The 72,089-nt window shown below is 30.9% G+C and overlaps 8 protein-coding genes and 1 non-coding gene across 16 annotated transcripts in view; 7 read left to right on the forward strand and 2 right to left on the reverse strand.

The window, feature by feature from the left end:
• The first annotated feature begins 200 nt into the window (after positions 1–200).
• Positions 201–9,943, forward strand: LOC103839586 (RING-H2 finger protein ATL30). Of its 5 annotated transcripts, none has more exons than XM_033280976.1 (8): positions 201–6,795; positions 6,876–7,125; positions 7,211–7,477; positions 7,593–7,652; positions 7,738–7,861; positions 7,945–8,236; positions 8,312–8,358; positions 8,434–9,943. In XM_033280976.1, the coding sequence occupies exon 1, from the start codon at positions 4,217–4,219 to the stop codon at positions 5,060–5,062; it is 846 nt and encodes a 281-aa protein (XP_033136867.1). In that variant the 5' UTR covers positions 201–4,216; the 3' UTR covers positions 5,063–6,795; positions 6,876–7,125; positions 7,211–7,477; positions 7,593–7,652; positions 7,738–7,861; positions 7,945–8,236; positions 8,312–8,358; positions 8,434–9,943. The 5 variants fall into 5 exon arrangements, with proteins under 5 accessions (XP_033136867.1, XP_033136866.1, XP_033136868.1 ...); XM_033280975.1 differs by having other exon boundaries at positions 201–1,356; positions 1,783–6,795; positions 7,211–7,652; XM_033280977.1 differs by having other exon boundaries at positions 7,211–7,652; positions 7,937–8,236.
• A 3,368-nt stretch (positions 9,944–13,311) lies between these two features.
• Positions 13,312–19,413, forward strand: LOC103839585 (transcription factor bHLH71). Of its 3 annotated transcripts, none has more exons than XM_009116088.3 (3): positions 13,312–14,884; positions 15,458–15,925; positions 16,836–17,256. In XM_009116088.3, the coding sequence occupies exons 1-3, from the start codon at positions 14,531–14,533 to the stop codon at positions 16,887–16,889; spliced, it is 876 nt and encodes a 291-aa protein (XP_009114336.1). In that variant the 5' UTR covers positions 13,312–14,530; the 3' UTR covers positions 16,890–17,256. The 3 variants fall into 3 exon arrangements, with proteins under 3 accessions (XP_009114336.1, XP_009114337.1, XP_009114335.1); XM_009116089.3 differs by having other exon boundaries at positions 13,317–14,884; positions 16,789–17,245; XM_009116087.3 differs by lacking the exon at positions 16,836–17,256 and adding an exon at positions 19,021–19,413 and having other exon boundaries at positions 13,322–14,884.
• A 2,215-nt stretch (positions 19,414–21,628) lies between these two features.
• LOC103839584 (protein TORNADO 2) lies at positions 21,629–24,916 on the forward strand. Its single transcript, XM_009116086.3, has 2 exons — positions 21,629–23,906; positions 24,380–24,916. Exons 1-2 carry the CDS (start codon positions 23,406–23,408, stop codon positions 24,689–24,691), a joined length of 813 nt encoding a protein of 270 aa, XP_009114334.1. The 5' UTR covers positions 21,629–23,405; the 3' UTR covers positions 24,692–24,916.
• A 980-nt stretch (positions 24,917–25,896) lies between these two features.
• On the reverse strand, positions 25,897–28,194 carry LOC103839583. The gene is made up of 4 exons (XM_009116085.3): positions 27,466–28,194; positions 26,930–27,130; positions 26,624–26,848; positions 25,897–26,456 (listed from the first exon to the last, which is right to left on the reverse strand). Exons 1-4 carry the CDS (start codon positions 27,526–27,528, stop codon positions 26,256–26,258), a joined length of 690 nt encoding a protein of 229 aa, XP_009114333.1. The 5' UTR covers positions 27,529–28,194; the 3' UTR covers positions 25,897–26,255.
• Positions 28,195–32,405: 4,211 nt separating this feature from the next.
• On the forward strand, positions 32,406–38,039 carry LOC103839582 (putative gamma-glutamylcyclotransferase At3g02910). The gene is given in 2 exon segments (XM_033280994.1): positions 32,406–37,517; positions 37,520–38,039. Coding segments are annotated over 2 exon segments (522 nt in total). The 5' UTR covers positions 32,406–37,369; the 3' UTR covers positions 37,894–38,039.
• A 3,366-nt stretch (positions 38,040–41,405) lies between these two features.
• Positions 41,406–41,507, forward strand: LOC117128812. The gene has a single exon (XR_004452203.1). It is a non-coding gene; the product is annotated as a U6 spliceosomal RNA (small nuclear RNA).
• Positions 41,508–42,148: 641 nt separating this feature from the next.
• On the forward strand, positions 42,149–46,563 carry LOC103839581 (glycine-rich cell wall structural protein 1.8). Its single transcript, XM_009116082.3, has one exon. It carries the CDS (start codon positions 45,312–45,314, stop codon positions 46,359–46,361), a length of 1,050 nt encoding a protein of 349 aa, XP_009114330.2. The 5' UTR covers positions 42,149–45,311; the 3' UTR covers positions 46,362–46,563.
• Positions 46,564–55,143: 8,580 nt separating this feature from the next.
• LOC103839580 (transcription factor MYC3) lies at positions 55,144–57,215 on the forward strand. Its single transcript, XM_009116081.3, has one exon. The coding sequence runs from the start codon at positions 55,289–55,291 to the stop codon at positions 56,978–56,980; it is 1,692 nt and encodes a 563-aa protein (XP_009114329.1). The 5' UTR covers positions 55,144–55,288; the 3' UTR covers positions 56,981–57,215.
• Positions 57,216–71,724: 14,509 nt separating this feature from the next.
• The window catches only part of LOC103839578 (abscisic acid receptor PYR1), a 1,212-nt gene continuing 847 nt past the window's right edge, over positions 71,725–72,089 (reverse strand). For both annotated transcript variants that reach the window (XM_009116080.3, XM_009116079.3), the window contains exon 2: positions 71,725–72,089. This exon is cut by the window's right edge. In XM_009116080.3, coding sequence (XP_009114328.1) covers positions 71,883–72,089 — 207 coding nt within the window. In that variant the 3' untranslated portion in view covers positions 71,725–71,882.

A 72,089-nucleotide genomic window follows, 5' to 3' on the forward strand; every position in this document is an offset into this window, starting at 1 on the left:
GATTCACTACCTACACTCATCTATGTTGAAAACAATTCAATGTTGTTATATTTTAATTTATATCACTTAAAACTGTCTATAATTACATGATTTTAATTTTTCGCTTATCAAAATATTTTTTTTAAAAATTTATAAATTATTTTTAAGATCAGCTACACGAGAAGACTTACTTTGAAGTTGTCTAGACGACTTTCAACATCTCAGACGACTCAGACGACTTACTAGGGATATATTCGTAAAAATAGCTTCTGTTTTTTTGTTTGGTCACAAGGGGCTGGGCTGTAATTTTACAAGGTTTTTAGGTTAGTTTTGCATTTGATTCAAGTTTGGGTATAGGTTTGGGGTTAAAATCAAGTTGTGGGTTAGTTTTGGCAAATTCCCTATTAAAAAAAGACTATGCTTAGGTGTCATTTAAATAGGATGATAATTTATTTTATGTGGCAGCTTAAGAATCAATTGAAAAAAAGTTGGTCCAAATCCAATTACTAGGGAGCATTATATTAACCCAATATATAAAAAAATGTGTACTATTTTCTTAAATAAAAGCTACGAAATTACATAATATAATTAATATATATGACAATTTATGACTGTGAATAAATATTTGATAACATTTTTTTCATCCTTCTTCATTTTTGTTTAATTTTATATTATTAAAAAATTAAACAATCACATTAACTAAATGATAAAAAATTATATTTTTATTACATATTATATTTTGAATTTTTTAAAATGACTTTAAATTACAAAAATGAAGAAACCTTATATGTTATATTTTGAATTTTTTAAAATGACTTTAAATTAAAAAATGAGAAAACCTTATATGTTATATTTTTTATATGTTAGATTTTATCTTATATGTTATATTTTTATTTTTTTAAAACGATTTTAAATTACAAAAATGTAAATTTTCCTTAAGTATACGACTAAAAGCATTAAAATGGCATGTATCAATTCGATGGTTGATCTGAAACCTTTCAAAACCCATATGAAAGATAAATGTAAAAATAATTCAACTGTAAAAATAATACTGTTCATTTTTTTCAAGAATATGTTCAGTGGAAAAAAATAAGGTTTTTGTGTCATAATTTGTTTAATGTCCAATCTGATCAATCCATGATTTATTAATTACAATTTAGTTCCACAATTTTAAGAAAAGTTGATCCGATCCATCAAAAAAATATAATAACAACAAAAAACATTGTATTGTATAAATAAAATGATTAAATATATAAAAAAATTGTCAATAATGTATAAAAATAAATTCAACTTGCGCAAAGCGCATGTCTTATATAGTTTCTTACTAATTTGAAAGCTTTTAAGAGGTAAACAATTTGATCAAAAAAAAATTAGGAGGTAAGGGTCTCATGTGAACCCTGACTGGTCTATCACCATCGCATCTCTTCTTTCTTCTCGTCGCACGGAGATCAAGACCTGTCTCCTAAAACTTACTTTCCAGACCATGTTATACAGCTTGTGGAGGGAGAGGAATAGTCGTCGGCACCAAGGCCACCCACAGAGCGCTGCTCACATGGTTCGTATCATTAACAAGCTCATCAAGAATAGGATCTCCTCCCTGCGTCACCGGCGGCCATCTTTCTACAGTGATATGATGCAGTGTTGGATGGGACGCACCACGTAGCCAATTAAGCTCCAATTTTAAAATTCTCTCTACTGATTGTGTTCAAGTTTGAAAGCATAAACATATGTTGCCTGTAACTTTTTTTCTTTGTTGATAATCAATTTAAAATTTCAGCAAAAAAAAAAAAAAAAAAATAGGAGGTAAACAATTAATGTATGATGTTTAATTTAAGTACGAAGGGGTTGTATAACTTGTATTCCTTCAATAAATGGTTGGAGATATCGAATAATTGCTGCAGATTATATCGATGGTAGATCCATACCAAATGAGAATATAACCCAAAACTGTCTGTAATAGCCCACCTCACACAGCAGAAGGGCGAGCCGAACATCTTGACTTGAACTTTAAGCAGCCCTTCTGCACTTTTCAGTATTTATACTAAGAACATCTTCAATGGATCACAAAAAAATTATTTATATTTTATACTAAAACAAAATAACTTATAGAGTTATATTTGCTCCAATAGTTTACTGTATAATAAAGTTACTATATAATAGAGTGAAATATAGAGTAATATTGATTTTTTACTCCAAATATAGAGTGAAAAAATAACATTACTCTATATTTCACTCTATTATATAGTAAAATTATTATACAGTGAACCATTGAAGTAAATCTATACTATTAAAAGGGACGCACTCTTGAAAAATCTACTTATAAAAGGTTGTTATACCTTTTCACTAGACTATTAATATTTTAGTCTTATCTTAAATTTATACTAACAATATATCACTATATATTTCTTTAACAATGCTTTAATCAATTTAATAGGTGATATAACTAGATTTCCTAAATTTTCTAAGAAATTTACCTTAAATAAAATACTCCCTCCGTTCCTAAAAGATGTATGTTATAGAAAAAAAAATTGTTTAAAAAAGATACATTTTTTACTTTTTCAATGTATGATTTTATGAAAAATTGTAAGTTTCAAAAAAATTAATGGTGTTTATTGAATTTCTATTGGCTTAAAGTTATGGAAAATTGTTATTCACAAAAAACAATGCATATTTAATGAGTTTTCTTAATATATGTGTAAAATCTAGAATATGCATCTTTTAAAAATAGAGGGAGTATTACATATTTTTGTGACATGAATCAAAGCCATCTGTGATACAAAGCCTAAAAGATAATTAGCTATATATTAATTAATAATAAATAATACTTATTTCTTTCATGTAAACAAAACATTGTGAGATTCACGAGTGGACTATCATTATTTAAACACATGACATATAGACTACACAATCAGAAAATATTTACTTACGGTTTTAACAATTTATGGTTCACGACTTCACATAGTTTTGACTGGTAGAGCTAAAAATACACATATCAGACACATATCAGACCTACTGAATACACAAGTTTAACAATATTGATTTTTTATATTTGTATATAGTCCATGGAATTTATATTAACATGATTTACAGTTATATATTTGTCAATCTTAGAGCAGTGTCCCTGAATGCATATATATGTGGAAGAATAATCCTAAACTCTAAATTCTGCAAATATTAACTACATATACTGCTGTATAAAATATATGGTCAGTGAAATTTTGTCTACCTTAATATATTTACAAAATGGTTCAACTAATTCCCCTTAATAAAATGGTTCAAACAATATAGGTTTGTTAATACTTCACATCCACGCAAAGTGCAAAGCCGCTATAACAATCACAAATTTTTTCATCTGTTCAATAGTGTAGATATTCTTAATACTAAAAAAATGTGAATCACTCAAAATGTGAATAAAAATGTGAATTATTAACACTAAAAAAACTGAACCAGTCAAATATTCTTATAAGAAATATTTAAATTTATCTGAATTATCCGATATTTCATCAAAAAAATAAAAATATGACTTTTACCTGAATTATTTAAGATTATCCTTAAAGCGAGAACCAAACCAGAACCGAATTGAACTCAAGATTTTACCAGGTTTTTAAAATTGGTATCTAAAACAAACTAAAAACCAAAACAACTAAACCGAAACCAAACTCAAACTTATAAATAACTAAACAGTTTATATATTTCTTGAATAAAAAAATCAAAAATCAAAAATCAAAAATCAAAAGTTGAATCGAAACCGAACTAAAACACTAAAAAGAACTGAATCGAAACCAACCGCGTAGCTTTAAACATATTAGTGAACTAACAAACAATAAGTTTATCAATAAAAAAATCTCGCGCTTTTAAGCGCAGGTCAAAATCTAGTTTAACTTTAAAATAGAGTTATTCTATTTTAGAGTGAAATATATAGTAAATTTTTGTGTACCCTTGGAGATGGTCTAAGCAGATTAATTATGTGGTTTAATCATCAAATTAAACAATGTAACAAATTAAACAATGTAACTAAAGACTCGTTCAATGCAAGTTAAAACAATCACACACACAACTAACAAAAACTCATTTCTAATTTAAGTAAATCAATCCTTAGCACACTACACACTCACTTTCTCACCATATTTCATCCGTAAAAAAAAACTGAAAATCCATAAATTTAGAAACCAAAATAACATTCCAATTTTTGAATACCTACGTCGGAGATATACATTCTCTGACACTCTTTTCTTCAATGCTGCCGAAACCGATCGGACCAAACACAACTCTTGAATCTCAGCCGCCACATCACTACAATAACCCACAACTAGTGGTTATCCTCCTCCTCGTCCTCTTCATCGGTTTCTTCGCTCTATGTTGCTGCAAATGTTTCTTCCACACTCTCTCAAAGGCTTGGGATCGCCTTCACCGCAATGGACCACCCGAAGATCAAATCCAATCACAACCAGAAATCGACGGTCAACCACCGGTTAACCCCGGTTTAGAGCCACAAATCATACAATCCTTCCCATTATTCCCATTCTCCTCAGTCAAAAATCTCCGAGAAGATAAACACGGACTCGAATGCGCGATTTGTCTTCTTGAATTCGAAGAAGAACACGTCCTTCTCCGACTCTTAACAACCTGTTACCATGTTTTTCATCAAGAATGCATCGACCGTTGGCTTGAATCTAACAAAACATGCCCTGTCTGTCGCCGGAACTTAGATCCAACCGCGTCTGAAAACATCAAAGAGCTGATCATTGAAGTCATACACGAAAACAGCAACGGAAACCAAGATCAAACGTCAACATCAAACGAGGTTTTGCGATCGAGACAGAGTAAAGAGGTAAAGATGGAGTCCTTACCGGATAAATTTTCGAGATCGAAGACGACAGGTCACTCGATAGTGAGGAATAAACCAGCGGAAGAAGACCGGTTTACTTTGAGATTACCGGATCATGTTAAGATCAAGGTAACGAGAAGACATAATAATAACCAAACAGAGAGTTGTATTTCGTTTGGTGAGCTTATGAGAAACAGAGAAGGCCGGTTTGGTGAACTCTCTGGTCAATCACTTGTACCAGAATCAGAAAATTAAAGAACATTTTTATATTTTTATTTTGTTCGTTAACTCTAAAAAGGAATTTTCCATATATGTTAACATCCGTGATCCTCAGGTTTCCATGCTACAAAGTAGCTTGATTGATGTCTTGCTACTTCAAAGCTAAGGAAACACAAAGAAGCGGTTCGGATTCTTCGCTCGGAATATGATGTTACATACACCACAATGCTTAAAACTGTATTTCAAAACTAAGATGATTTAGAAAGGGCTTACGCTATTCTCGAAAAAACGAATTTTTGAAGTTTGCACCTTCTCTGTAGAACTTTTTATTATAGGAGGGTTTCTGTTAATAATAGAAAACAATAAGAGTTTTTTTTTAGCAGAAGACTAAAGATAAGATTCTGTTTACTCTCTAAGACGTGTATAAATTTGACAATAACAGTTTATGCTCTTCGTCGTCTTTGTTGTTCTTGTCTTTCTTTTTCTTGGACTTGGTAAATTCATACACACTTATCTTAATCTCTTTATATAGATACACTTGCTTCCTTTGAAGCAGAATATTGGCGAAAAAAATCAATGCTTCATGGATCCATAATAGCAATGTTAGTGACCTAGGTAGAGTCTTAAGAATCAAATGGGTACTGAATCATTCGGACTATGTGCATGCAACAGAAATCTCTCGGCCTTATGCACTAAGATTGAAGGATTACTATGTGCAGATTCATGCATGAGAGACATGATGATTTCTTTGGTCTGTTTTGAAAACGGATTGCCCAGATCTAGTAGATATGATTACGAGCCCGATGGACTGGCTAGTCTTTGCTTCGGAGATTGATGCGTTCTGGAATCTACATGATAATTTTGAGAGCATGAGCTTGCTCCACATTCCCATTAGCAAGAATGGCCGGACAGACTCATTAGCGAAATAAGCTAGGATCAAAGATACTTTTTTCTTTCATATAGATCAGAAACGGCCAGATGGAAGTTATGTTCAGAAAAACGTCTTATCTGATAAAACTTGATTTGTTAAAATGGACAGCGGCCAAAAAAAATACACAAGTACAAAAATATGTTGCATGTTTAGAGATGGATGCTTTCAGAGATTTTAAACACTTGTTTGTTTATTGTTGCTACGAGTCAGATTAGAGTAGACACGTTTTCTGGGTATGAAAACATTCACAAGAATCTTTAAGTGAAAACTACATTCGTTGGAACTTGGAGGAAGCAAACAGACATTGTTGCTTGTCAATGAAATTAGCAGATGGGATTAACTAATAAATAGAGACCGGTTTATTAAGTGTTTAGTACTTTAGCTTACATGAAATTTACAAATGGTCGTACAGTTTAGAAGACCCGGTTATCCCAAAATATAAAATCGAACCCAGCCTAATTTTACTTTAACATAAACGGCTATGTTAGATTTTCTGTTCTGTTGGGGGTGGATTTACATCCTTCCTCAAGACCCATCTATAATAAATAAATAATAATAATTTGGAGTTTTCTCCCACCTCAAGCAGCCACGTCCTTCTTTTAGTGTGGGCATATGTTGCGACGTGTCATTAACTTATCATTCCGCTCACGAAAACTTTCGTAATTATACTATGGGCCGTTTGATGGGCCTTATGTAATATTTTCTATGGTTTAGGCTCACATGTATTTAGAGCTTCACCACTCTCCGTCTTCTACTAACAGAGCATTGCCGTCTTCAAGTTACAGATGACGTCGTCTCCGATTCCAACTATGTAACGTCTGTTATTGACAATTATTAGGTGCTTAAATCTGAGCATTTACATCAATTATACAACTCCTTCCACTCTCTAGATTTTAATCGAGCTTCTCATCTTTCTAGGTAACCACCGGAATCTTCACCTATAAATGTGTTTTCAGCCAACGATGAACAGCATCCCATATACGAAATCTGAAAACACGATCCCTGCTACTCACCAACTCAACAATGGCGCAATCCTCTATCTTACCTGGCGATTTGAAAGCTAGCCACTGTACAAATGCCACCAAGGTCCGTCTGGTTTAGGGAGGCCAGGAATGTGAAGAAAGGGCGAGAGTTAATAGGTGTCGACATGCTACGGCTTGACGAGAATGTAATCACCGTCCTTTCCTATTAACAATATATATGAGCCTCTGAAATCCTGTTTTCTAATTATATTGTTTTCTCTTGCCAAACAGTTGACCCTTATCCAATGGTCCGTCAGTGCCAACCGTCTTAGCCCTTTCCTTGACGTTCAGTGTAGGATCATTTTAAACGTTCAGCAGTTTCGACGTCACAAGGAGCAACAACAAGTTCCGTCTGTCTGAGACTCCCCTCTCCATACGCTTCAATGATGGAACGTCTTTTGTAGAGCTAACCGATTCGGTGAAATAAATACCAACTGAACTGTTACGATTTCGTAGACCAGCTACGTGCATTGGCGAACACCAACAGACAACTACCTGGTATGTTTTTAATCTTCTTTATCTTTCTTGTCGTTTAAGAATCCTACGTCTGTCTATATTAAGGTCCTGCTACGTTTTAATTTTCAAACATAATCGGTGAGCTAACTGCAATCAGGAGCACTAATAATGATACACACGGGTCGCAGCGCGTAATGCTTACTCTTTGCATAGAGAGGTTGTTTGTACAGTCAAACTCCAGTGGTTTGCGTGTTTTACAACTATATATTCCAACGTAACTCTCATGGAACTCTATATTGCAGTTATATCACCGTGTCATTAGCATCTTCGATGCCTTAGCCCTTGCATTTTATAACAAACTCGAGAGCTACGGGACGGAACCAACAATTGTACTTGCCACCAGCATAAATCCGAAAATTGTTGGAGGTCAGTAAGCTAGGGTCTCATTCATACGATAACTAAAATCTTAAACAAACATAGCTTCCATTTATTAAATTTCAGTTATGCAGGTCGATTGTTAATGTCACATCTTTACTTCGACACAGAGACCGCTGTTGGAAAAGAAAAGATTGACAAGCAAGTGACCCTCATTTTAATTAGATAGAGACCACTTGGTTCACATTAAACATATTTCCATCTGCTTTAATATATTTTTTGACTGTCATTCAACACTTATCTCTTAATAGGTTGACAGGTGAAGGCACATATGAGACAACATCTTCATCGAAGGTGGTATATGCACAAAAAGTGGCCCTGATCGTTTCAGAGCTAAAGCAATATGTTATCGCTGCCGACCCTTAGGTTCGCTTCTCGTCTAATTTAGAAAGCGCTATGAATTAACCAAACTAATAGATAATGTTTTCTTTGGCATCACAGATAATTGAGTTTCTTTGACCGGAATTCTGCCAGGCTTTGTTAAAGATGTTGGTACCTAATCCTATTTTAGTTATGCTGCTACCTAAATTATATAAACGATGTATTTGATATTTTGAAAACAGGAGGATGAAGAGGTTCCTGATGCTCAACTTCCTGGAGTGAATGCACTAGCTTCGAATGGAGCTGCTGATGAGAACTCCAATGTTGCGCCCCACCATCCATGTCTGCTGATCCAGCTGCCGAAGGTGAACCATCAACCAAACAGCAACTTGATCCGAGCCAGAGTGGATCCAAGAATGTACGCTTGGCATAAGTTCACGTAGATACCTTTGATAACCATTGAATACTTATCACGTGGATACCCTTAACAAAAGTATTAATGCTTTAGCATCTTTTTCTACTTTTGTTTTCAACTCACTGTAGTGATCAGTGTTTGAATTATTAATGCAAGTTTACTTTATACAGGCAACATTTTGTTAAGATAAGTCAAGTAGTCATGCTACCTTACGTATGAAGTTCATACTTCTAAACACTTGGTAGTCTACGTAAGCAATTGATGATAAAGTTACATGTCTACTAACTTTTTCTTAAAAAATACATAAACCATACAATTAAGCAGTGTACACTTCAAGTATTTCCTCAAAACAAGATTAAAAGCAACAAAATTACGGCATCCAAGTCTCGATGAGTACATCCAAATCTACACTGTCGGTGCAACTGTCCCTCAAATACATGTTACATGTAAATTGTTAAAGATGTACATTTGTTGAAAGGTGTTGACGTATATATATAATATATTTGACGTCCACACTACTAAAAACGTTTGTCCATGTTATCCAAGAATAAAAGTCAAAAGAATAAATATAAACCATTACATTTTTTAAACTCACTTATTTAAAATTTTGTGTTCTCTTAAGAAAAACCATTACATTTTTTAATTCAATTATTAAAAAATTTATGTCCTCTTAAAAAAATATAGTGATTCTTTCAACTCAAACCAGCAAAATTAAATTTACAGTACAATCTTAGAAAGTTTTAAATTTATCATATTCAATTTAAAACAATATTTTCAAATGTTCTATAAAATATTTTGATCAAATCTTCTATAAAATAAAAATATATTTTAACATAAAACATTTTTTTCGTAAATTCACCCGCCCGTAGGGCGGGCCAACCCCTAGTTAGACAATAAATTAGGCTTATTTTACTCTGTAGCCTTAGCTTTTTTCTTTGTATAAATAAAAAGATATCTCTATTTATCAAAGGAGAATCTCTCCTTCTATTTTAAACTAGAGCACTTCTTACAAAGGGTTTATGGATTCTTAGATTTACTTTACACTAGAAACGATTCTTATAATACATTCTTTGATCAATAAACTATTTTTAATATTCATTTCTCATTTGATTATTTCAAGATTTTTCATAAACTTCAAAAATCTAATTCTTATCTTCAGATTTTTTTTATTGTATAATTCCAACAAACATCATCAGCATAAACGCCGTTTTTGGATCAAACAGTTGGTACTATAGAGAGGGGGCTAAGGAAAACTATCTTCGAAGCATATCAAACTTGAGAGAATCCTAGATCTACGATGATCATTCAAGTAGGCTTCTAAACACAAAAAAAAAAAAGAGAAGAGAAGAACCAAGATCGACTCTTTCCTCTTCCATTATCGAAACAGCTCATGAGTCTTGTCAGTGCATCGACAGGAACGTGACGTTTTACCTCAAGCTCTCCAGACTGGGTGACATCGCGAAGAGTCTCTCTAGAAAAGGTTCAACCTTTCGACCCACAAATCAAATCAGAGATGAGATATGGCGATTGATACATCCCGAGGACAGAGAGCCACACACAAACAGTGGCCATCTGCTCCAAGTCATCAAACCCAATGGCGAAGAACCTAAGCGGCGGAGGCATTATCGGCGTCTGTACAGTTAAGTTTCCTCGCCAAGAGAAGAGTCTCTGTCACTCTCGTTGAGAAATCAGCCCTAGCTTGCTCTGCTTCAGGTAAAGCCGGAGACTTTCTCGCTTTTGATTGTGGTACGATGGAGGTCCGGTTGCTTCCTTAGCTCGTGCAAGCTTCAACCTCTCGAGATGGGCTCTGACTCAGTCACCCGCTAGAGGACACTTATGCGCATCGAATGTGACTCTGTTAGCTTACTTCCTCTACTCTTTTTGGGGCAAGAACACATGCATCTCAGCATTAAGGAACAGGTTCTTTAAGCGAGTTGAGTGGGCTGAGGCTACATGATCTATCTCATGACCACCTCAAAGACGAGTTGCCTTAAGAGATCTCCACGTTACGGCAGCAATGCATGATCAGCAACCTTAAGTATGGAAAGTTCTGATGAGTCTGTGTTTCTCTGGACCTCTTCCTGATTCTCTCGGCCACTGCTCCAAGATGAAGATCTTGAGTTTGGCCAAAAGCGAGTTCACCGGCAATCCAAGAACATGAAGTCTCTTCTGTTACTCTTTTCGATCCATAGCTTTCCATCTCGCATATGGTCATAAATAAAAATCGCCGAGAAATCATCCATCCAGAGACTTCACTTCTCGGCTTGAGCTTTACGTTCAGACTGGTTCGTCGTAATCTCGGCATCATGGTTCGACCTCAGCATCACGCGATCACCTCGATCATGCTAGCATCTTGAAGTTCGACGTCATCACCAACCAATTCTGTATAACTCCAAGAGCAAAAGCTCCAACGCTCTCTTTATGGTCTTTGTGTAATCTCGGCAAGTACGCGATCTCGTCGAAGCACCGTTCTTGACGACCACGTTACTCATCCTCGTTGTTGTTGCCATGACACAAAAACTGACGAGATAAGTTTTATAATTTAATTAGTTAACTATTTACACCAGATACACTGCTTTATACTTTGCGGCAGTACAAAAAATCTTCTCTTAAAATCTTGTTAGTAAAGTTGATATTAAACATGATTCCCCATATTAATATTTGACATGTTTGCTTGTGCCTCACGGCACCCCATTTTCAATACAAGATCAAATTAATTGAATTTAATTTTCTCTGTATAGTAGAATGGATTACACTAAAGGAGCTGAGAAGATGAAGAATATGAGACCCACTTTGCAGTTCGCGATGACTTGATCACGTTTTTCACGACTCTTGCAGACTTCATCGTCGCCAATCACGAGCTCATCAACGGACCTCGCAACTCACAGCGCGTTCATCAACGCTATCATAGCCTGACGAACATACACGCCAACAACTTGTTCCACACACACGAGACTTCGGGTCGAGAATAGTTCGGCAAACTTATATTTTAGGCACAAGTTTAAATTGAACTTGCTTGTTATTAGGCACGAGTTTGCAGTTGACTCGCTTATTATTAAACACGAGTTTACAAAAACTCGCCTTTGGCTATGTATGAGTTTACAGAAACTCTTTTTCTACTAGGCACAAATTCTCAGTAAACTCGCATTTGTCTCAGCGTAAGTCTAGTAAACGTGTCTTTCGCTAAGCACGAGTTTAGAGCAAACTAGCATTTTACTAGTCACAAGTTAAAAGTAAACTCGCCTAAATCATCATTGGCATGAGTGTGTCTAGTTAATTGTCTAATAAACCATTTTCATAGAATTCATAGAGATCGACTTCATCTCTCTCTACGAACTTGGGGGGCTTACTGTTGGGGGTGGATTTACATCTTCTCTCAAAACTCATTAGACAATAAATTAAGCATATTTTACTATGAAGCCCTAGCTTCTTTCTTTGTATATATAAAGCGATACCTCTATTTATCAAAGGAGGATCTCTTCTTCTATTTTAGAGTAGAACACTTCTTACAAATGGTTTATGGATTCTTAGATTTACTTTACACTAGAAACCATTTTTATAATACAATCTTTGATCAATAAACTCTTTTTGATGTTCATTTCTCATTTGATTCTTTCAAGATTTCTCCTAAACATTAAGAATCTAATCCCTATCTTCAGATTTTTTATTGTATGATTCCAACAAACATCACCAGCATAAACATTGTTTTTGGATCAAACATGTCCTAAGTTGTCTGATTTGTGAAAGTTAACGTCTTTTTTTTTGAGAATCTAATAATATCTGCAGAAAAACTGCGGATGATTAAACTTAAAAGTAATTTATAGAAAATAGATAATAAATTTCTATAATTACTGGTTGTGTTTTTTACCTTCATACAGTAGAACCTCTATAAATTAATAATGTTGGGACTTTGAAATTATTAATTTATACAGATATTAATTTACAAAAGTTTCCTTATTTGGATTTTTAACTTTAAGATATATTTATTCTAAGATAAAAAATATTTGATTTTAGTGTATAGACATTAATTGTTATTTTTGAAATTTCACATTTATATTAATTTTATTATATTATTTGATGTATATAATATATATCGCATAGAACTTAAATGTGGTTTTAGATATAATATTACTAAATCTCATCAAAATTTTAAGTGTTAAGAAAATATAAAGATAATTTCATTGTGAATATAAAACAAACAATATAATAGTAGGTTCTTACTTATATAAAATATGCATATATAGAATTTATTAATTTATAATTTTATTGGGATCATATATTTACATAGAATTTTATTAAAAAAATATTATCTTATTATTTTATCGATTTGTGTCAAATTTTGAGCCGGTCCAAGTTAGAACTGACAAAATTTATTAATTTATAGAGATTATTAATTTATCGAGTATTAATTTATAGATGTTCTACTGTATATAGTTTTGTTGGTCCTCCTAACTCCTAATGTGCAAACAAATCCGACTGTATAAGCACAGTCCTTTTTAATTATAAACCTACAGTTGTTACAATTATTCCTCCCTTTTCTAAATATCATCAATGAAAAAAAATCTTGTGGAGATGATTATTCAAGAAATAAATTTAAGATGCAACCGAAGAATTAAAAACATAGAAAAAAAAATTTGAATGTGAAATTTTGCCTTCTTCCAGCTCTCATTTGTCCATATATGTGTATGCTACTGTCCGGTCCCCACGACGCACTCATTCCAAAACCGAACCGGTTTGGTTCCATTTGTTTTTTTTTTTTTTTTTGATAACTCTGGTATCTGGGCAGCCACAATCCCAACTATCCCCCGAAAGGGGTCCAGCGCCCCAACGGAAGGGATGTTAAATCCGTTGTGGCCAAGACTCGAACCCGGGTGGCGGGCAGTACAGCTGTACCTCCTTTACCACCAAGCTACGAGCGCTTGGTTTCCATTTGTTTTCTTCTTCAATCGAATACTTATCAAGTCTCTCTTTAGATCATTGAGTTTTTATTTTTATCAAATATAACAACATATATGTAAGAACAACATTTCATAAATTATTTAAGAACCATGCCTTCTAAAAATGTAATACGTTACAGAGAGGCTAAGGTAGTAACTAAATGTAATAGTCAGGGTAACTAAATGTTAAAGAAGTGATGGTCCACAATTTCAAGTGATGGTCCATTTCTCTTCTTCCTACTAGTCATTTTCTCAATCATCAAAAAATACAATTATATACATACATAAGAGTATGTGTAGATATGAATTTTATACACTTTGATTGTGGAAGACGATTACATAACTTGCGTCACTTTCATCACTACGATCATATCAAGCTAACTCATTTAATTTACAACTTACCACGAATATATCTGATGAATTGATCTCTCTAAAGTTTATTATTATTTTTTTTTTGACTAAGGGCATTCAAAAAAGTTTATTTTTCTTGTATGAGTATTCATATGATCTCCATATTTCTTCCGATTAAAATTTAGGGTTTTCATTAAGAAGCCACAATGATAATGTCTTCGACCAGATAAAAATATGTGAAAACATAATAGTGATTATGTGATTATATGCTTTTTTTCCATCAACTTCAAAACAAACTTAAAAAAAAATGTATAAACGTGTTTTTAAACGATAATATTTTTCTTCAGAATTATATGTCATTAGCAAATTTCATAGATAAGCTTCCTTCCGAAGTACATGACAGTACCGACCAAAAATCAAAATCAAATAATGTCTCACATGTCCAAACTTAGAAAACTCATATATTCAACAATTGTTTTTATTTTTAATCATTCCATTTATTTTTCTGAAAATGTCGTTTGCCCAAAAAAATTTTATAACTCTATTTTCTTTTTTTAAGCAAAAAATTAAAGATTTGGAATGTTGCTATATAATCAATGACACTTAGTAATTCAATAAGAAACGTCCTAAAAAGCAATGACACTGGAAGCTTTAACATCAAACGGTCTCTTAAACTTTGTTCTATCCGAGACTCTTTCACCAACCTCAGAAAATGACATCATCGATCTCGAGCCACCGCCAGAAAATGGCATCATCGTCTCCAAGAACACAGTTCCAGTGATATCTCATCAAGAACCATCGTCACGGCAACTACCACCGGCAAGAAGAGGGAAGAAGCGGAAGAGGAGGAAGCCTAGGGTGTGCAAAAACGAAGAAGAAGCTGAGAATCAACGAATCACTCACATCGCCGTAGAAAGAAATCGAAGAAGACAGATGAATCAACATCTCTCTGTCTTAAGATCTCTCATGCCTCAGCCTTTTGCTCAGAAGGTTCAATTGCTAATATAATATATTAAATTTTCTTGTGCTTTTGAAAAATATATTTTAAATTTTCTTACAATATCGACAAAGGTTTCAATTTTATGGAAAGCCCATTATAAGGGCATGATTAACCTTAACTCTTATCTCTTAGCCAGGATTGTTAACTCATTTTTTTTGTTTTTTATTTTTTGTTTTTTTTTTATATTTTCCGGCTAAAAGACGGCTCTTATATCTTTTATTTAAGAAACAATTCTTACTTTTTCTTAGTTAAAACTTAAAAAAAGCTAAGAACAAGTTAAGAATCCCAGTTAAGACTGAGGTTAATCATGGTCTAAGTTTTTTATTTTTTTATTTCGATTTGTTTCTAATTTTATGAAAATTAATTCTTGTAAAAGGTGTAAGATTTTTAATTGAGTTTCAATATTTATGGAAAATTATTTGAAAGGAAATAAAACCTTTGATTTTGTGAATCAATTGTATGGCGAGTTTCTTTAAGGTTTAAATTTTCATTTTTGGTTGTTATATGCCTATTATTTACTTGTATGCATATTATTTTTATGCGCTTTTATTTTTTAATGAAAGGGAGATCAAGCTTCAATAGTTGGTGGAGCCATAGATTTTATCAAAGAACTTGAACAACAATTACTATCTCTTGAAGCTCAAAAGCTTCAAAAGGCTCAAACAAACCAGACGGGTAGTTCTTCAACAAGTCAAGACTCTAACGGCGAACGGGAGAATGCCCATCAACCATGTTCGCTATCCCTCTCACACTTCTTTCTCCACTCTTACGACCCAAGCCAGGAGAATAGAGTTGGCACAACAAGCTCCGTGAGTACCGCTATGGAAGATCTCGAAGTGACCCTAATCGAAACTCATGCTAACATAAAAATCTTGTCGAGAAGAAGAGGTTTCCGATGGACAACGGTGGCCACCACCGGGCCACCACAACTTTCCAGGCTCATGGCTGCCTTACAATCACTCTCCCTCTCCGTGCTTCACCTCAGTGTAACAACATTGGACACTTTTGCTATCTACTCCATCAGCACTAAGGTATTTAATAAAACCCTATCATCTTAACCGGACTTAACGGGACTAAGCATAATTAGTTCAACACAATTTTAGTGGTATTTCGGTTAAAAAAATTTTTTTGGGCATACATGTGTTACTTCACTCTTAAGTATTTCGGTAAATATGTATCACCCTTGGACATACATGTGTTATTTCACTATATCAGCATAGCATATTAGAACTCTTTCATCATCGTATATATAAACTCTAAACCGGACTAGACCGGATTTATTCTATAACTATTTGAAGGATACCTGTAATGGAATTAGAGCTAGACAGCACATCATGAAGGCCTAGGCATTCGGTTTTCGATTCGGTTCTAGAGATATATGAACCATTCGGTTATCTATGAAATTCGGTTGGGGTTTGGTTCGGTTATTTCGGTTTTTGGTACGATTTGGGTAACAATTATAAGAACCGGCTAATATCCAATAAACTTTCGGTACCGATTCGGTTTCGGTTTCCTGGTATTTGTAGATATCTAAGAGGTCGAAAACATATATTTTCAGGTTTTTAAATTAATAAATCGAGAAATCTGGATAAATTTTAATATTTTGGATAAAACGGTTCGGGTATTTCGGTTTTTAGGGTAATTCATATAATTTTAAATTCAATAAATAAATAATATTTGGGTAATTTGGTTTATAAGTAATATTTTAGAATATTTTTTTAATTTTTATACTATATATAACTACTATTTTTAGATATAAATTGTATTTCAAATATTTGGGTATCCATTCGGTTTTTGGTTTGGTTTTGGTTTTTCGGTTATAGAAATATAGGAACTGTTTGTTATTTTTGAACTTTGTTTCGGTTTCACGTTCGGTCTTTTTGGTTTGGTTCAGGTTCGGTTTTTGATTCTCGATTTTTATGCACATGCATGAACGGTCAGAGAACAGAGAGAAGAATCACTGAACATGAATGTCTACGAAGTACAAACTCTTAGGAGGAGTTATTGGGAGTTGAATTTGTATAGAGTTTGTGAATTTTAAAAGTCGATAGATTTTAAAAGTTATGTGGATTGTGAAAATTTATAAACATTGACTTATGAATTTTGATCATCACTTTTTTGGATTAGTATAAATTTTCATGAATTTGTATTACCTATTTTCTATCATTCTTTTTGTAAAGTAAATATACAATTTATTTATTTTCTAAATCCTATAGCATTATTATTTATTTTTTCTTCCAAATTTAAAAGAAAAATAATAGTGACACATACAAAATTCGACAATTTTTCTTAAATAGAAATTTAAAGTTTTTGTCACAAAAAAAAACATTCAAAGAGAAAAATGCCTAAAAACAATTTAAAGGCAAAAGATGATTTTACCCCTTGTTTTATATATATAAGTAATACAATAATAAAAATTAAGAATAAATAAATATCTTTTATAATTTCGAATTATATGTTTTCAAATTCGAACTTTTTAATAATTTTTGTAAATTTGAATTTTGTTTCCAAAATATTTTCTAAACTGCGGTTTGCTCGCGTAACCCAAGATTTGGCTCTCAAAGTTTCTTTTTGAAATTCAAAAAAATAATTTGAAACTATTTTAAAATTTTATTTTAAAATTACTAATATTTATTAATGTAATTATTAATATTTATATTCAAAATGATAATTATTTATAAAAATAATTATATATTCTAAAATGTAAAAGTATATAAATTTATTGAATTATAGTTTTGGATATATAATTTGGAAGTGCAATAGATATTTGGTAAGAATAATTAATTTATTTTCTAGTTTTTTATCACATAGATTTTGAAAATCACAAAGTTACATATGATATTTTAAAAGTTGAATCTTCAAGTAAAGATAAATAGAATTCATCTCCCACTTTATTTACAAACTAGGTTAGACCCGCGCCTTGCGCGGGATGAATATTATGTATATAAATTATTTTATATATTATATGTTTATAACATATTATGAAATAATAAATATATATTGAATAAAAAAGTCATTATCTACTACTTATATAATTAAATTGGTGCGAACATATAAATAAATTTTATAAATCGAAAAAATATTTTTTCTATTTGATATGATATATAATTAAATTTAAATGATAGTAACATATATGGTATATTTTAATATTAATATTTATCAGATGATGCTTTTTGCTCATATTTTTTTTATCATTTGTATTTGTTATAGCAAAAAGTCTAAATTAGTGATAACAGAATTTGCACTGTGGAATTAATGGTTTAAGTAATTTATAATATTTAAAAAAATTAAGTTGTCAATATTTTTTCAAATTTTTTATCAAAAAATGTTCAAAGTAAATTTCAAAATTAAGATATTTATGTATTTTATATGGCATATAGTTTAATTTAAAATGATACATATATTTATATATCTTTTATTTTTGATACTTATTAAATGAGACTTTCAACTTATATTATTTTTTAATTATTTGTATCATGTCATAACAAAAGTTTTAAATCATAGATCACAAAATTTGAATGTGGAACTTTTAACAGTTTTAGTAATTTATACTCGTTTTTAAAAATTCAAAATATAATATATAAACAATTTTTTTAAAATTTTTATTATATGGTTACTATAATTGTTTAATTTATTTTAATAGCTTAAAATTAAACAAATATAATTATAATACACACTTATTTTTATCAAATCTTTATTATTCAAAATCATTAATTGTCATATATACTTTAGTCACATTAGGCAATTATGTAATGTTATTTAAGGAAATAATGAAGCACATTAATAATGTATTTACTTTGGTTAAATAAAAAGCTTATTATATATTTAGATGGACCAATCTATTTCTCTAACGATTCTAAGAATCATTCTAGTGATGACATGTGGCTACAAAAAAATGTTGCAATGCTTCTCAAATAATATATAGGGGATAACCCTCTTAGCTAGATTTGGTCAAATATTTATTACCATACTCAGAGGAGTCTTTTCTAGGGATTTTCACCAATCTCTAGAAAGAGGTTCAATTACTGCAACGTGAATATAATTTCTTTTTTTCTTCCAAAGTTTACATGATGTCATTTTTCTAGAGATAATTGTAAATTATATCATACTTTTTGGATTTTGAAAGGTGGAAGAGAGTTGCCCGCTAAGTTCAGTAGATGACATTGCAGGAGCAGTTCATCAAATGCTAAGTATCATTGAAGAGGATCCTTTTTGTTGTTCATTAGTACCAGAATTACCCTTTGGTTTCCCTTTTAATCACTCAAATGCCACTCATTTTCTCTGAGTCTCCCTTCTTTTTTTTATTCTTTCTTTTATTTTTTTTTTCTAATTTTATCACATACCCGATCTTTCAGCACTTTTCTTTCAGAATAAAGAAAATTTATTTCTTTTATTTTTTAGTTTCCTAGGTTCTTTTCTGTCTCTCTGTAAAGGCTAAATATGAATCCATATGGAGTATAATGCACAGAATATATTAGTTGTTTCACTTTTTTCATTTTCTAATAAATTTTAAATAGCATATTTTTGGGGATTCAAATCCTTTTTATATAATTTGATTTTTTGGGAACAGCTTTGTATTGCTATATAATTATATTCTTATTTATCACTCATTATAATTTTCAGGTAGACTCACGATCTTGAATTTTGTAGTAGTATAAAATTAGAAGGACTTAAACAATACCTTACGGAGATAGTTGTCAAATTTGGAGGCAAAATATCAAATCTAAAAAAAATATCATTAGAAACTATATTTATTTGTACTACTTTACAGTTTTGTAAAACTTGAAGCGATGCAAATTAATGATGGTGATAATGTTCAAAAGTTATTATTTTACGATATTTTGAAATTATATAACTTTGTTGTAATAATATTGTTGCTACATACTGAAGTAGAAACTCTATAATTTAATGATCAATAAATTAATATACACAATAAATTAATACATTTCTTTGGTTTTAAATTATGTTAGTGTAGAATATGACATAATAAAATAATAAAATTTAAAGACTCTTAAGTAAATACATGGTGCCACTAAAACCATAAAATAATAATTATATATATAAAACTTGTATAAGGGTACATAAACATAAACAAATATTGTATTTTTTTCTGTTTAAATAAAATTAATTTATACTTTTCATTTTAGCATTTTTTATTATTTTATTGAATTATATATAAAACGTAATTATGTTCTAGGATATATAATTTTAACTTAAAATTAATCAAATAATTAAATTAAAATAAAATCCAATTCTACAAAAAATAATTAGTATCCCCTCTATTTCTTAAAGATTGTCGCTTTATAACTTTTTGCACAAAATAACAAAATAATTGAAATTCATATAAATTTTTAATAATTACAACTGTTTAACCAATAATATTTGAGATGAATAAAATATTTATAAAATAAATATATTTTGTAATTTATCAATATCTTAAAATAAGTATAAATTACTTAGAAAATCTTAAATGACATTCGTTAGGTAACAAGAAACAGATAGAGTATATAATATCTAAAAATGAAATATTCTTCTTTTAAAAATTGAAATATTTTATAAATAAAAATATAATAAGAATTATTTTGGTAATAATAATTCTATAAATTAAGAAATTATCATACTCTTAATATTATTAATTTATAAAAAAAAATTACTATATTATTAGAAATACATATATTTGTTTTAATTTTTTCGTGTGCAACAATTCATGAATACCTTAAATAAGCTTACTCTGGCTGAATGACTAGAACAAGCAAGGATAAACATGTTTAGCTGGAGAGTCAGCCTATTTCCCACACAAAGAATGAAAGAAATGAGATAAAGTCAATTTGATATATAAATGAGGTTTTATTTTAAAAAAAAATCTTTCTATCATTGTTTTACAAATATATAAATGTAAAATAAAAAAAAAATTTCAATTTGATTTTTCTATTTTTCATAAAATATTTTGTCAAAAAACTTGTTTTCGAAATTTTATTGTGGAAATCCAAAAATTCTTTTGAAACTATTTTAAAATATATTATTTAAAAGATTAATTTTTTTCTAAAAAAATCCTAAACCTCACATTTCCCCAGACTCCACTTCCAAAATCTAAATTCTAAGTATAAATTAGTTAAATCTATGGGTACAAATATTTTCTTTACCTCTTTAATGAAACTTATTTTGGTTATTTAACATTTGTGTGCTATATTTATGATAAAACTTTGTAATGTTATTCTAGAAAAAAAAATCTATTAAAAATCACTAATTCTTAGAATTTCAAATAACAATGGTGTTTCTAATATAATTATATAGTTTTATTTGGAGTTTTCTTCAAGGGAAACATACACATCAAATCTGACTATAAGTCTATTTGATTTTATTTCATTGTTAGGTTTTAGCGTTAAAAAGTTATTTGAAATAGTGAGACGTCAAAAAAAAAAGTTATTTGAAATAGTGATCGAAAACGTTCGCTTCAGGAGTTGTTAATTGTTATAGAAAAATTAGGTTACATATACATAACAACCAAAGAAATTAAGTTTATAACCAGTACAACTGATTGGATATGATATTATGTGTAATTAGTATTGATTTCCTTTTGCTCTTTTCTATCACACGCACCACAAATTCTTGTATGCTCTCTCTCCTTACAATTTTATCGGCTCCATGTTCGATCAGGTCACTTCTTATTCTGCCGCAATCACTTCCAGTTATAATATCACCACCTCCGAAATTGCATATTGTTCTATTCTTAGCTACCCATCATCGATTCCACCATTGTTGCTACCATCTCCTTTCCACCATTGTCTCCACCACTGTTTTCTCTTCCACTATTGTCGCCACCGTCTCTTTCCACCACGTCTCCATCATTTTAGTCTTCACTATTTTTTTCGTTTATCACCGCCACTATTCGTGATCTCTTTACTTCTTCACATCGTCTTTTCTTCGCTTCTATCTTATGTGTGGTTTTTAATTCTCATCAACTACGAAAACTCGAACAGTTTCTTTGCTAATCATATTTCTTCTTCTTCCGCTTCATGATTATTTTTCTTCAATATAATCTTTGTTTTGTTCTATTCTATTTAACGATCATAGAATATAAATTTGACTTTACTGTAAAGAACATGTGTTATATTTTGTTGGTGTATCATTTTTATGAACCAATTGATTTATATTTATTTATCAAGACTAATCAATTACAAGCAACAACATACCAATACTATAGTTTTTGAAAATCGACAAAGACCAAGAAAGTATTAAATATTGTGAACCAGTAAAACAAAGAGTATGCCATTTGGATAAATAATGTAGTATAGTATAGGATATATATGTTATTAAGTTTTAAAATTGGAAAAGATGGACGATGGCATCTCCGCAAATCATATGTTCTCCTACTCTTTATGATTGTTATCTTCCACTTTTGGAAAATAACAATTCAAAATTGAAATATAGTATTTTGTTTTGTGCCATTCTATTTGAGAACAATATAATAGAAATTAACCTTTAGAATCTCTTTAGATATGTGTTGTTCATGTGAATTGATTGTTATGTACTATTTACTTAAAAAATTATAATACAGTATCCAATCGAACATTGTATTGACGAACCGTCACATGCGGAGAAAAAAAGTCATCCACTTTCATACCAAATTGTCACACATATCAATATATCAATTTCTTAATTTTTATAAAACTTTCTATTTATTTTTCGAGTAATTTTCTATTACTTACACTAATTTCCTTCGTAATTTATTAATTTACTAAAATAAAAATTACAATGTATTCACCTTAAACATTAGTAGGATAAGAGTACTAAGAAGCGAACACTTTGCATATCTTATTTTTGTTTGCATCTTCTTAAAAAAATTTCTTTATGATTTCATAATAATCAAGTATTATAATGTTCAATTTTTGAAAAGGAATATACTGATTCTGAAAATGCATTCAAATGTGTAATAAATAAGTTTTGATTTTTTCTCTCTTTTGAGAAAGGAGATAAAAACTCTAAATGGTAACCATGAAATGAAATTAATTGAAATCAATTTAGATGAAATAAGATGAATGTAACTAGTTTTAAAACGGAACAAATTCATTCCATTTAATCCAAATCAAAATTGTAGAGGAATTTAAAAAAAAAAAAATTCTGTAAATCTTTTGGAATGGTTGTAAATGGTAAAGAAAGTAAGAAACTATGGAATCAACAGAACAAGTCTTTTCAAAAAAAATTATTCAAAAAATTTAGCAATCCACTTCAGCCAAAGTCGAAGTACCTTCCACATTGTTTTTATTTTCAGCTAGTTTCCCTTTTATGTTCAATACAATTAATTTTTTCAAATGTTATTATTACCCTAAATCCTTTATATCTAACCAAAAAAAAACATTTTACACTTTTTCTCACATGTGAATGTGAAATCTTCTATCTCTCTCGCTCTTGTCCTTCTTCTCTCCATTTTTTCTCTCTCCCTAAGTTATTACAATTATTGTAAATTTTCAAGAACACGAAAGAGTTAATATTCCTCTCCGCCCAGAAAAAATGCCTTTAAGCAACAATGTAATCTGTTGCATAAACTTCATCTCCGTCCTCCTCTCTATTCCAGTCATCGGCGCCGGGATCTGGCTCACCACCGGAGCAGTAAACTCATGCGTCAAGCTCCTTCAATGGCCAGTAATAATCCTCGGAATCTTGATCCTCCTTGTGGGTCTTGCTGGTTTCATAGGAGGGTTCTGGAGAATCACTTGGCTTCTCGTTGTCTACTTAATCGCCATGCTTGCTCTCATCGTACTTTTAGGTATTCTTGTCGGATTTATTTACATGGTCACCATTAAAGGAGGCTCTGGTCATCCGGAACCAAGCCGAGCTTATCTTGAGTATAGTCTTCAAGATTTCTCTGGTTACTTACGTCGACGAGTTCAGAGATCTTACAAATGGGATAGGATACGTACTTGTTTGAGTACTACTACTATTTGTTCGGAACTGAATCAGACATTCTCTACGGCTCTAGATTTCTTCAATGCTCATCTTACTCCCATTCAAGTAAGTATCTCTTTCTTTCTTTTTTTTTCTTTTTTCTTTATTAACTTTTTTGTTAGTTTTTGTTCTTTAAGTTTTGGAGGATTCTTAGTTATTTGCCGCAATCTACGCATCCTTGTCGTTTAATTAGTGTAACTCGTTAATCGAGGAAAATTATGGTGTAAATAGGATAAAAAATAAGTTTGGGGTTGAAAACCGAATAAATGAAAGAAACGGGGCGGTAATGCAAAATGTATATAGAATTGATGCGTTGCTGCTTAGGTTTGTCTTCCAAAACAGACATTGATTCTTAGCTTATTATAGGCTTTTGTCTGAACGAGAACTGGAAAAGTTTAAACTTTCGATTAAAATAAAATGAAATCCACCACTTTTCTAGATCTTTCCCATTAGGTGAACTTTAATCAGTCACGCGGAACAACTTTTTTCCCCATATTTAAAATAATTTTTAAATCTTACCCTGTTTGTTTATTTTTCAGTCTGGTTGCTGCAAGCCCCCAACAAAATGTGGATTCACATTCGTGAACCCTACGTACTGGATAAGTCCCATAGATATGTCTGCAGATATGGATTGTCTACAGTGGAGCAATGACCAAAACGCTTTGTGCTACGCTTGTGATTCTTGCAAAGCCGGTTTGCTCGCAAATCTTAAGGTAGATTGGCTAAAAGCCGATCTCTTTCTCCTTTTGGCGCTCATCGGGTTGATAATCGTTTATATAATCGGCTGCTGCGCGTTTCGAAATGCGAAAACTGAAGATATTTTCAGGAAATATAGGCAGGGTTATACATGATCGGGCTGAGAAGTTTGGTGGCAAAACTGAGAAGAATGTTTCTTTAAATTATTGGGTTCCTAAGTTTTTAGTTTCTTTATGTTTCGGCGTTTGTAGTTTTATCTTTTATATGTACGCATGACCAGAACGTTTGGTGTAACTGGAAGAATGTTTGGTGTATCTCTTTGGTTTGAGTTTGCAAAACTTTGCATTTGTTAATTAATATTATTTTATATATTGTGATTATCTATATAATCTTCAAAACCGAATTCACATCCATGAGACATTGCCAACGACCACCAATACTTAAAACCCTCAATATTTTTATCTTGTTCACACTTCGTTGTCTAACTACATTGCTTAACATTTGTTTTTTTGTTTGTTTTTGTTTCCAACGACCACTATCAATTCCAAGTGATGCTTGTAGATTGATTGACCAATCGGTTTCGAGTTATGCTTGTATACAACGTACCATGCGTTATTAAAATTACGTGCCATAGTCATTAGTCATATATCTTTCTCACCTACCTTTCTCCTGAAATTTGGTCATGCTGATGTCTCAAGAATGTTGTCAACTAGATGAAGGTTGTTCTTATATAGAACACCGTATGTGCGGACTCATAGGGAAGTGTGGAACGGTAAATAACCTGAATAGGAGCACGAAGAACGAGACAATGGTAAAAACTTTGTAAGATCGGGGTGTTAATTTGATAAAACATTTTTGTCCTGAACATCATTTAAGAATAGATAAGTACTAAATAATGCTCGAGGTGCAGACAAGCAATGTCAATATGTCAGGGATTCGTTCTTCTTATCCACTCGCCTGACTTCTACAAATTGAATACAATGTGATTGTTTAACCCATAAAAGTCATGGACATCCCTAATGTTTCCCCATATTTAAAAATTCCGCTTCAAAGAGAAGAGCATATGAAAGGGTTGCAAGAAACATTGTCGGCTACTCATCTACTACATGTCAACACCATCGATGTGCTACATTTGCATCCTCCATTTGCTGCGCAGAAACCGCAGCTGGGAAGTGACATATATGAGAAACAAGTAGATTCAACATAATTGTCAACAATAGTATCACTAGGCCTATTTTGTGATGGACGTAGCCAATTTTATCAAGTTTGGTATGCTACAATGAAGTTTGAGCTGATTAATTGGTTTTCAAACTATTTAGAAATTGTAACGTTTGCATATAATTTCCGATTTGTCCAATAATCATTTCAAAAACAAAATATATAACTTTTGTTATTGTGTTATATAATCAATCAAAACTAAATTTACACAAAGTACTTTGTCAAAAAAACAACTACTAAATAGCCCTCAATATTATGTCTTATTCCCACTTTAACTCCCTAAAACCCCCCCCCCATGCCTCAATGGCATAAGAATATACAAAAAGATGGCCATATATATATACACTTACTAGTTATTTGACTACTTCATAGCACACAAAACTAAGTCCCTTCTTTGGTAACCTTTTATATTGAGCTTTATACCCTTCTTTTTGAGGATATTTGTATGTGACAAGAAACCTTGAAGTCTAACACAACCTTCCTCTTCTTTGCGACCAAACCTCATTGCAGTGGAGATTGGTAAGGGATTCCCTTCCTTGGTCTTTTTCTCAAAGAAGTAGAACTAGGAAGTTGAGGTGTTGATGGGGTCAAACTCTGTGGATTTGGAATGTTATCCTCTACTCCTGAACTGTTGCTTGAATTTTCTGATTCCATTTCTGCATTCTTCACTCTCTTCCTAAAGCTTCTAGAAGTTCCTGCTACCTGTTGATTGCAATTCCCAAAACACATCAGAAAAGAGAAAGAAAAAAAAGACTCTTTGCTCAGAGTTATAGATAAGTCCAAGAAAAGGAAGAGACCCAAATCAAAAGTTTCAAACTTTTCTCTGTAAAATAAACCATAGACTTGAAATGTGAGCAAGGGAAAGGTACCTTGCAGCCAAGAGAGCAGAAGCGGAAGCAATCATCGACAAGGCCACGATAACAGACGTTGCAGGCGTTGGTAACTCCTTTAGCAGGTCTAGGCTGAGGCTGAGGCCTCTCATTCAAAAACACAACCTTTGCGCTGTTGATCACATACGTCTGAATGCTGAAGATGTCTAAATGATTCTGAATCTCACTTACTCTTATCACATCATGATAAGATGATCTCCTTATCTGCATAATCAAAGGCCAGCAGCAACATTCAATATCAAACTTTCTCCAAAAGCAGTCTAACAATATGAAATGCAAACGCACCTGAATGGTACGATGATCCTTGTGATGGGCAAGACAGAGAGAGCAGAGGGAGCCGTTAGTGCAGTCCAAACAATACATGTTGCATTCGCTCTTAGGTGAGTGTCCATGGAAGTTGCATTGAACAAAAAAGGGTTCTTTAAGTAAAGGTTTCAGCCATGAAGGCCACCACTTCCCTTCTTCCTCCTCTCCACCACCACCTCCCTGATAATAAAAAAAAAAACCATTAACAACATGATTCGTCAGCTTCTTATCTACCAGAAACACCATTGAGTTCAAACATATCATAAAGTCTTCTCCTTTATAGATTTAAGGAGACTCTTGACTAGTTCTCTCAGGCTTTGATGGTTTTTCTAAATTTCATAGAAAAGCATTTTGAACGGCGATAAATACTTAAGCCGTGAATCTAGTTTTGAAATAAATCTTAGAATCAAATAATGAATCGGTAGAACTTGAAGAACATTGCGAGCAGACAATGCAGAACAATGAGTCAACAATGTAATAATCTAAAAAGAGGTGACTTTTTTTTAAAGACATACCATGACTGTTCTGTTCTTAGGATTGATTTCTCGATTTGGGTTCTCGTGGTCTTCAATGGCCATTGTCGGAATGCGGTAAAAGAGTAGACTTTTCTGAGTAAAAGGGGTTCTAGAGAGAGAATGCGAGAAAGGGTTTAAGAAAGCGAGAGAGAGAGATGGGTTTCTTGCAGAGTGGGTTTTAGAGAGAAGAAGAGGAGAAAGAGAAAGATTCCTCCTTATTCTACTCCCTATGCCGACTAACCGAACCTAACATCTGAGCCTAAGATTGTTTTGGTTTTTAAAATCGAACCTAATTCCGAACCTAAACTCCGAGCGTAAGATGCGTTGGCTTCAAGGAACTCTCCTTGGCTCTTCTCTTTTATTATTCCTTTTGTATTTTTAAAATATCTTTTTGTCCTCCTTCGGTCTTATCTCTCATAACTATATACCTTTTTTTTCCATTGTAAATTGTTATATAGTCATCACATTTTTTGGTTGTTAGAGTTTGTTAACTATTTCAAAGTTTTGATACTTTTTTTTTTTTGAAAAAGTTGAGAAAAGTATTGCTCCATTATTGCAATTTGACATCTCATATCTTATCCTTAATTTCCATTACATGATTCTTTGTTTTCTCATTGTATATGTGTGTTTCTCTATTTTTTAAATTGGGTTTTCTAAATCATAACATTCCAATTTATTTACATTTTTACGTTTTCAACCAAAAAAATCTACTTTTATTTATTCATAACATTCTTCAGATTTTAATATTTTACTAGAGATTGACCCGCACGCCCGTGCGGGTGTTAATTTTTACGGTTTTATAAATTATTCGTTATTTTATCATTAGTGTTATATATTTAAGATGTGTCGTCGTATAACTAATTGTATTCAAAATATTTGGATTGAGTCGGGTAATAAGATTATTTTTGGTACAAATATACACTCTTTTCAGATACATTGGTTAATTAAATATTTTTATATTTCTACACATCAAAATCAAAATCATTCAGACCCGAGAGGATCCAACTCAAGCATCATACATAAATTTATAATATCCAAGTGGCGCCTAATTTAAAAATCCAAAAAAATTAATCCCGAAAGAAACAACTTGTACCTCAATGAGTATCCGAATGTCCATACTTAACTGATTTTGCAAATAGATTAAAAAGGAAACTCTTTCTATATATTTGGCAAAAATAAGAAAAATAGAAAGAATTTTTTATTTAATAAAATAGTTATATGAAGTGAAACATTAAGTGACAATAAATGTAATACTTTTTAATTATTTTGATTTAAATTATTATCTTGTTCATATAAACTATGCCTTTGAATTATGTGTTTTTCTATGTAATTTTTCACCAATTGGAACTAAGACAAAAGAAAGTTTTAGTAAAACATATTAAACCAAACTATTAACCATATGCAAAACTCGGTTATCTTACATTTATATTTTTTTATAATTGCACAAAGTTAATATTGATTAACTAATAAATAAAAATCTACATTATTACTTTTACGGTAAATATAATTAATGATGTGATATATTGTTAAAGTAAAATAATTAATGAAATTACTAAAATAAAACTATACTTATATTTTTATACATTAATATTTGTTTTTCATAATTAGTGTTTTATATTTTAGATATGTCGTAATATAACTAATTGTATTCAAAAGATCCGGATCGAATCAGATAATATGGTTATTTTTGGTACAAATATCCAAACCCGTTTCAAATACATTGGTTATTTAGATATTTTAGGGTCATATACATCAGAACCAAACTCATCCAGACTCAAAAAGATTCAACTCAAAACCTACACATAAATTTATAATATTCAAGGAGTGAGTAATTTTAAAACAAAATAAAACGATACCCGAAAGGAACGACTCGTACCTAAGTGGATATTTAGTGTTCATGCCTAACTGATTTTATAAACTAATATAAATGTATTTTTTATGTGTTTTGCTAAATTAAGTGAAACTGAAAGAGTTTTTTTTTATTTAGTAAGCAATTATATTGAGTGAAAAATTAAGTGACAATGAATGTAATTCATTTTTATTATTTTGATTTAAGTTATGATTTTATTCACTAAACATGTTTTTGAATTATGTTTTTGGCTACGTAATTTTCCACTGATTGAAAAAAAAATGTTATAGTAAAACAAATTAAAACAAACATTTAACCTTATGCAAAACTCAGTTATTTTACTTTTTTGATTTTATAATTGACACAAAACTAATATTGATTAACTACTAAATAAAATCTACACTATTATTATTATGGTAATATAATTAATGATGTGAAATATTGTTAAGACAATATAATTAATATGACTGAAATATGGAAATACAATTAATGTAGTACTGCTATCTTCGTTTCCAAACAATTTTCAGTTATAGTACTATTCATGTTTCCAAACATTACTAAAGTGTACTTCAGTTTTAATAATATAGATGTGTCTAAAACAATTATGTTAAAATTTCTGCACATAAAAACTAAAAACAAATTATCTACGAAATCTAGATTTTAGTGTCTTGTGAACGCCATTCAGCAAAATTTTGTTCGCCTAAATGTGTTCATTAATTTATTTTATCATGCATTACGTTGTTTGATTAGTCATTCCTGAATTTTGTTTATGCATGGATTTAGTGTTGGGATATTATACTCGGCAAATCTCCAAAATAGCACCTTTCTAAGTTTATATCACAAAAATAGCACTCAAAAACTAAAATGACCAAAATAGCATTATATCTTTTGAAAAATTTAAATTTTTTTATTTTCAAAATTTGAAATCTTATCCCCAAAACCTCACTTCTCAACTCTAAACCCTAAAACCTAAACTCTAAACCCTAAACCCTAAATTCTAAACCCTAAACCCCACCCTTTGAGTGCTATTTTTGTAACTTTTGGACTTGAGTGCTAGTTTAGGAACAAAAACTTGATTTAGTGCTATTTTGGTCTTTTTCTCTATTATACAAGTTTTTAGATTGATCTTCTAACTACCACGATTTTAAAAATCAAAATACTATATAAATATGGCTTAAAACCTGTATAGATCATAACTATTTTATATTCAGAACTTTAAATAATTTAAAAGTGATTCTTTCAAAATATTAAAATGATAGTTTATATAACTTCTCTTTTTGGAACGGAGTATATCTATAAAAATCAAAATTTACCAGTAAACCCTCAAAATTCAAATAAGTATCTAACTATGTAATGCATGCTTACATATTATTTATAGTTGATTATATCTTTACATATTGATAAATTTAAAGACATGATAAACCCAAAAAATATAAACTAATATGTTACTTTATTGTTATTTATATACATTTTATTTATATTCTTTAAATTAATCTTAAATAGAAAGCAGTTTAATTAACCGGTAAACCTACTCGCTCACACAATGTGACAACGATGCAAAATTATAGTAAAATTTGTATAAATTAATACTCGATAAATTAATAATTTCTATAAATTAATAAATTTTGCCGGTTTAAACTTGACCGGTTCCAAATTTAACAAAAATCGATAAAATAATAAGATAATAATTTTAGAAAATTTTATATAAATATATGGTCCCATTAAAATTATAAATTAATAATTTATATGTATACATATTTTATATAAGTAGGAACTTATTATTATATTATTTATTTTACATTCTTAATGGAATTATTTATATTTTTTTTTTATAACCAAAAAGGTTAAACCCGAGTCTATTAAAGACACAGACCTAACTCTTGGGTGGGAAATGCAGTCCACGGATAGACTCTCTCCCGGGTATTCAAATGGGCCGAAAATAAATAGCTCATATTCTTGTAGGGTGACCATGAAAATGTGACTTAGTTTCGTATGGTCCAATATATCTTAAAATAAATATATCTTAAAATTAAAATTTTAAATAAAAAAACTTTTGTAAATTGATATCTCTATAAATTAATAAAATTTAAAAATCTCAACATTATTAATATACGGAAGTTGTACTGTACCTTTTTAAAAGTAAATTTTGCTTACGTCATGAATCATTTATGCTTTTGTATATATGAAAGTGTTTAGGTTCAATTTTAATTATACGCTTAATCATAACTATGAGTTGGAAAGTGAGTGAACTGCACTTTATAATTAAGTAGTACTTACACAACGAAGAGACTGATAGTGGAAGAGAGGGACCAATGTTGTGTACTTGTATGTGATACATATACAAAGAGAGTTAAGCTTCTTAATTTGGAGACTAACGTAGTCCATATATTATTTTAGTGAAAGGAAGAGATTAATCCACAAATCTAGGTTTGAAGATGAGTGATTACTCATTGCCCATTTATGTTTTAGTGTTTGAGCCTGCTTGGTTGATGTTTCAATTTAATTAATCAAGAGGAAACCTAAATCGCAAAGTCAATACAAACTATTCCAGCAGGTATCAACTGAAAGGGAATTTCGATTTAAACTAATACCGTCCTTGATGCAATATTTTCTTTTATAAAAACTTTATAGGTAGACAATTAACCGATATGAACGAAAATAAACCAAACTGAAAACATTGACTAAGGGTCTGGCTGGTTCAAACACAGCGGTTGCGGTTGCGGGAGTTTGTGGATGCGGGCAGTTGCGGTTTCCAGCGGTTTTTAAGAGATTTGTACGACTGATACTGCGGTTAAAAATTGGTGCGTTTGCGGGTGACTTATGACTGGTTAACTACCAAATACGGTAACAGTCAAATAATAAATTAATAATATTTGCATTTAATATAATTATAAAAATATCAAAAATCATAAAATTATAATAAATATAAAATTTATATTTAAAAAGTTATAATTTTAATTTTTGAAAATTTATTGAAATTGTTTATATTATAAAATTTTATAATATTAATTAAAATATATCTATTATATTTAATATTTTCATAATTTCAATTTTAAAATTTTTATTAAATATTTTTACTTTTGTATATATATTGTTTTAAAAAAAAAGAAAAAAATTTTACCTTCCCGCAACCGCAAACGCTAGCTAGAGCAAGCTTTTGAATTTATGAGATTCGGAGCGGTTTAAAACGGTTTAGAGCTATTTGAGTGATTTGAGTGATTGTTGTAAACCGCCGACAACCGCTACCAACCGTAAAAACTGCGTTTGCGGGTGGTAGCGGGAAAACCAGTCGCCCCTAAGAAGACAAAATTATTTTTGTTTCAGGTTATTTTGATTATTGTTAAGATATAAAAAAACAAAAAATGCTATAAAAAACTGAAATTAAGTCTCAGACAAACGAATACAAAGAAAGATCTCTGGAAGTTCCAAATGAATGATGAGCTTCATTCCAAAAAATAATTGAAAAAGAACTAAAATCATATAAAAATTTAGTTGTTAGTTAGACATACATATTATAAGCTTCCTAGTCATAGATGTTCAATTCGAATAAAACAAAAATAATATATTCAATCCAAAAGAAAATTGAATTGGAATCGACGCAGGTTTAATTTGTTCATAATAATATTACCACTAAAATATAACAATTATAACTAAATCCAACACAAATCCAAAATGAGAACTTCACTTCCGACAATTTTTTTTAAAGTGTTTGATTAATTAGACTTTCGATTAAATCCTTACGAAATTGATATACTGACTAATCTATTTTACTTTGGTCAATAGCTAGTTGTTTTAAGCGGACAGAAAACAAATTTTAACTATATCGATCTCACCGAAATCCAGAGTCACTCATATATTTGTCTCACAAGATATACGTAGTCCAGTTCTTTATTAATTAATCGATGGATAGTTAAATATCAAGTTAATTGTGTAGGCTCATCCTCCATGAAGCATGCACACTTGTAACATTTATTGTCCTGATGGGCAAGTAAACATTCTTACTTACATGAATCACACCATAATTTTTTGATATTTCTTTAGATTTTAAAGGCCATAGACATATGTACTTATGTAGTCATCATGCTTAAATGTCTGTTGAGACATGCATCATAAATAAATGAAACAAGGCAAAACGATTATTATACTAAAGGAAAAAGATACTTTAGGTGCATTATTAATCCGTCATGATAATAACAGCCTATCTTCATTTTTCATGGCATTTGATAAACAATTTTTGTTTTTGAATTCATGTGATTATCGACTGAAATTTAGTCAATCCTAGGAATATATAAGAAGAAAATATCATTTTGTCATGTGACATCTATAATAGTTAATCATTTTACGAAATCATAGTAGATCTACGTTTGTCATGTCATAATCTTTATATGTATAATGATGATGTCTTTCATTTTATTTTTGTAAACGATTGGAAGATACTTCAAAATTTCAAGTTTATATGAGCAACTTTTTTGTATCCTATGATAAAGCTAGCAAAAAATATCATAGAAAAACCGGTGGCCCTCGAAAGAAAGAAAAAAAAGGTGAAGCAATTGGACACGCCACGCCATATCTGACTCAGGAATATTCACACTTTCTCACTAGTCCCATATTGTATGGTTTTCTTCTCTTATATGGTTATGGGACCAATCGGAATATCGGTTTTGTAAAATTGTAATTATATTAAGATAAACACACAATGTGCCTCATAATGGACTCAAGAGTAAGATATATACCGTAACTTGGAAATCCAAATCAAATTAATGAAGGTTTTTTCAGATTTAGTGAAACTGTACATGTGGTTAAGTAATAATCTTGTGTGGAATTTACATATCAAACGAACTGGTCTTCATAGGCCACCCAACCGGTTAGGCAAACCGGCATTGGTTGTTGTGGGACTTGCAGCTTTCTACGCGTTGGCCGTTGACTTACTATTCAATTCTTATTACTCAAGTCTTCTGTACGGATATTACATCCTTTCTCAATGTATATTCGGTGGACTAAAATGTTTTAACTGATGTACGAGCCTGTAAAATGGTAGGGTTTTTAAGCGTTCAAAGCGGTCCAAATTCACCTAAAGCTTATATTGTCATCATTCAGAAATAGTGTTCGAACGCAACTTATTACTTGGTGCAGCTATGAACGATTTTTTGTCTTTTTATTAACCCCATCTCCAATAGAGGGTCATCTTTTTCTCTATATTTTTTTTTTTTTTGCTAACCGAGTATCCTGGCCCCACCGAGGTGGTCCAGACTAGAGACCGAAGTGAGCAAGGACGCTGCCAGGGCGTCACCATGTGGCTCACTGTGTAACAGTCTTCAGTCTCGGATGCTGCAGCCCATATGTAAATTCCGCAGTGGCCAAGACTCGAACCCAGTGGCGGGCACTTTACACTAAAATAGAATAACTTTATAATAAAATTGAATTTGCTCCAATAGTTTACTTTATAATAGAGTAAAATATAGAAAAATATTGTTTTTTACTCTATATTTGAAGTAAACAAAATAACATTCATTTATATTTCACTATATTATAGTGTAACTCTATTATAGAGTAAATCATTGGAGCAAATTCACATTTATTATATAGTTACTCTATTTTAATAAAATATAGAGCTATTGGAGATGCCTTTATTATTCGCCGTCACATCTTAACAGGTGCCACTCTGTTTTTCTTTTCATCAAAATATATCTATAATATTTAATTTAAATAAAGTTTTTGAAATGTTATACCGTAAAATCTCAAATTTCAGTAGAGTTAACTAGAAATTCCACATTATATTTGATAGAACTCTTTTGAAAATTTTGTGTAATACGTGTTACTTGATAATACTATCAAATTAACGCTTATAACTTACCAACGGTCCCATCCAATGTCTCGGAGGAAACAAGTCATCGGCACTGTTCACCTGTTAACTTTTACTATGACATGTATATTTATACTTCTATTTCCTTGGTAGCTCAGTGTTGTCTATGATCCGTGTTCTCAAACAAATCATTTGTCTGGTTACAAGAGGTAATTTTGTAAGAAAAGATTATACTAAAAATAAAGATGTATCCACCAAGGTGGTTGTCAAAATGTTATTGCACCATCATTTTGATTATATAGAATATTTCTGGCTGGAAAATACTTAAAAAAATTATGTACATAGGAAAGTTAGTTGTGATTTTTTTTATCTTAATAACATTTCTATGCTAGAATAGTTATTCATTAATTTATATTCTATAACAAATTATGGATAATCAATATATAGATACTGGATTTGCTTGAGGAATGAGGACAAATATAATATCTATTGCATCGCCTTTTGAAGAAAAGAAACATGCGTGTGATAAAAATGAGAAAATGCTGCTACTGCTAAACAATCAACTTCTAGTATTAAAATAATGTATTAATCTCAAAACTCCAAGCAAATTCTGCCGACCTCTTCACTCTTTTATTCAAAAGATGAAAAAGTCATGTGAACGCACATTACACACTCGACTTTCACTATGTGGAGATGATCTCATTGGTGGACCCAAATTAATGAAGAGTTCTTTTTCTTGGTCAAAAATGAATGAATGATGTTCTCATATTTTGTTGTTTTATCTATTTAAAATACCCCACAACTTTTTAAAAATATGTTTTTATATTTGCATATTTACATATTCTCTATTAAGAATAACAATATATATATATATATAAATTTAAATCGAAATAAATAATTCTACATAAATTTTAAAATAAATATTTTTTTGTTTTATATTTTCCAAGTAATAAACACAAGATAATTTAAAATTATTATTAAATCTATTCCATAAAAAGAGATGAAGTTTAAGAGTCCAAATCAAATGAAATAAGTTTCTAATTGTAGAATTTTTAAAATAATAAATTTTGGTAAAAACAATATAAATAAATAAAATATTTTACTAAAAAAAATTGGTCTCAAATGATTTAGATGAAAAAAAGAGAGCAAAAACCACTACAATCAATAAAAAACCACCGTATATACCCATTTAATTTTTAATAAAAAAAGTTTTTTTCTACCCAATATATTAATGTCACATGTCTTGTTCTTACTTTTATTGATTCAACCGGTTGAATTTTTTCAACCATGTTTAATCCTGGTCTTCTTTTATTTTTTATTCAACTCACCACTGGAGTTGTTGAATAATTTCCCATTGCATATAATCTTAGCGAGTGCAACTTACCCAGAGAACTTACCTAATAATTTCCTTTCATTTGCCTTACAAAATAATCAAAAATGAAAATTACTGAGTGCATAGGCACCCATCATAGGCTATAACTGGTTACCAATCTAAAGAATATCATGAATGAATGTAATTAAAAAAATGGAACATAGATGAATGGAATATATGAAGTTATGGAATAAGAAAATTGAATTTCATTCCATTCATTCTACTTATTCATGAACTTTTTTAATCATGAATGTTTTATAACTACATTTCATTGTTTTCCAGACATTCCAAAAAGAATTATTGGAATGAGATTTGTTTTTTGTTTCATTCAAATGGTAAAAAAATTTGAAATTTGTAGGAATAAGCCATTCCAAACAATTTCATTCCAAAAACTTTTAATCCAGTTGCACCCATAGTCTTCTACTTGCCTTCACTCCTAGTTTGAATTGAGCTAGAACATATGAGCTGTTTTAACAATTTTCTCGCCGTTGTCCTCTGTGTTTGTTACTTCATTTTGCATGAGCCTTGACAGCTTTTTTTTATCAAGAGCCTTAACAGCTTCTGCAACATTTACTGGGCCTAATTTTGGATTATGTTAATAATAAGATTCTAAGTTTTTCTTTATTCACAAGTCAAATTCAATCAGTGTTTAGTACGTTTAAACTGAAAATGAAATTGAAATGGGAGTAAAACAAATTAAATGCCATACGCATGACACAGTCGATACTGTGATTTTAAGCCCATATATATATTGATATATCCATTTTGCACGACATTAAAGCCCATTAGAGATTATTAAAAAGCCCACAATAAACGAGTAAAATAAGCTTTACGACAAGGCAGCCACCGTGTTCAATCCCGAGCCTCGCGTCGCGAAACCATGGGAGGAGGAGGAGCACTCGCGAACCACATTTTCGTGTACGGAACGCTGAAAAGAAACCACCCGAACCATTTCCTCTTAGAGGATCTCATCTCAAAGAACGACGCCGTTTACGTCGGCCAACGCACGACCCGGTTATCGTACCCGCTCGCACGGGTCTCTACGGGATCCCTTACTTGATCAACCAACCCGGGTCGGGTAAACGGATCCGCGGCGAGCTTTACTCGGTTTCAAAACGCGGGCTTGTGAGGCTTGACGAGTTGGAAGGGATCAAAGTCGAGCACTACGAGAGACTGCCGGTGGAAGTGGTTGAGGAGGAGGAGGAGTCTAACGGCGTCGTTTTGGCGGAGGCTTACTTTGCTCATCGTAGGTTCGGTGAGAGATTGTGGGAGAAGAGAGGAAAGCTTGGGATGTGTGAGTTCGGTGTAAACGACCGCGTTTTGTATGTTAGGCCCAAGGATAGGCCCAGGTTTAGCTCTGTTATTGCTGAAATTGAAGCTTTTGTGTCTTCTACTAATGATTGATTCCTAGCTCAAAATTTGATCTTTGCTGCTCCTTTCGGAGTAAAGATCTCTATATTGTAATAATTGGTTGCTTTAAGTGATTGTGATTATGTTTAACTCTGTTATTGTTTAGATGATTCTGGTTTAGAGAATTTAACAGTACATTGTAATTCTCATCTTGGTCATACTCAAGCTTCTTCTAAACAAGAAAGATGTTACCATAATTATCGTCAAAAGCTTTAAGCTTTGATAGAATCAGATCCCCAAATGAATCATACACCTTCTTTAATTACAGTAACTCTTTATTATTAGATTATTATGTTTTATGTTTTATCTACCAAAACTACCACCAAAGTCTATAATTTTCAAACTACCATAAACTTTTAGGTTTAGGAGAGGATACTAATCATGTTTGTGATAATGATTTTGTTATTTGATTACTATTGTACTCTACTATTCATTTAACGTATACCCTTTTAATCTTATGTTTTACGAAGAAAGAAAGCAACGATTATAGATTTACAGATTGATGAGTGGTAGTAGGAGAAGTAGGAAAGAAAAAAGATAGGATAGGTTAGGCATCATAAAGCCCGGAACGAATCCTATCTATACGCACTTTGTTTTGTTTTCAAGTTTTAACGGTACGTGTCATGTCTGAGAGAAACCATAAAATCAAGTAGTGGACTTTTTGTTGTTGTATGTTGTTGTCAGGCTATGTGATCTCCATTGTCGGTGAGGGACCAAACGCTTTTTTCCTAGTGCAATTTTCGGTAAGACTCTCAAGTACAAAAACGCTACGTTCCGACCAATAATGATTTGAGCTAGAAAGGAGCTAAAGATCAGTGAGTTATTACGGACTCAAAAGCCATAGTCTGATCTAGGGGTGGGCACTTTACCCGATATCCGAAGTGGTACCCGAACCCGATCCGAAAAAACCGAACCGAAATCTGAACCGAAGTAGCAAAATACCCGAACGAGTATTGAATAAGGAGAGATTGGATACCCGAACCCGAACGGATAATACCAGAACCCGAATGGATATCCGAAGATAACCGAACATATATATAATTAACCTTATGTTTCTAGTTTATATCTCTCATTTTATATAAAATATTTATATTGATACTACACATAATTTAAGTTCATATGATATACATACAATTACGGAAAAAATGATTTGCTACTCACTTAAAATGCATGTCAAGTTTTTTTATTTCAAAAATTAACAAAAATTTATATCCAAAATTAAAAAAAAATAACTAAATTAGTGTCTTTTTAGTTTTAAAATGTTATGTCCAAATCTATTAACCATTCAATCTATTAAAAATAAAAAATTAGTTAAATAAAAGTTATATTTTTAAATACAATAAACTTGAGAAATGAAAATTTTAATTTTTTTTTTCAAAATCTAAATATCCGAACCCGATCCGAAATAACCGAATCCGAACTAAAAATACCCGAACCCGACCCGAAGTATAGAAATACCCGAACGGGTTCTAGACCTCTATACCGAAATACCCGAAAATCCGAAATACCCGACCCGAACCCGAACGGGTACCCGAACGCCCACCCCTAGTCTGATCCGTCTAGAGTTGTAATGTTTTTAGAGAATCAGGGTTGGGCTCGGTTCCTCACTTATAGGCCAAACAGGTGGACCAACCCTGTTAAACCAAACCGAGTCGTAAAATCAGGATCACACTAAATCACCATTGGATCAAATACATATCAGACTTAGCTGAACTAGATCGAGGAATACGTTTTATGAATTGTGACATATGGCAACCTAATCCAACATGTTACGTCTAGTGTTAATTAGTTGATAGTAATTGTACTCAATATTGGTAAATGGAGTTTTAAAGATTGTACTAGATTCTGACCCGCTCTTCAAAAGGGCGGGTATATATTTTTTTTTAACATTTAATTTTTATATTTATGTTTTTAATCATATTTATGTTTTTCTTATAAGCATATTTGTGTTTTTCTTATAATCATATTTAATTTAAATTTTGATAGATGTATTAGTTTTAAATATGTCAAGTTGCATAACTTTACATTATGCTATATGTATTTCAGAAATTATTTTTAAACTTTATTCCTAAGTTTGTAACATATTATATTTTCTTAATAGTTATCTAACATAATTAGTCAAAAATAATCGTATTAAAAAACCAATTTTGGAATCGACCGGAAAATAAAGTCATGTACTCTATTAGACATGAACTATATACCCGAACAACAACCCGCCCCAACCCACCTCGAAGAACGAACAATATTTTTGAAAAATGTGAAAAAATAATTTTAATATGTTCTGTTAAATATATATTACATTGTTAGTATATTAATTTTATACGTTTAGGGTTGTATTAATTTCATTTTTAACATTTTAATTTTTTAAAAACTGTTTTATAAATTTAATTTAATTATTATGCCAAATTCTTGTGTAATTATTAAGCAAGTTTATTCTTTACATCAATCCATATTATTTTATAATAAAAATGTGTATTTTTAGTTAACCAGTTTTAAAATGAAATAAATAAAGTTCTAAGAAAAAAAGGAAGTTATGGGTTCCTAGAATTTAGGAAAAAAAAAGAAGATGTTACGTAAGAGGAATAAATATGTAGATTTAGATGTAATTATATAAGAGTTGGTTTATTTTTTTAAAGTAGGTTATGGAGAAATAGTTGTTGGACTGAACTTATTTTTGAACAATCTTTGACTAATTATGTTAGATAACTATTAAGAATAGATGTTCAAAAGGAAAAAGAGTTTCAAAGATTGTTAAACCTCTCTTACGGATCAAACTTGCTGATTCATGATTCAAATGAATACACTTTCTTGATCATCAACTCCTCTATAGGATTTATGATTCGATTGAGAAAACACAGTAATTAAGCATTTTTGGGGAAGCGTGTGAAAATAAGTGAAAGAACAAGGAGCACTATGGTACTAGTATTGGTCCTACTACTTCTCCACGCCAATCTTCAACAACGATGGTGTGTGCTTTTTCCCACTTTGTGTTGCGGATGAAACTGTACATATACCCATTCATATGTATAAGTCTGTATCTACGTATCATCATTACCTTCATCTCTCAATGGAACAAAACTGTATTTTGCTGGAAACCAATTATGGGTAAATTGGGTGCTTATCTTTGGACAATGCCAAAAGCTTGAGCTCTTCGTTTGTCAATTTTCTTACACACTATGACCATAGTCAAATGAACAACTTATTTGTTTCTTTAAGATGTTCATTTGTTAAAATAAATTATTTGTTAAATTTTTATATACAGTAAACTTTTACCCCATGAGCATAGTCAAATGAACAAAAAAGTTTGTCTTTATTTGTGATATTATCGTCTATTTATGTGGTTGGATAACATGATAGATTTGTATAGAACATAGAAGGTAATTTGATCAATTATTTTATACTTCAATTATCAAATTTAAATATTATAGTAACTATAAGAATTCAAGTGTGTATGCTAATATTTGTGTATTTTATACACTGATTGTTTTTTAAAATAATTACTAACGGTCCCTTCGAGGACGTGTGATAAAAGTGGAACGATACATAGAAGATTAGTATGATTTCTGCACAAGGGTACATGTACAAATCGAAAACTAGTCCAAATTTTTAACTATCAATCAAAAAAAAATTTACTAACGTATGAAATCTTATTGAAGTTCATTTCAATTGGTAAACTAATATCTTACAAGTAGTTTTAGCTTTGAATAGCACATTCTTTGGTGAAGTAGTATTTAACTAGTCTTAATTGAAAAAAAAAACATAATTTAGCAATACATGTCTAGTAGTATTTAACTAGTCTTAATTGAAAAAAATATAATTTAGCAATACATGTCTAACATCTTGAGTTGTGATATATAAAAAGATTTAAGAGAATTGATTTGGTTACTTATGTCACCAAAATTAACTTATATTTTCCATCACATATCCGTTAAAACTTCATAGTTAAACGTTTTTGGTATGAAGTAGAAATGATGAGTGATCTATCGAAAATTGATTCACAATACCGTGCTACTGAGCACAGAGAAAAATCGGATGGTGATTACAGGGTTAGCAAACAAAACTTTTAGGTTTTAGAAAAATTAACGCACCGCTCGTCAGAGAAGACGGGCCCACAGGCCAAGAGAGCAGGCGTGGGTGGCCCATTAGCCATGGGCGGTCAGAAAATTATAAGTGGTATCAAAGTCAGGTTAGCCATCTTGGTTCTGACTCGAGAGACGTCTCGAGACCTGTCGTGGGGCGCAACGAGGGTATTGCATTTTTTGAGAGAGGGTGAATTGTAACATCCTAAGTTTTGATATATGAAAAGGCTTAATAGAATTTATTTGGCTATTTATTTCACCAAAGTTGACTTATCTTTTCCGTCATACATCCGTTTAGAACTCTAGAGTTAAGTGTACTTGGATGGGCTAGAGTAGTGAAAGGATGGGTGATTTATCGCGAAGTGATTTGCGATACCGTGCGAATGAAGTCAAAGCACGGAAAAATGTTGGGTAGTGATTACATGGTTAGTATATAAGACTTTCGCATTGAAAAAAATTAATGCACGGTTTGTCAGCCGAAATGGAACCCAAGGCCAAGAAAACGGACGTGATGGCCTATTTGATGTGGGCGGTTAGACCGTTATAATTTTACTACGCATAATTTGGAATAATCTATTGAATAACCATGGATTGCATCTGAAATTATGTTCTATTAAATTATATGATTAAATAACAAACTTTGATTGGTAATCGACGTAATGAAAATATGATTATGCGATCATGCAGGTTGTTACAAATCACACAATTTTTACAGTGTTGAGTTACACTACGGCATTCTACTATATATAGTGCCTTTTTTTTTCAAAATATGTTAATATACCATCTTTTTTTTTAAAGTAAAAAACTTTCATGTAATATAGTTCCACATTTCATCACGAATCTATATTTTTTATTCTGCATTTTTATTAAGTGTTGCCTTTGTTACTGTATCATCAAAGAAACTAAATTTCAAGAAACTATCCAGTTAGCCTTTAAATTTTCAAACATATAATTTCATATTATAACAAGCATCTTTATTCTTACTTTAATAAATGAATGTTATTTGGATAGTGCCTAATGCATACAGTTTTCTCAATGAAAACGTGTAGTGTATACACTTATTGATCTATTTTGGTAAATATTTATTTCATCGTATTGTTATAGACATACTTCTTTCGTTTCGATTTAATTGTCGTTGCATAGAAAAAAAAAGTTTCAAAATTGTTTTAGAGTTTTAATATAAAATTATTAATAAAATTGTCTGCTTAATTTTTCCATTGATTGAAAAATGGTTAAATATATATGTAATTATATATATATATATGTAATTTTTGTTTTGAAAATATATAAAATTATATATACTTTTTAATTCGTGTGCATAAACTTATAGCCTGGATTAAAATAAAATAGAAGAAGTAATAGAGAAGTGGTCATTGGCTGGACAGCACAAAAGTCTCAAATCTCGACAGGTCTTCTTCTAATCTTAGTGGCAATGCTAAGACGCATTAATAAGGTTTTTTTATTGTTTTCTTTTCTTTTTATGAAAAAAGGGCTTAGTGTTTTGATTGTTAGTAGTAGTAGTCTTTCAGAAAAACCTTTATTCTATTCGTATATGTTTCTGTACCGAAGTTTCGTGCATTAAAAAAAAATGTTTCGTGCATTAAAATAATTATGATTTGATTTCAGCTTTCTAGAAGAGACATCTCATCATATTGGAGTGATAAGCCTACGCATTCTTCTATAGGTGATTAATATTTTACGTGATCATGTCAAAAGACGAAGCATGTATTTACTAATTAAAATAATGTAGAATATAGACTTGGCATTATATAGATGATACAGAAGTAAGAGATTAGCTCAGTTAGTGCAAGATATATGTCTTAATTATGAGAAACTAAGTGCTTTTATAGCTCAATGCAATATCTCTCTTAGCAAAAGATTTAAAGATAAAGAAAGAAAAGATAAATTGCAATCAAAATTTAATTGCAATAAAATTAAATAAAAGATAAATTGGTTTGAGAAAAAATGGTCCTCTGAAAATTCGGTGAGCAATGGAGGAAATGTGATACAAAGGCTACCAATAACCCATAACTGTAAATTCGACTAATATATATAATCTTTTCCGTCGAAATCAGATTTTCATTCTTTGTGTATACTGGAGTCTAAACTGTCTCTGTAAACTATGTGATTAAAGGTTTGGGGGTCTGTACTTTACCTAAATACATGTTTCTTGGAAACTCTTATCGTCAAAAGTTAAAACTAAAGCATTGTTCATCTTCAGAGTAACCAAACGACTAATCGCTTATGCAACAATGGAGTTTAGTTAATTATATGACAACGCAAGACCATAATTACATTTTGGTGAAAGTAAAGAATAAAGAAAACTTTAGGTGAAAGTAAAAGAGGATTTGGTTCGGGAATAAATGGGTTGGTAAACTCTTAGTTGATTAATGGAGGATATAGAAGTCAAATTGAAATACTCAACACCATACTTCACGATAGTGTATCTTGTTAATGATATTCTAACTACCTTTCTATCCATATTTTTTGGTAAAGATACTTTTATATCCATTTTAACAATGTATATCAGTAACACTCTATTTTAATACATTCATAGTGCCAAAAAAACAAACTAATTATTTTAGTTGAAGATTTCTACTGGTTAATAAAAGTATAAAAGCACTCTAGAAGTATGGTTGATAAAGGTAATATAATACCCTAGAGTTTGATTTAAAAAAAAAAGCATTCTAGAGTATGGTTTATGCCAAAATCGGACATAATTTATTCAAGTTCTAACCTCATGAGCATGCACATTTTCTCAAGACAATTTTCAAACCATGCAATTAACTCTCTGGAAAATATGTTCTCTCAACCGGAATCCACCCTATATTTCTTACGTTTTCAGTAAATAAAGGACTTAACAAATATGCTGATTTACACTTTTTAGCCACATAATGACAGATTTATAACATTTTGGGCCGAGGACTAAATAAATTATTCTCACCTCCTTCATAGTCGATGTTAGAGCTGGAGACCTTCCTAGGTGTCGAATATACACGCGTGTTAGCTAAATAAGGCCGATCCGTAATCACATCTTCAGCTTAAATTTGTAACTAGGGTTTGTTTCTAACGATTTAGATTGACGTCTTGGTCATTAAAATTGCTATAATACGTACATCTTATAAGAATATTGATTAACTTGGAGAAAAATGAAGAGATTGAAAACAAAATTAGGAGTAATGGTGGGGACAGTAAATCTACACTTTTCAAGTCATAGGCATGTGCTTCATCAACCACTCTTTTTTACACTGAACGCGGCTTAAGATACCAAACCCCAATCACTATAAATACCTCACTGAGCCCTTTCATTTTACTTCATCAAACTCAAAAACAATGGTTTCTCTCAAAGCTCTCTCGACTGTCTTTTTTCTTATAATCGGCGTTGGCATTTGCTACGCCACTAGCCGGAATCTCTTAACATACGGGGCTATGCCCGCTGGCCATGGTGGTGGCGGTGGAGGAGGACATGGTGGTGGTGAAGGTTATGGAGGAGTGAGTGGTGGTGGTTATGGGGGCGGTAGTGGAGAAGGTGGTGGTGGTGGATATGGAGGAGCTGAAGGTTATGCAGGTGGCGGTGGTGGTGGTCACGGTGGTGGCGGTGGTGGAGCTTCTTCTTCTGGTGGATACGCTAGCGGAGGTGGAGAAGGAGGTGGTAGCGGTTACGGTGGAGCAACTGGTGGATATGGTGGTCATGCTGGTGGTGGTGGTCAGGGTGGAGGCGGTGGTGGAGCTTCTTCTTCCGGTGGGTATGCTAGTGGAGGAGGAGAAGGCGGAGGTGGAGGTTATGGTGGAGCAGCTGGTGGTTATGGTGGTCATGCTGGTGGCGGCGGTGGAGGTAGTGGTGGTGGTGGTGGAGCTGCTTATGGCGGTGGAGGAGATCATGCTAGTGGTTATGGAAGTGGTGGTGGTGAAGGAGCTGGTGGTGCAATTGGTGGTCATGCTGGTGGGGGAGGTGGTGGCAGTGGAGGCGGTGGAGGATCGGCTTATGGTGGTGGAGGTGAGCATGCTAGTGGTTACGGAAGTGGAACTGGTGAAGGTGGCGGCGCGGGTGGAGGTGAGTATGGAGGTGGAGCTGGAGGTGGAGGTGGACATGGAGGTGGTGGAGGATCAGCAGGTGGAGGGTCTTATGGTGGTGGTGCTTATGGAAGCGGTGAAGGAGGAGGAGCTGGAGGTGGATCAGGAGCCGGAGGGTATGGAGGTGGTGGCGGTGGAGGGAGTGGTGGAGGAGGAGCTTACGGTGGAGGTGGAGCACATGGAGGTGGTTATGGAAGTGGTGGTGGTGATGGAGGTGGTTATGGTGGTGCAGCAGGTGGATATGGAAGTGGTGGTGGAGGCGGTCACGGTGGTGGTGGTGGTTCAGGCGGTGGAGGCTATGCCCCATGAAGAAACCAACTCAAGATATAACCAAAAAAGAAAGAGGCTGGAAATAAAAGATTGTGGAGGCAGGGGTATACAAATTAAAATGCCTTGGTTGAAAACATTTTATATCCATTATTGAACGTTGTATTTCCTGATAATCAAATATTTTTATTATCTTACTATTTTATCATTAAAAACATTAGTTTATATAAAGTAATGTTTTATAGATTTTGGGTTGGAGCTTTACAAAATCTGATAAGAGTTTATATACACAAGAACCACAAACACAAAAGACCAGAAGATGAACTTTTCATTTTATGATTTTATCTATAGCTATCTATTCTTCATAACAAGTTAAAGAAAGTTGAACAGATTACAGTTTTTATCCTAAGCTCTCATTGGATAGCCGTTCAGAGAGATTCCTGTGAAGATCCCATCTTCTGATGTTAGAGATTTTCTTCTTCTTGACCTCAACACCCAAAGCTGCAGCAAACATTCGAGAGCGCGAATGGGGGCATGCTCATGAGTAATGAAACAATATGTTCTTTCTCATTAGGATCTGCAACAGAAGCTGCAACAACAATGCGTCTAAACGGCTTTGTTCCACGAGTTTCTTCTTTCATTTTTCTTACTTTGCAAAATGGTGACGCTGAATTTGAAAGGTTCCTATATACAGAGTCGCACACACATTCAGACCTCATGATGTTTCCCCTAACTTACTTTTTTTTTGACATAGTTTCCCCAATCTTACTTAGTAATCTCTTCCACATGTTTTAGACTAAAGCTTATTAAATACACATAGTAGAGTACCTTGGCTTTTCGAAAAAAAAATGGTTTTTGAATCTTTAGCTTCGGCTGATAAACTTCACCACTGATAGCCCTCTCTCTCCTCAGCTGTACATATAATCAAACAAAACAAGAACAAAGCCTTCATATCAGTTCGTTAAGCCTTAACATAGGTTTCTATTGGAATCACCTATCTAACTATCTTTCTTAGTATTAGTATCCTCCACAGATAAGCTAACAAAAACACTGTTATAGGTATACATGAGGCGAATGAATGGGATGAAATGTTCTACGAGGATGAAGTTGTTAATGAGGCGACTCAAGACAACAGAATGATCAGAACTTCTCAATGGATGAACCCACCACCAGAATGTTACGTTAAGGTTAATTGTGATGGGAGCAAGAGACAAAATCATCTAATGTCAACATTAGGCTGGATTATATATGAGGGATGATCATGGTTTCTATTTAGGTGGATGACAGAACAAAAGAGTAACAAGTGGTGGAAGTTTGGAGATTGAAATCCAAGCTTTATTAATCGCAATGCAACATACTCCTATCAACATACGTTGATAGGAGGTTATCGAAAGGTCAATATTTGAAGGAGATAGCAAACAAGTTTATGAGTTACTCAATATGAACTTCCAAGTTATGACTTAACAAACACAAAACTTTTTGGATAAAACATTTTATAACTTGGTGTTATATATTATCTAATTTTATAATAATATTTGTGTGGTGTATAATATTATTATTATAAAATTTACAAATTTTTTATAATAGTAAAATATTTTAGACTAAGCAATAAAGTATATCAATAAATTAATATAACTTGGTGTTATATATTATCTAATTTTATAATAATATTTGTGTGGTGTATAATATTATTATTATTATAAAATTTACAATTTTTTATTTTTGTAAACAAATTTATTTTGAATACATTATTATGTAACAATACTAATTTACATAATTTGTTTTATTTCTAAATTTGAAACATAAGTGGAAACTAAATTAAGTTGAACCTACATAATAGATAATTTGGTATATAGTTATTAACTAAACCAATTTAGTATAGCTGTTTATATAATAAACCAATTTTTTTTTTAATTTAGGGGAATACGCAGAAGTTAATAATAGTATAGTAAAATCTTATATATACGATATGAATAAAGATCAAATGTTTCATGAAAGGAGGTGTAAATTAGTTGTATTACATGGTAAAAATATTTAAAGGTGTGATTTCTAAGTGGTCTAAATTAAAAACAAATCACATATGAAATAAGTCATAGTTTTTGTACTAAATAGATAAGAATTTTTATTTTAAATTAGAAATATAAATGAATATTTTTTTAAGAACATCTTTTAAAGTACTTATTAAATTTAATTTTGAAAATTAAATCAATTTAAAATTGTTATTATCATTAAAATATTATTAATTTTTTTATATAATTATTAAGTTTCTACAATCAAAACTAAACTAAAATTTAGTTTCTAATTATACTTTGTGATAATTAAAATTTTAATTAACTAATTTCGAAAGTATATTTTAAAAAGATTCTAAAAGATATTTGAAAGATTTTGTTAGACATTTCTTTAAGATATTTATTAGTATTTCAGATAAAAATAAAGATATTAAAAAATATTATAATTAAGTTATGTAAAATTTAATAAATGTTTTTAGGATGGTCCAAAATAAAAATATCACACATGAAAGAAGTCATGACTTCTATTTTAATAGTATAGATATATTGTTGATCTAAATAGAATAAAAATATTATGTGTAGACATGTTACATAAAATGTTGCACAAAAAGGACATGTTGTATAAAACATATATGTAATATGATAAATGTTATATATCTATAATATAAAATATATGTAAGATATTTACTTATATTCAAAAAAATTACATCAGCGCGGCCGCGCGGGTCAAAGGCTAATGTTTTTTAAAAAAGAAGTATGCTTCTCTTGTTCTTGTTGGAGATATTGATATGGTTAGAGATTGTTATAAAATTAAAATTTAAATACTGAAATTTTGGAATACATGGAAAATTCAAAAAATCTTTTCGATATAATTGGTATCGGTTGGTACCATTATAACTATAGTATTTTTCTCTTTTGTTATTGATTTGCATTAATTATTCAATTTGGTGTTAGTCACTTATTTTTGTAAAATCAATTTAGGGAACAAAGATTTATGTGTTTGTTTCCAATCTAAGTTATCTTAAAAAGATTCTTCTATTAAGAGTAATTTCACCATGGTGACTAAACCACATAATATAGAACGGTGATCATCTGAATTTTAAGATACACTTCTATAGAATAACCAAAGTCACTTTTTATCATGATTTTATAATAGATTTGCAAAATAATTATTTCAAATAATTTAAAGATATATTGGACGTCAATATGAAAAAGAGCTTAGTTGGTGAGTTTTCTATATTATATTGTATTGTTATTGATGTGTTTTATTTATGTTCTCTTTGTTTATGGGTATGCAAAATAAGTATCAAATCTCTTTATACATAATGAGTCATCATGTTTGTACGTGTTGCTCGATTTGTTTTTGTACGAGAATACAAAGGTCTTATTTTTCTTTCATTGTTTTTAAAAATCGAAATTAATGATAATATATTATGTTTATCAGCTATTTTATTTTTTTAATGTTTCAAGAGCTGTGTCGTTTCTAATAACTTTAATGCAAATTCTTTTTGATCCACAATTACAAGAAGTATTTGATTTCAAATCAAAGTTACCTAATGATTTGGTTATTTCTAGAGAATACTTCGATCCAAAATCTACACCTTTAAAAGTAGATTTATATGATGAATTTTTTGTTAAAAATCCAATAAATATATAAGTGAAATAAATGTATCGAATGAAATATGTTGTGCTTATAAAGAAGAAACTACCCAACTTAAGCAAAAAAAAACAAATATCACCTCTCTTCGATATCGAAATAAACTTCGTTAACATCAAATTCAATCAAGTAAATAATTAAAATTATAAATAGAAGAATTGTGTATAAAACCGTAAAAACAATTAATAGCTATTAGAATTTTAATATGTATATCTAATTTCATAACTTAATTATAATAAAAATAAGAATATTAATTTTATATTGAGATTATATATTAGTCCGCACAAGGTGCAGATCCACGCATAATTACTCAAATAAATTAATGTCAAATATTTATAAATCCTAAACTGTCGTGCCAGGCACAAGTTCAAATATTTAATTTGACAAACAATTTTGTATTGATAAATTATATCAATATATTTGAATTTGATACAAATAAAATATTAAAAGTTAACTAATATTTACATTCTTGGATTATGCGATGGACAGACTGTGGATGATACTTTTATGATTGCAATTTTCAGAATACTAATTGATCTTAACTATTTTCAGAATATTAATTGATCTTAACTATTTACAGAAAATGAGATAGTAAAAATTGAACTCAAAATCAAACAAGTACATCTACTTTTTTAGAACGAACAATCTACTTTTACTTAAGTTTCTAAATATGTGGAATGCAAACTCTACAAACTGTAAAGTTCACTACTTTTTCTTTGAATGCAGTTTTTATTTTTATGAGATATTCTGCAATAGTAGAAATGCAGAATCTAAAAACTACTCAAACGACTACATAAAGTAGAATCTGCTTATGAGATTTTTATCTTCTTTTCAGGGTTGCAGAAAGTGCCTTTCTACAGATAAGAAAATATGGTTTTGGCGAAAATTATGGAAATTTAATATTCAAAAATATTCTATCTTCCAAACTTGTTAAATGTGCCTCTTTTTGAATTGTCATGTGAAAGTAGGGACCCTGCTTAACCCATTGTATTTCATGGGCGTTAGTCAACACCATTTGGTGTTTTGCAACCAGTGGCGTGTTACTAGGTCTACCTGGATTCTTTATGTCATGTTATGCTTGTGGTTACCGCAGATAGTTAAGAGCCAAGTATAATTTAGAAGTAAAAAGTGGCTCAGATATTCAAACATGTGTACTAACGTTCTTTGATGAAACGTATATATAAAAAAAGTTACATCACTCGGATTCTACATCTGGAAACAAAACGGTTATAACTAAGGATACAACTTGATTCCATAGGCAAGCAACTTGTTTATTCTTCTACATACTAGTCCTGTAAAGTCTTTTAAGTGGTCACAAGATGAGGAACTCCCGATCTAGGTAGGACACAAGAGTATGTTACATACTTTGCACTGTCCACATGCACGACAACAAAAACTCGAGACAGTGATTTTGGTCCCCCAATCATCCCATTGATATCTCCATCACCACCTTCTCTGGGATCAACAAGCACTGACACAACCATTGATGAAGCGGGCTTGATTTCTTTGCTAGAGCTGTTTCTTTGGTGCTCTTTGGTGAAGTTATAACCTGATCCTGGGAGTGGAATGGGCAGACCACGAAGGGTTCTTCTGTTCTTTCCCTTGTGCGTGTTTGTGGCGTTCTTACTGTGTTCAGAAGAAACGTTGGTGGCCGGAGATGCAGGTATAATGGCTCCAGAGGTTGATGAAACATCGAACTGAAACACTAACATCCTAGAGCTAAACATCGGCCCTACAATTGAGTCATTAACGAAAAAAAGTTACTTTATACCGAGTACAAAACCCCAGAATACAAGCCCAAAAGCTATTATGCCTATAGCTTCCGCAAGAGAAAGATGAAAGTCACTTGATATCAATAACTATTTAACATGTTACACATTAGTGCTTACTATCTAGCATCTAACTGGATTATGGTATGCATATACTCTTAAACAGAGATTAACTGAATGTTGGAAGGAGAAAGCTTGGTGTTTACCTTTGGTGCCAGTGATGTCGGAGACGGACGATGGGGTTTCACCGGACGTGAAGCTCGATGAAATCGTAGAAGACCGCCTCGACAGAGAGAGAGAGGCAGAGAGTTACAGAGTGTTGTTCCCTCTTTTGTTTTATTTTTTTTCTTCGCCTTTTTATTATGTTTTTCCTTTTTTTCATTAAATTTTTAAATTCAAATAAAGTTTTAAATTTTGATTAATTTGATTAATCAAAAAGAGTTAGTTTTGGGATTATGAAAAAAATATATACTATAGGGACAATTTTTAATGTTGGTTTTATACTATAAGGACAACCATGTTAAATTTTTGTTCCGTTTTGACAATCTTTTCTTTTAACTTTTAACTAAAACTTTTAAAATTATTAATCATGCTTTATATTGATTTTCAATATTACAACCTTCAAATAAAAAAATTTGTAAAAATGTTATGTTTAAAAGCAATATATTTTAAGCTGAGAAAAAAATATTGCTTTACCAATATCTTTTACTTCTTAGTTTAATTTTAGAGCTAAACAGATACAATTAAATAAAAAAAATCTTACTTTCTAAATGTTAGAAAAAAATTATAATTATATATCAACCAATCATTACCCACTATTTATAAGTTGTAATCTCATCCTAACAGTTGATTAGCGGATAAATACTAAAGTAAAAGAACACAAGTGAAAAGTTGTGGTCCGTTAGTTTCACAAGTGAAATGGCCCCCAATATCATATTATTGATATTTAATCATGAATTCAAAATTGGGAAAATTGCTAAAAGAGAACAAAAAATAAGGTTGTTGTCCTCTTGATATAAAACCAACATAAAGTTGTTTCAATAGTATAATTTTTCTCATAATCCCAAAATTAGCCCTATATTTAATCTAATTAAAAAAAATTTAAAATTAATTTGAATTTAGAAAAAAAAATAAATGGAGAAAAGGAAAAAAAAAACAGTTGAAAGGCAATTGAAAAAAAATAGGTATAGATATGCATCTTAGAGAACAAAAGTTTGTGAGAATAATCAAAACAAAAACTATGGAAAAACCATAGATTGATGAAGAAGAGAAGAGATAATTATTTTTTTTTATTAATTTAATTTTTTTCAAGTAAAATCGACCATAACACATTTTAGGAAGTTAAAATATTTCTAGGAGATTTTTAGAATATTTCCTTAACTGAAATTTCATTAATTTTCGCAAAAAAACAAGTATTCTTATCCGTAGAAGGTGACTTCTAAAAGTTTAGAAAAATGATAAAAATTCTGAATACACTTTCTACTTTGAGTAGACATAAGAGTATATTATAGAAAACACATTCCCCGAAATTTAGAATACTTTATAAAAGTAGAAGATGCATTCGGAAGGAAAGTGGATAGCTTTACTATTAGTTGAATGCACATTCCTCTTTTTTTAGAAATTTAGTAAATAGTAAAATGGGTGTTCTAAAAGAAGTAGATGAACGTGTTTGTTTTAGAAATCGTTTTCTACTATACCATTTTTCGTAGAAGACGCATTCTACTTTTAGTAGAACGTATTTTAAAAATCTTATTTACCAAGTTTTTGAACAAAAGAAAATTACCAACTTGTGTATATGGATGTTTTATTAATTGTTTATATTTTTAATAATTTTTTTGATTCACAAAATTATTTATTTCATTAGTTTTCATAAATACAAAGGGTAAAAAAGAAAAAAAAATAGACAAAATTGGTTATATACCAAAGGGACAACAACATGATTTTTTTGTTCTTTTTTGGCAATTTTACCTTCAAAATTTAGCTCTATGATTACAATCCAATATCGTCTTTAAAAAAAGCGTTACTTTTTAGTCATTATGATCTATCTTGTTGTATGTATGGAACTATTCTCTTGTAGATTAGATCATATGAGATAAATCATTAGATTATATATGTAAAAAGTTTATTTAAAACAATAAATCAATTATTTATGAAATCCAAAAAAAAATGTGTGATAAAAGTAAACTAGGTTATTAAAAGAGTTTATAACATCTAATTATCTAAAAACGAATCTACTTGATACAATGGTTTTGGGCCTTTTGGCCAGTATGCTGAAGGAATACAAATAATTTATTATGTTTATTATGAGATAACTTATAAGTTATAACTATAATCATATATGCTGTTAGTCTATGATTAGTGCGTCTAATGTTTGTTGTAAGTTACATCATCCACGAGCAACACGTGAAGTGGAGCATGTTTAGCCATCGTGATTAACCATTTGATATTCTGTATTAAAATAATATATATTGTCCTTCTCACTGAATACTTTTCTTCTTTTTTTCTCTTGAATATCATGTGCAGTTGTTTTGTCGTTTTCATGTGTAACTATTCAAAAATGATATTTTCGTGGTCATGGAAGTCGCAGTAAAACGGCAAAAAACTACAGTGTGGATTAAAACTGATAGTATAACATATAACTTATACTCTCTATTTCTGAAAAGAAAAGATTTTTATATTTAGTATTTGTTTCATAAATTCTTTTTTATAAATTTAAAATAGTTTTAATAATTTATATTAATAAGTTGTATACTTTTTTAAAAGAATTAGAAATATATGAATTAATTAAATATTTTTAATTGATATTTATTAGAAAATATATAATACATGAATACTTTTTTGACTAAATTTGAGTATACATGAATAGTTTAAAATATATATAATTTTACAATATAGTATTTTTTGTCATCTACTTTCTATGTATCATATTAAGTGTCATTTTGAGTCTATCTACATAAATTAAGAAAACAATTAATTTTGTATATTTTCTATATAAAAACACAATTACCTATACACTTAATCATATTTCAATGAATAGAAAAATAAATTAATAAATTTTATATTAAAGTCGAAAACGACACTAATGCAATTTTTTTTCTACAAAGACATTTAATATGAAACGGAGTAAGTATGAATTATATTATTCAACTTGGCCTACTTTTTTGTCATCTATGAACTATTAATCAATTTAACCGAGAGATCGAGTATCTAATCAACTAGATTTTAACAAATAAAAATGTCAGTATTGGTGAGAAAATAATGAAAAGCAGACAGAACTAGGCCAAGTCAGGACCCAGACAATTAAAGTGGGCTACACAACATATAATTCCAACATTTATTTATTAATTAATCCGTATATATGACTTAATTGCGAGAAAAATCATTTTCATTATATATTTTAGGGTAATAATGAAAAAAGTCATAGTTTGTTTCCTTTGTTCTATTCTATCTTTTAAGCTCTCTGTTCTCCTCTTCACCTTCTTTTCCAGATCTTCATCTTTCCCGTGAACACCAGAAAACACGTAACCTCCAAAGATGGATGATCATCGGAGTCGTGTCTCTCTCTCTCCACCGGATGCTCACATGAGCAACTACTTCCTCAACCAGTCAACAGCCACCGACGACGATAACGCCTCCGCCGCGATGGAAGCTTTCATCGGAACAAATCACTGGTCACAACAACCATCCCTTCCTCCTCCTCCTCCTCCGTCACTGTCTCAGTTCAACGAAGATACTCTCCAGCAACGTCTCCAAACGCTGATCGAATCCGCGGGTGAGAGATGGACTTACGCGATCTTCTGGCAGATCTCGCACGATTTCGACTCTCCCGCCGGAGAGAACACGGTGATTCTCGGGTGGGGAGACGGGTACTACAGAGGAGAGGAAGACAAAGAGAAGAAGAAGAAACAGAGCTCGAGCTCGAATCCGGCGGAGCAGGAGCATCGGAAGAGAGTAATCCGGGAGCTTAACTCGTTAATTGCCGGCGGCGGAGCCGGAGTTTCCGACGAAGCCAACGACGAGGAGGTTACGGATACAGAGTGGTTCTTCTTGGTTTCGATGACGCAGAGCTTCGTCAACGGCGTTGGGCTCCCCGGAGAGTCTTTTTTAAACTCCCGCGTGATTTGGTTATCCGGGTCGGGTGCGTTAACCGGGTCGGGCTGCGAGCGGGCCAGGCAAGGCGAGGTTTACGGGTTGCAGACGATAGTGTGTATCGCTGCGGAAAACGGCGTCGTTGAGCTTGGTTCGTCGGAGGTGATAAGTCAAAGCTCAGATCTGATGGATAAAGTCAACGGTCTCTTTAACGGTAACGGTGGAGGAGAAGCTTCTTCTTGGGGGTTTAATCTCAATCCCGATCAAGGAGAGAACGATCCTGCTTTGTGGTTATCTGAACCGAACTTAACCGGAATCGAACCGGTTCAGGAAACGCCCGCGATTGAGAACGCCGCTGATTTGAACTTCTCGAGCTCAGGGCTGAACCAAAACGGTAACTTTAAACAAGGGTCGTCAAGCAACAAGAAGAGATCTCCGGTTGGGAAAGACGAAGAAATGCTTTCTTTCAGCACGGTGGTTCGATCCGCGGCGAAGTCAGTGGACTCTGATCATTCCGATATCGAAGCATCGGTGGTTAAGGAGGCGATTATCGTCGAACCGGAGAAGAAACCGAGGAAACGGGGGAGAAAACCGGCTAACGGGAGAGAAGAGCCGTTGAACCATGTGGAAGCAGAGAGGCAGCGAAGGGAGAAGCTAAACCAGAGATTCTACTCGTTGAGAGCTGTGGTTCCCAACGTTTCGAAAATGGACAAGGCTTCTCTTCTTGGAGACGCCATTTCGTATATCAACGAGCTGAAAACGAAGCTGCAGCAAGCGGAGACCGATAAGGAAGAGGTTCAGAAGCAGCTAGATCGGATGAGCAAGGAAGGTGGCGGGTCTAGGAGGGCGAAAGAGCGAAAATCGAACCTAGATTCCGCGAGTTCTGTGGAAATGGAGATTGATGTGAAGATCATAGGTTGGGATGTGATGATACGTGTACAATGCGGCAAGAAGAATCATCCTGGTGCGAGGTTCATGGAAGCGCTTAAGGAGTTGGATTTGGAAGTGAATCATGCTAGTTTATCTATGGTGAATGATTTGATGATTCAACAAGCTACTGTGAAGATGGGAAGCCAGTTTTTCAATCATGATCAGCTCAAGGCTGCTTTAATGTTGAAAGTTGGAGAAGACAGTTAAAAAAAGTTGATTAGATGCAGCTCTTATTTTCTTTGATGCACCTCCAGCTTCATGTTGTTAACATTGTTGTTCATTAGGAGAAATAGACCTGTTTAGCTCTTAGTTTAGGGCGAGATCGAAGTTGGAGGAGCAGAGAGAGGTAGTAATGTAAGAAATCTTGTGTTGTACTTGTTTGTATATATGTATGGAATAATAAGTGAGATCATTTCTATTGAATTGGATTCGGTTCTGTGAATGAAGGTTTTGTGTACACTTTTATGTTATGAAAACTTTTAGATTAGATTATAGACCATACTGGTCCAACTTTATGATTTGTAACGTAACAAAAAGCAAAGGAAAATAATTGGTCTTAAATGGGTTTTGGAGAGGATGGTACTCTCATCTTTTTGAGGGGATATGAAGAAACTGTTTGTAGTGCAAAAATGTGGAAACATGCGTCATGTGTGTTGTATATATCTATAACTATGACATAGTATATCTAACAACAATAAAAAGCAATGATTTATTGTTTAAAGTTTAAAGCTATGGGTAAGAACCTTTTAGTGTCTATCTTATGTGTGTTTGAGTATATCTCTATGTTGAGAGAGCCGTGTGATCTGTCTATCTATGACTTAGAGTCTTATGAAATATTAAGACTGATTTATAATTCTTAAAATATACGGGGAAAACTAAGGCTCCGAATGGTAACTGCGGTTTGAACGGTGTGGGACAAGCGGTTCAACTGCGGTACGGTTTTAACAGTTATAAAAACGTATAGATATATGATATATGTAGAAATTTTTGTTACTGTTAACTGCGGTGCAGGGCGGAGCGGTTGTAAACATTCAAAGCCTAAGATCTTAACACACGCATGTTTAAACCAAGGTTTGTATTTTAGTGGTTTGTCATAGCGTTGGCATCATGTCATAACCAAAGTTTTGAGCAAGTGTGAGTTGTAGTGTCAAGGCATTTTGTTGATATTTCCACAAGCACGATGAGCATTTATTCATAGTAATATTATTCATAGTAGTAAGAAGATGGCTAGAAAGCTACTTTTCTATATCATTGATGATTTCAAATAAAACTGTGCCAACTTTGTTTTATTCTTTCGTCAATCAAGTAGACAGAAAATTAATTTAGTACAATCAAGTTGTGACTCCTTTCTTAAGGATATTAATTAATAGCCATCTTTCAATCTATCTTTCGCTATGTATACTAAGGTTCCGAATAGTAATGTGCATGACAACTGTGGGATAAGTACGGTACGATTCAAATAGTAACAAACATTTATAGATATATATAGGTATATGTAAAAAAAATTGTTACTGTTGATGGCGGTTCGGTACGAACATTTAGTTACCATTCGAAACCTAAATAATTCACTCGTTCGTTCACACTACATATTGATATTGTTATAAAATATGACAACAACTATCGTTGATTCTTACAAAATTTGTCTCAATTAGCCCACGACCAAAGACAGAAACTTTATCGAATTTATATATTTAGTTGTTGAAATAACTGTGTAAGTTAATATATCTTATAGAAAGTTTACGTAAAACTCAAATTTACAAAAAAGTAAATTTTAACCAAATTAGTTTTGTTTATTAAAAAAATAGCTTTGTTAGTCTTTACTATAATAAAGTCGCTAACCAAAAATAAACCAACGCTCTCTTTCTTCTCACGAACATATTATATTTCATCAGAGTTCAATCTCTCTGGTATCCCGACCACCAGCTGTGGAGATTAATCATGTCATGAGTAAAATCCATTGTGATGATCACGTTGCTAGAATAATTTGGTCATATATTTTGAATACTAGGATGCATGAAAAGATTGGATGATTAGGATCGTCTCAAGTTGACAAAAAAAAAAGGATCGTCTTCATAAAGATAATGAGGGTGATAAAAAGATTGATCACATTAGGCTAAGTGGTCCGGTTGGTTCTAACCCGAGCAATGGACCGCTCCAACCGGAACAACAAAACTTGTTAGGAACAGTGGAATAAAAAGGAATTGAAGTTTTGAGAATTTAAAATATTAAGGATTTGATAAAAGAGAAGAGAAGGATTAATAATAGTCACCAGTGGTTTATATGATTCTAAGGTTTTGCGAAAGAAAAAATTGAAATTGGTTATATATAGTTTTGACGACCAAAAAAAATGTTATATACAGTTTTGAATCCCGATTTTGTTTCATACACAAGGGTGCATCATGACCAATCTACTGTGAATATTTCCGACCGTGTTTTACTATCACTAAATTCTATAACTATATTACTAGGTTTTGACCCGTGCTTGGAAAGCGCGGGATTGTTAGATTATATTATAATACAAAGTTTTATAATATCGAAAAGCATAATTTTTAACAGCTATATAATCTACAAATTAGTTTATTTGAGATTTTATATGTACACTTTTACGTAAGTTTCTTTTCGACATGAGAATTATATCCGGATCAAAAAAACAAACTGAACCGACCCAAAATTATAGGTTTAGTTCAGGTCCAGAGAAGATAACCTATTGAGTATTTTTTGACCCGGAGGTCTTTGTTTGAGTTCGGGTCCTACCCTAGGATCATAAATATGTGTTTATTAGGTATATTTGGATATTCCGAATATGTTTCTGGTATTATGGATATTGTTTTTAAGTTTTTGGTTTACGATTAGAGTTTTGATTTCAGGTAAATTTTTTAAATTAAAAAAAATTGGGTATTTGGATAAAATTTTGGGTATTTTTCAATTCATTGTGTCAGATTTTGAATAAGATTTTAAATTTTTAGGTATTTGAATTTTTTCGGTATTTGTTTGGAGTTTCAAATATTTTTCGTGTTTCGGATATTTTTCAGATTTTTCATATATTTCAAATTCTTTTAGGATCTTAAATACTCGAACAGATGTGGACCCTTTACGTCCATATCAGGTCCAACAACCTTTTGATATAGATTTTTAACGTTATTGTACAAAAACATGGTTGATGAAATATTTTTCTGAGTAAAAGTATCATAAGAAATAATATTAAGATCTATAAAAATATTTAAAATATTGAATGTTTAGAATGATTAATGTATTATCAGAGAAATAATAAATAGTTATACATAACTCCAACAACTTTTTTATATTAGATTTTTTTTAAAACTCTTTCCTTTTTAATAGTATTGATTCGTTTTAAGTGAAAAGTATATAAAAGTATAATATCTAAACAAATAATTTTTAAAATCTTGAATAATCAATATTGATATCGTGAAGTTAGGTTAGCTTTAATAGAACCAATGATTTTTTTTCATTTTTGTGAAGGTAACATGAATATTCAAAAAAATCATTCTTAAATATGAAAATATTATCAAATTATAGACAGTTGAAAGTTTAGTATATGATATAAGATTTTAGTGGAAAAGTTTATATATGATATGATTACTTTATTATAAACGAAAGAAGAAGTTAGAATGTACACATATATGTCTTGTAATTTATCTTGCTTTAAATCATATATTATATGATAAAAGTGATAATATAAAACATTAGTTTCAATGCTTTTATGATTAAAAATCAAAATGATAAATATAGTAATAGTAATGATTAGGATTTAGGAGTGAGATTTAAATAAATAAAAGAATTGACTAAATTATTGTTAGAGAAATATAAGGTAACATATTGTTAGTATAAATTTAAGGTAAGACCAAAAAATAATGAGTTAAATGAAAGGGTCCAAACAACTTTTATAGGTAGATTTTTTTAGACTCATTTCCTTTTAATAGTATTGATTCTTTTACTGTAAAAAGTTATAACTATCTACTCTGTTAATTTAGGATTCTATTTTTATCTATTATTAAAAAGTTATGATGGGATCACTTAAAGAAATAGTTAATATAACATATTTGATTATTTACATTAATAATAAACCAACTAAAATTTGATTTTTTTTTAATTATAACAAAATATGTTGAGAAATAATCTAACAAAATCTAACTTAAAAATTTAAATATTTTTATAAAATAATACAATAATTAATTTTGTAATTAGTAATATAATATTATTATAAATCAATGTTAACTAAAATCTTATTAAAAACCAGAAAATAAAAATTATATACAATTTTTATAAATTTTATAATTATATTTTGTATTATATAAAACAAAATGCCATATGAATTAAATATGACAAAATTATATTAAATAGGTAAAGTAACAAATTTTATTTTTTAAACTGTTTCATTTAAATAGATTATCACTCATCATTAAAATAAGTTAAAATTCGTAAACTATATAATCTTTTATAGGTTAAACTTTTATATCTACAACTATATATTATCTTTTTATTTATTTTGAAACACTCAACAATATATTTTTAAAAAATGTTTATATACAACAATATAATAGTACAATAACCTTTAGTTCATATACTATTTAAAAAAAAATATGTTATTAGAAAACTTTTAAATTTTAGTAATTTATTTAAAATATTAATGAAAAATCAAAATTTAATCATAAAATTATTTTTATATTTTAATTATAAAAAATATGTTGGGAAAAATTTAGAAAATATTACCTAAAATTCAAATATTTGTTTATAAAATAATATATTAATGTAGTAACATAACAAATTCAAAAGTACCACTATATATTAATGTAGTAACATAACAAATTTATAAAATAATATATTAATTGCCACTAATACCACTTTCCTAATACCACTTTTCAACTTTACACTTTTCAAATTTACCATTAAAATTTTAATGGCTAAAGTACCATTATACCCCTCATTTCATTAATTTAACCTAGATCTATTCTTCTCCAAATGTCTGTCACGAGATGAAAATGAGATCAAATTGAGACGAGCTCCAACGAGATCTCCGGCAAACTCAGCGATCTCCGGCGAATTCGGCGATCTCCGGCGAACTTGGCGATCTCCGGCGAACTCGACGATCTCCGACGAACTCGACCGGATTGGGAGAGCGTGGCGGCGAGTGGACATCCCGCCGTTCCTCCGCCGGCATTATGTAGTCGTAGTAATCCTCCGATGCTAAATCGGTCACGTTCGTCACGAATCGCATGCCGAGAAGTTCTCCGGCAAAGCTGACAGACTCGACAAGCTCAGACGAACAAGACGATCTCTCTCCCAACGCCTAAGAAACACTATCAAAGGTAAGATGATAGTATATGGTGATTTTTGCCTCTTTCTGTAATTTTAGCTTGATTTATCAAAATCGATATGTTTCTAAGAAAGAAGACGAAGTTTTTCAAGTGAAGTTTTCAGATCTCAAATTTATAAGATCTTATAAATTGGGTCCTTTCAAATCTTACTGTTGATCTGTTAGCAATCAAAAGACACAAAGCTTAACGTAAGAGTACAATTATTGATTTGGTTGATTTATTGTCATAGTTTTCAGATTTATATAATTATTTAATTCATGAGAAGTACTAACCTAAGAGTATAATTATTCTATGATTACTTCTTCTCTTGGTTGATTTGGTGATGTTGCAGAGAATTACAAATGTGTGTTGTCAGCTTTTGGATTTAAAGGATGTTGTGGAGAATATGTGTGGTGATATGCATATCTAAGTATCTCACTTCCTTAAGGTAATACAATGCTACTATTTGTAGTTTGACTAGCAATGTTTTAGTATGTGCAGTATATGAGGTGGAACGTTGGTGTTTTGGTAGTGTAACGTTCTATTTATACTTTGTGAGTTTATTTTTTATGTCTTGTTTTGTGTATAATATCTACAGAAGCAGTGGAGATGAATGATGAGTTTGTTGAGTTACGAAAGCATACTATTTTTGAATCTTATTTTTGGAAGTGAATGCTGATGCGTAGAAATAATATGTGACTGGCTTTTGTTCAGATTTTGAAAATTTAAGAGGTTGGTGAGCTGTTTGAAGAGGCAAGAGAGACTCTGAAGAAGAATGTGGTTTGTGCTATCAAAGAATTACGTATTTATAACGCTTTATAAAAGTTGCAGAGTTGGCTTCTTAGTACATTCTTCTCTCTAATCTTATTTAGACATCTCTTATAATAAAACAATTGTATCTCTCTTTTAGTAGTTGCATAGTTGAAGATATTAGTTGGACATGTAAGTGAGTTTGGTTTCAATTGTTTCTTTTATAGAAGAGTGAGATATGGAGAAGCCTTGATGTTCTCAGACTATGTTAAAGCAATATATCCCTTGTTGAAGGACGTGGCTCTTTCACCAGATATGTCTTTTTTGTGTTGATTGTCTTTTGGAGGGATTTTAGAAAAATTACCTTATAAGCCATTGTAAATAAATTTATAAACGCTTATAAATCACTTTGAGTTTCTTACACTCATTCTGCCTAGCATTCCTCACAAGACTTCTCAAGTTCAAACATTTATGTGTTTTGTATAGACATATACAATCAACTCTTGTTTAAAAACTTCTTAATAAAAACTTATAAATCGTCGAGTTGTACTTTTAACAATAGACTTATAAATAGCTTATATGTTCTTGTAAATAGTTTAATACACCCTTTTAAATAGTTTTATAAACATGTATAAATAGTTATATACTTTTGTAAAGAGATGATGATACGTGGCAGATTGTGAGGCACATGAGAACAGCAAGCAAGACTCCACCGCTTCAGAAATTTTACATACTTTTATAAATTATTTTATAATCCTTTATTATGGTGTATAAACTTTATAAATTATTTTTATAAACCCTTATAAAATATTTACATACTCTTGTAAACCCTTATATATTATTATACAAACCATTATAAATTATTTTATAAGGCTTTCATAAAGTTTTTATAAACCCTTATTAATAGTATACATACCTCTTATAAATTATTTATAAACTTTCATCACTTTCTTATAAACAATTATAAATGATTTATAGATCTTATAACTTGTTTTATATGTCTTTATTAATGGTTTATATACTCTTACAAATAATTTTACATACCCTTATAAGGCTTTGTAAAGAGATGATGATACGTGACAGATTCTAAGGCACATGTGGACAGCAAGCACGGCTCCACCGCTTCAGAAATTTTACATATCCTTATAAATTATTTTATTATAATCCTTTATAATGGTGTATAAATTTTATAAATTATTTTTATAAACCCGTATACATTATTATACAAACCATTATAAATTATTTTATAAGGCTTTCTAAATGGTTATAGACTCTTTTAGTTGATTTATAAACCTATACAACTCTTATAATACCCCTTATAAATTGAATATAATCTTTCATAAAGTTTTATAAACTCTTATTAATAGTATACATACCCCTTATAAATTATTTATAAACTTTCATAACTTTCTTATAAACATTTATAAATGGTTTATAGATTTTATAACTTGTTTTATATGCATTTATTAATGGTTTATAAACTCTTACAAATAATTTTACATATCCTTATAAGGATTTGTAAGGAGATGATGATACGTGGCAGATTCTGAGGTACATGTGGACAGCAATCAAGACTCCACCGCTTCAGAAATTTTAAATTGCCTTATAAATCATTTTATAATATTTTATAATGGTGTATAAACTTAATAAATTATTTTTATAAACCCGTATACATTATTTACATACCCTTATAAACCCTTATAAATTATTATACAAACCATTATAAATTGTTTTATAAGGCTTTCTAAATGGTTATAGACTCTTTTAGTTGATTTATAAACCTATACAACTCTTATAATACCTCTTATAAATTGAATATAATCTTTTATACAGTATTTATAAACTCTTATTAATAGTATACATACCCCTTATAAATTATTTATAAACTTTCATAACTTTCTTATAAACATTTATAAATGGTTTATAGATTTTATAACTTGTTTTATAGATTTTATAACTTGTTTTATATGCATTTATTAATAGTTTATAAACTCTTACAAATAATTTTACATATCCTTATAAGGATTTGTAAGGAGATGATGATACGTGGCAGATTCTGAGGTACATGTGGACAGCAATCAAGACTCCACCGCTTCAGAAATTTTAAATTCCCTTATAAATCATTTTATAATATTTTATAGTGGTGTATAAACTTAATAAATTATTTTTATAAACCCGTATACATTATTTACATACCCTTATAAACCCTTATAAATTATTATACAAACCATTATAAATTGTTTTATAAGGCTTTCTAAATGGTTTTAGACTCTTTTAGTTGATTTATAAACCTATACAACTCTTATAATACCTCTTATAAATTGAATATAATCTTTCATACAGTTTTTATAAACTCTTATTAATAGTATACATACCCCTTATAAATTATTTATAAACTTTCATAACTTTCTTATAAACATTTATAAATGGTTTATAGATTTTATAACTTGTTTTATATGCATTTATTAATAGTTTATAAACTCTTACAAATAATTTTACATATCCTTATAAGGCTTTGTAAAGAGATGATGATACATGGCAGATTCTGAGGTACATTTATAAATGGTTTATAGATTTTATAACTTGTTTTATATGCATTTATTAATAGTTTATAAACTCTTACAAATAATTTTACATATCCTTATAAGGCTTTGTAAAGAGATGATGATACATGGCAGATTCTGAGGTACATGTGGACAGCAATCAAGACTCCACCGCTTCAGAAATTTTAAATTCCCATATAAATCATTTTATAATATTTATAATGGTGTATAAACTTAATAAATTTTTTTTTTAAACCCATATACATTATTTACGTACCCTTATAAACCCTTATAAATTATTATACAAACTATTATAAATTGTTTTATAAGGCTTTCTAAATTGTTATAGACTCTTTTAGTTGATTTATAAACCTATGGAACTCATATAATACCCTTATAAATTGAATGTATGCTTTCATAACGTTTTTTATAAACTTTTATAAATTATTTACATTCATCAATAATCATAGATCTAACCCCATTGGTTGGTATGAGAAAGTGAACCATAGATCTACCCCCATTCATCAATAATCTTATTTACATAAGGTTCTCCTGAAAATTGAATGATATTCTTTCTAGCTACTTCTACAACACTTCCGCAAGGTGTGAATTCTCAATTTCACTAAATTCCTCCTTACCTAAAATACAAAAAATCATTTTCAACATAATTCATATTTGAACGTTGGATGATCAGTTTTGGCTTGTCTGGTAGCTCTGTTGAAGTATCACAATACCTCGTAGTTAACTTCAAAATTGTGCAGAATTTATAAACCTTATAAATTATTTAACAAACTTTATAAACTGTCTTATAACTTCAAATGTTGAATCCTCAGCAAAAATCACAACCTGTAAGTATTTTTTCGGATTTTGTTGTTTTGATCTAAGAGAAAGAGTTATCTATTAATATTCTGATCTAAGAGAAAGATTTCTAATTGTGAACATTGAGTTTTTGAAAATTTATAACTCTTTATAAATCGAAGTTATTTAGTAATGTAATTGACATGTTCAGTTCCCGACACTCATAAAAGAAGCATATGTTCAAGCTTATATGAGAGCCACAACTCTGCCATCACACATTTTCTTTGATCTACAATGTTAATCATCAAATTCATCATTGTCTCTTGTTTTTTTTTCTAAAGTCTTATTGACCAACCATTGACATTTTTTAGTTTCTTCTTGTGTCTTAGATTGCAGAGTCTGTTTCTTTTAACAGCGATAAAAATTATGATATAACGCAAGTGAAGGCTCCACCTCAGCTGCAGAAAACGATGTGTTAAGTAACTCAATCAACTAAAAGACAATTTAGAAAGGCTTATAAGACAGTTTATAAAGTTTGTTAAATAATCAACTGCGCCTCGCCTCACCGTCCTCTCCATCTCCTCCACGACCCTCCACGGAAACAGAGCATCATCAAGATGCGCAGTAAACGCGAAATCAAACGCACCGTCGAAAAATGAAGGTTATGAGGATCAGCTCTTCTCTCGAGAGGAAGCGAATCCACCAACTCCACGGCGGTAACGTCAGATAACTCGATCTGGGCCATCGCCATCGGAGCGTGTCCGGCGCCGGCGGAGAGGCAGAGAGCTTTGGTGTGGTTGCGAAGCAATCCGAGATCGCAGAATCGGAGGAAGTAAGACGAGAAGGAGGAGAGACGCGATATCCAAGCCTTGGTTAGGGACGGAGGAGAAGGAGGAGAGACGGTGGATCTCCGGTGAATCGGAGACAGAGAAGAAGAAAAAAGATCGAGAGAAAGAGAGAGGAAGAAAAGAGGATCGCGAGAGAGAGAGAGATAAAGTTAGGGCTAATATGGTCTTTTGGTCATTAATGAAAAGTGTATTTGTGAAAATGTCCTCATACTAGTGGTATACTTGAAATGTGGTACTAAAGAAAGTGTAGAAGTAAAATTTCCCCAATTCAAAATTCATGTAATCTTTCAAACTCAAAAATAGTTGTATAATTTCCCAAAGTTTTCTTGATAAAACATAAAATTTTGAAAATAAATTTTAAAAATCAAAATCATAATATTTTAAATAGATAAAATCGTTGATAATAAAGAATAACTTTTTGAAATGCACAACGAAAAAGAAACTAGATATGTTACAAGAAGTAAAGCAATCTAATATTTTGAAATATTAATTAAAAATATAAAACTTAATATCATAACATTCACAAATATCATATATCAATAAAATTTACTAAAAATAATATGTTAGATGCTACTATGAATAAAATTTTCTAAAATAATAGGGTTATATTATTTAAATAAAATAGTGTTTTTACTTATAAATTCTGTAAAATACTAAAATGATAGATGTTAAAAGTGTATTTTTAAACACAACATGTAAATATTAATTATCTTAAAATATTTATTTTCTATAATATAAATAAAATTTAAAATGTATTATATGCAAAATATATAGATTAAAGGAAAAAAATATTTTGAAGGAGGTTATTTATTTGATTATTTCAGATTGTTATTTTATTTTACCTAACTTGAAAATTTATTAGTAAGTAATAAAAATTAATAACAAAATAAAATGTATTAAACAAATCACTATATATTAATAATGCTGAATAAGAAATATAAACAATAATATTATAGAGTTACACAATATATAACACTAAAATTGAAATTTTATATTTAAAACGTTTGTAATAAAATCAAATACATTTATAAAATGAAAAATTATCTGCACGGATGTGCAAGTTAAAATCTAGTATAAAATAAAAAGTTAAAACTAATAGCACTGTTGATAAAAATAAACTAAAAGAACTGTATTAAATAAAGAAGTTTAAAGTTTATCATTAAAGTGTGAGCCTTTGATTTTCACTTTTTATATTGTTTTTATTGTCCAATCAATAAATCTCAAAATTTACTTTCTGACATTCTTTTATGGGTATCAACCAAGTTGGCAACTTGCTCTCTCTCAGTGCCCACTAGATTCGTCCTTCTCTTCCCTAATGGAATCATACGAGAAGCAATGATTCAACGGCTCTGGTTTAGCTTCTCTTTCTTTTGCGTCCAATTAAAATGAGAAAAATAATCTGACCCCAACTTTGTAGTAATATCACTTATCCATAAATGGGCGTAGTTATCTCTTAAGGACTTCCCACTAAGAGCATGTTCAAAAAAGAACTCTATTTTTAAGTTTATAAAACTCTATATTTGAAGTTTCAAATTATTTTTCTTCAAAAGCAAAACTTTAAACTCAACTTCAAAATTATTTATATTTTATAATATGGTCCTTATATTTGTTATAACTAATTTGAATTCATAAAACTTTTGTAAACAACTAACACATATATAAACATATTACAATATTAATTAATAAAATATTTTATTAAAATATAAAATTTTTAAATAAAATAACTTAATTAATATTAAACTTCAAACAAAATACCATATTATTTCATAAAATGATTTTCGTAATGCATATATGATCTATTAGTGCATTTCGAAGTAAAAATGGCTCTCCTCATTTTTACTTTGTAGATTACGAACTAAAAATTGCTGAAATCGGGTAATATTGATACTTGTAAATACATTAGATTGGAACAAGAAAGTAAAAGAGAAACATAAAATATTGCTAGAAGAGTAATTTCCTTTCGATTATATTAATACTCGTGAATATATTCGATATGAACAAGAAAGATTTGTACGAAAAAGACATCAAAAACAACAACCATCTTCAGTCACACAAAAAAAATTTGGATAATATTTGAAAATTTTGAAGGTTCCGGATCAAACTTACCTAACTACTAGTGTTGTTGTAATATTTAGATTTGTGTAATATTTATGGCTTCATGTAATTTTTTAACAAAATTTTGTTAAGTTTTGTTTTGTATATTATTGTTGTCTAAGTCTAGCTTAAAATATTTTAAATCTTATTTTAAAGTTTCATTTAATTTTATGTGTAAAATTTAAAATCTGTAAACAAAATTTAAAATATTTATGAGATATAATTTTTTTAAGGATTAAAACAATAAACGAGAAAATATTTATGAATCATAAAGGTGATGTGTGATTGTAGGGATCAAAATGCAAATAAAAATATGAAACTTCAAATTTGAAGTTTTTTAATAGTAAAACTTCAAATTATAGAGTGTTACTTTTTGGAGAGCAAAAAACTTCATATTTGAAGTTATAGAGTGCTTTTTAAAGATGCTTTAAGTGCCCACCTTCTCTTCCCCGAAAATACACGATTAAATTCGAATATAGTGTAGCTGCGACTGTGTTTCAAAAAGAAAAAAAAAATGTAGCTGCGACTGACATAAATCACGATGCAATAAGTTGAGTACATACATTCAAGAGATAAGTGAATCAACCGATTTTTTTTAAAAAATTCATATTAATTTTTTTTTGTTACTTGAAAAGAAGATTAAAAAAAAAAAGATAAAGAAAAATACGAAGTCCAACCAAACTTGTAATAGATTCAAAAAAAAATACAATAAGCCACAAAATAAAAAACACCAGTGAAAACCAAACCACACAAGAATAAAAGCCATATTACAACTAACTCACAATAAGCCACAAAATAAAAGAACACCAATGAAAACCTAATCACACAAGTAAACTGTCGTCAACAACCACACCACCGCCAAAACTACCATAGCAACAGAACTCAAGATAAATTCGAAAGAATTGAACAATATACGCCATTGCAGCAGCCACTAAAGAGATCCAGACCACCATTCACTGACGAATGACAATATACCATTTGCACCGGCCACCAAAGAGGTACATACCACCACTCAGTACTGACGAATGACTACAAGTGGGAAAACTTATAGTACATGACTAATCGAGTAAGAAAAATATATGATAAAACTGAGTTAGTCGTAACAAAACTATTCTTGTAATCAGCCATCACCAGAGGAATACTTGCCTTCGCTCTAGAATAACGAGCATACTCATAAATCATGGAAGTTCAAGCTCCTCCAGACCTCCCTCAAGCTACACACCCCCTATGGCTCACCTCTTCCCCCCTCCATTTACAAAAAAAAAAAACAAGATCCAATATGTTCCCCGGTGAGAGAAGAACAACCACTCTTAAGAAAAAACATTGGAGCTTATCCTCAATAAACCTGGACATGTAAGAAAACATAGATTTAACCACCACTTAGATAAAGCTATATAGAGAATCCATATTCACTGCAAAAACTGCACTCAAGATGAATCAAGAACCACAAGTGAAGTACCAACGAAAATAAAAGAGAAAAAAAATAATCCGTCATAGTTCCGACAAAAAAGGAAAAAAGTTTAAATAATCAATAGAATATTTATTTTCAAACAATTTAAAAATTGGGAAAATATATTGACAAATGACCAATAATTTCACATTTCATGTACTATAAATATTTGTTCCAGCTTTCTAGTTGTTGATGAAAAGTTATACCACACATTTTGCTAATGAAAAATTGGACTGTGAAAAAAAAATATTACGAGTATAGTAGATCAAGTTTTTCTCATATGGCTTACAAAGTTTAAGCTATTTTATAAATCATCTACAATACAATAAAATGAGCAACATAACAATACTTGAAAAAAATACAAATCCCTAAATTTTTCCTAAAAGTATAAATGTTATTAAATTAAGTAGCGAGAGAAAAAGTGAGCGATTGTCTCATTTCCCACTGGTGATCCGTGCATGATTGTTGTCGTGTAGGATCTGTGAGGAGAGGGCTTATTGTCTTCGTTTTTCTTTGTTTTTTCTTCTGTAATTTCTTATATATGTGAGGCAAGAAACATGTCTTAACCGACTTAGATCTTGTTAATTTTGAGTTCGGTAAAAAAATTTCAACAGTGATGGATCTACATCTTTTGGCTGTTGTGCTTTGCTTATCTATCTCATGAGTTAAATACATGTAGAGACACATGGGTGAGCGTGTGGGAGCTTCGGTGACTCTTTCGTGTGATTTCGGTGGATCACAAGAAGTTGACTATGCGGCAACGACATTCTAGTTTAACCAAGTCCGAGTTCATTTTTTTGTTCTCGTAGTTTATTCGGGTGGTTCTCTTTAAGGTTTTCTTATTATGGTAGACTGGTGACTGGTTTAGGCTTTTTGTCATTTTGGCTCTTGAGACTGATCATGTGAAGTCTCCGGCTTATGTTTATGGGGGTTACTTGTTTAACCGCTAACTTGTGTCTTTGGATTTGCATTAATTAATGCAATCGTCGGCTATGGTTCCGATCGTATGTAATTCTGTGTTAAGTATAAATTCAGATCACAAAAAAATAAACATTGTTAATCAGTTTCTGGCTGAACGAAGGTACTATCCCTAAATGCTATCTAACATTAGATTTAACTCCAGATTCCAACTATCTAGGAGAGAACAAAAACAAGGGATAAAAATGAAAACATGACAATAATCAAAGGAGCCAATTACAATTCAGTAAGAATGTTCTTTCAAATGAAATATTACCCTTACAATTAAAAAGAGAAAAACGAAGAATATTCCCAAACTTTTGTCGTATTTATTTATTTCACTCCATCAACATTTCACATCACCGGAGAGTTTCTCCCGTCGCCGGAATTACGATCCATCCCTTCAGCAACCGACGCGAGTTTCTGCAGATTCAGTTTAACCACAGTATCAGCAAACAAACGAGTATCCTCTTCCGTGTTCCCTGCCGGCACATCAACGACGTACGATTCAAGAACAACGGAAGAGATCCGTCCTTCTCTCTCGAACCCATGAACCGTCGT

This window comes from Brassica rapa, chromosome A09 (assembly GCF_000309985.2).
Source record: "Brassica rapa cultivar Chiifu-401-42 chromosome A09, CAAS_Brap_v3.01, whole genome shotgun sequence".
Classification (NCBI taxonomy): domain Eukaryota; kingdom Viridiplantae; phylum Streptophyta; class Magnoliopsida; order Brassicales; family Brassicaceae; genus Brassica; species Brassica rapa.

Coding starts and splice junctions, on each gene's coding strand:
- LOC103839583 (XM_009116085.3), bottom strand. CDS start 27,528: ATGGCCATTGAAGACCACGAGAACCCAAATCGAGAAATCAATCCTAAG. Junction 27,131..27,465: donor CTAAGAACAGAACAGTCATG/GTATGTCTTTAA, acceptor TTTTATTATCAG/GGAGGTGGTGGTGGAGAGGA. Junction 26,849..26,929: donor AGGATCATCGTACCATTCAG/GTGCGTTTGCAT, acceptor TTGATTATGCAG/ATAAGGAGATCATCTTATCA.
- LOC103839580 (XM_009116081.3), top strand. CDS start 55,289: ATGGATGATCATCGGAGTCGTGTCTCTCTCTCTCCACCGGATGCTCAC.
- LOC103839584 (XM_009116086.3), top strand. CDS start 23,406: ATGCCTTTAAGCAACAATGTAATCTGTTGCATAAACTTCATCTCCGTC. Junction 23,907..24,379: donor CTCATCTTACTCCCATTCAA/GTAAGTATCTCT, acceptor TTTATTTTTCAG/TCTGGTTGCTGCAAGCCCCC.
- LOC103839585 (XM_009116087.3), top strand. CDS start 14,531: ATGACACTGGAAGCTTTAACATCAAACGGTCTCTTAAACTTTGTTCTA. Junction 14,885..15,457: donor CTCAGCCTTTTGCTCAGAAG/GTTCAATTGCTA, acceptor TTTTAATGAAAG/GGAGATCAAGCTTCAATAGT. Junction 15,926..19,020: donor TCTACTCCATCAGCACTAAG/GTATTTAATAAA, acceptor GGATTTTGAAAG/GTGGAAGAGAGTTGCCCGCT.
- LOC103839581 (XM_009116082.3), top strand. CDS start 45,312: ATGGTTTCTCTCAAAGCTCTCTCGACTGTCTTTTTTCTTATAATCGGC.
- LOC103839586 (XM_033280977.1), top strand. CDS start 4,217: ATGCTGCCGAAACCGATCGGACCAAACACAACTCTTGAATCTCAGCCG.